Consider the following 72,089-nt stretch of genomic DNA (forward strand, 5'->3'; position numbering starts at 1 on the left):
TAGTCCTCTGGCTCTAAAGCAGCTCTGCTGACCTGGTTCTATCGCTCCAAAGCAACTCTGCTGACTTGGTTCTCTGGCTCTAGAGCAGCTCTGCTGACCTGGTTCTCTGGCTCTAAAGCAGCTCTGCTGGCCTGGTTCTCTGGCTCTAAAGCAGCTCTGCTGACCTGGTTCTCTCCCTCTAAAGCAGCTCTGCTGACCTGGTTTCTCTGGCTCTACAGCAGCTCTGCTGACCTGGTTCTCTGGCTCTAGAGCAGCTCTGCTGACCTAGTTCTTAGGCTCTACAGCAGCTCTGCTGACCTGGTTCTCTGGCTCTACAACAGATCCTCTGACCTGGTTCTCTGGCTCTAAAGCAGCTCTGCTGACCTGGTTCTATGGCTCTAGAGCAGCTCTGCTGACCTGGTTCTCTCCCTCTAAAGCAGCTCTACTGACCTAGTTTCTCTGGCTCTACAGCAGCTCTGCTGACCTTGTTCTCTGGTTTTAGAGCAGCTCTCCTGACCTGGTTCTTAGGCTCTAGAGCAGCTCTGCTGACCTGGTTCTCTGGCTCTAAAGCAGCTCCGCTGACCTGGTTCTATCACTCTAAAGCAGCTCTGCTGACTTGGTTCTCTGGTTCTTGAGAAGCTCTGCTGACCTTCTTCTCTGATTCTAAAGCAGCTCTGCTGATCTGTTCTCTGGCTCTAAAGCAGCTCTGCTGGCCTGGTTGTCTGGCTCTACAGCAGCTCTGCTGACCCGGTTCTCTGGGTCTAGAGCAGCTCTGCTGGCCTGGTTCTTAGGCTATACAGCAGCTCTGCTGACCTAGTACTCTGGCTCTAAAGCAGCTCTGCTGACCTGGTTCTCTCCCTCTAAAGCAGCTCTGCTGACATGGTTCTCTGGCTCTAGAGCAGCTCTGCTGACCTGGTTCTCTCCCTCTAAAGAGCTCTGCTTACCTGGTTCTATGGCTCTAAAGCAGTTCTGCTGACTTGGTTCTCTGCCTCGAGAGCAGCTCTGCTGACCTGGTTTCTCTGGCTCTACAGCAGCTCTTCTGACCTAATTCTTAGGCTATAGAGCAGCTCTGCTGATCTGGTTCTCTGGCTCTACAACAGCTCTGCGGACCTGGTTCTCTGGCTCGAAAGCAGCTCTGCTGACCCGGTTCTATGGCTCTAAAGCAGCTCTACTGACCTAGTTTCTCTGGCTCTACAGCAGCTCTTCTGACCGAATTCTTAGGCTACAAAGCAGCTCTGCTGATCTGGTTCTCTGGCTCTACAACAGCTCTGCGGACCTGGTTCTCTGGCTCTAAAGCAGCTCTGCTGACCCGGTTCTATGGCTCTAAAGCAATTCTGCTGACATGGTTCTCTGGCTCTAGAGCAGCTCTGCTGACCTGGTTCTCTCCCTCTAAAGCAGCTCTACTGACCTAGTTTCTCTGGCTCTACAGCAGCTCTGCTGACCTGGTTCTCTGGTTTTAGAGCAGCTCTGCTGACCTGGTTCTTAGGCTCTAGAGCAGCTCTGCTGACCTGGTTCTCTGGCTCTAAAGCAGCTCTGCTGACCTGGTTCTATCACTCTAAAGCAGCTCTGCTGACTTGGTTCTCTGGTTCTTGAGCAGCTCTTCTGACCTGCTTCTCTGATTCTAAAGCAGCTCTGCTGATCTGTTCTCTGGCTCTAAAGCAGCTCTGCTGGCCTGGTTGTCTGGCTCTAAAGCAGCTCTGCTGATCTGGTTCTCTCCCTCTAAAGCAGCTCTGCTGACCTGGTTTCTCTGGCTCTACAGCAGCTCTGCTGACCTGGTTCTCTCCCTCTACAGCAGCTCTTCTGACCTAGTTCTTAGGCTACAGAGCAGCTCTGCTGATCTGGTTCTCTGGCTCTACAACAGCTCTGCGGACCTGGTTCTCTGGCTTTAAAGCAGCTCTGCTGACCCGGTTCTATGGCTCTAAAGCAATTCTACTAACATGGTTCTCTGGCTCTAGAGCAGCTCTGCTGACCTGGTTCTCTCCCTCTAGAGCAGCTCTGCTGACCTGGTTCTCTCCCTCTAAAACAGCTCTACTGACCTAGTTTCTCTGGCTCTACAGCAGCTCTGCTGACCTGGTTCTCTGGTTCTAGAGCAGCTCTGCTGACCTGGTTCTTAGGCTCTAGAGCAGCTCTGCTGACCTGGTTCTCTGGCTCTAAAGCAGCTCTGCTGGCCTGGTTCTCTGCCTCTAAAGCAGCTCTGCTGACCTGGTTCTCTCCCTATAAAGCAGCTCTGCTGAACTGGTTTCTCTGGCTCTACAGCAGCTCTTCTGACCTAATTCTTAGGCTACAGAGCAGCTCTGCTGATCTGGTTCTCTGGCTCTACAACAGCTCTGCGGACCTGGTTCTCTGGCTCTAAAGCAGCTCTGCTGACCCGGTTCTATGGCTCTAAAGCAATTCTGCTGACATGGTTCTCTGGCTCTAGAGCAGCTCTGCTGACCTGGTTCTCTCCCTCTAAAGCAGCTCTACTGACCTAGTTTCTCTGGCTCTACAGCAGCTCTGCTGACCTTGTTCTCTGGTTTTAGAGCAGCTCTGCTGACCTGGTTCTTATGCTCAAGAGCAGCTCTGCTGACCTGGTTCTCTGGCTCTAAAGCAGCTCCGCTGACCTGGTTCTATCACTCTAAAGCAGCTCTGCTGACTTGGTTCTCTGGTTCTTGAGCAGCTCTGCTGACCTGCTTCTCTGATTCTAAAGCAGCTCTGCTGATCTGTTCTCTGGCTCTAAAGCAGCTCTGCTGGCCTGGTTGTCTGGCTCTACAGCAGCTCTGCTGACCCGGTTCTCTGGGTCTAGAGCAGCTCTGCTGGCCTGGTTCTTAGGCTATACAGCAGCTCTGCTGACCTAGTCCTCTGGCTCTAAAGCAGCTCTGCTGACCTGGTTCTATCGCTCTAAAGCAGCTCTGCTGACTTGGTTCTCTGGCTCTAGAGCAGCTCTGCTGACCTGGTTCTCTGGCTCTGAAGCAGCTCTGCTGACCTGGTTCTCTGGCTCTAAAGCAGCTCTGCTGGCCTGGTTCTCTGGCTCTAAAGCAGCTCTGCTGACCTGGTTCTCTCCCTCTAAAGCAGCTCTGCTGACCTGGTTTCTCTGGCTCTACAGCAGGTCTGCTGACCTGGTTCTCTGGCTCTAGAGGAGCTCTGCTGACCTAGTTCTTAGGCTACAGAACAGCTCTGCTGATCTGGTTCTCTGGCTCTACAACAGCTCTGCTGACCTGGTTCTCTGACTCTAAAGCAGATCTGCTTACCTGGTTCTCTCCCTCTAGAGCAGTTCTGCTGACATAGTTCTCTCCCTCTAAAGCAACTCTACTGACCAAGTTTCTCTGGCTCTACAGCAGCTCTGCTGACCCGGTTCTCTGGGTCTAGAGCAGCTCTGCTGGCCTGGTTCTTAGGCTATACAGCAGCTCTGCTGACCTAGTCCTTTGGCTCTAAAGCAGCTCTGCTGACCTGGTTCTATCGCTCTAAAGCAGCTCTGCTGACTTGGTTCTCTGGCTCTAGAGCAGCTCTGCTGACCTGGTTCTCTGGCTCTAAAGCAGCTCTGCTGGCCTGGTTCTCTGGCTCTAAAGCAGCTCTGCTGACCTGGTTCTCTCCCTCTAAAGCAGCTCTGCTGACCTGGTTTCTCTGGCTCTACAGCAGCTCTGCTGACCTGGTTCTCTGGCTCTAGAGCAGCTCTGCTGACCTAGTTCTTAGGCTCTACAGCAGCTCTGCTGACCTGGTTCTCTGGCTCTACAACAGATCCTCTGACCTGGTTCTCTGGCTCTAAAGCAGCTCTGCTGACCTGATTCTATGGCTCTAGAGCAGCTCTGCTGACCTGGTTCTCTCCCTCTAAAGCAGCTCTACTGACCTAGTTTCTCTGGCTCTACAGCAGCTCTGCTGACCTTGTTCTCTGGTTTTAGAGCAGCTCTCCTGACCTGGTTCTTAGGCTCTAGAGCAGCTCTGCTGACCTGGTTCTCTGGCTCTAAAGCAGCTCCGCTGACCTGGTTCTATCACTCTAAAGCAGCTCTGCTGACTTGGTTCTCTGGTTCTTGAGAAGCTCTGCTGACCTTCTTCTCTGATTCTAAAGCAGCTCTGCTGATCTGTTCTCTGGCTCTAAAGCAGCTCTGCTGGCCTGGTTGTCTGGCTCTACAGCAGCTCTGCTGACCCGGTTCTCTGGGTCTAGAGCAGCTCTGCTGGCCTGGTTCTTAGGCTATACAGCAGCTCTGCTGACCTAGTACTCTGGCTCTAAAGCAGCTCTGCTGACCTGGTTCTATCGCTCTAAAGCAGCTCTGCTGACTTGGTTCTCTGGCTCTAGAGCAGCTCTGCTGACCTGGTTCTCTGGCTCTAAAGCAGCTCTGCTGACCAGGTTCTCTGGCTCTAAAGCAGCTCTGCTGGCCTGGTTTTCTGGCTCTAAAGCAGCTCTGCTGACCTGGTTCTCTCCCTCTAAAGCAGCTCTGCTGACCTGGTTTCTCTGGCTCTATAGCAGCTCTGCTGACCTGGTTCTCTCCCTCTAAAGTGGCTCTGCTGAACTGGTTTCTCTGGCTCTACAGCAGGTCTGCTGACCTGGTTCTCTGGCTCTAGAGGAGCTCTGCTGACCTAGTTCTTAGGCTACAGAACAGCTCTGCTGATCTGGTTATCTGACTCTACAACAGCTCTGCTGACCTGGTTCTCTGACTCTAAAGCAGATCTGCTTACCTGGTTCTCTCCCTCTAGAGCAGTTCTGCTGACATAGTTCTCTCCCTCTAAAGCAACTCTACTGACCAAGTTTCTCTGGCTCTACAGCAGCTCTGCTGACCCGGTTCTCTGGGTCTAGAGCAGCTCTGCTGGCCTGGTTCTTAGGCTATACAGCAGCTCTGCTGACCTAGTCCTCTGGCTCTAAAGCAGCTCTGCTGACCTGGTTCTATCGCTCTAAAGCAGCTCTGCTTACTTGGTTCTCTGGCTCTAGAGCAGCTCTGCTGACCTGGTTCTCTGGCTCTAAAGCAGCTCTGCTGGCCTGGTTCTCTGGCTCTAAAGCAGCTCTGCTGACCTGGTTCTCTCCCTCTAAAGCAGCTCTGCTGACCTGGTTTCTCTGGCTCTACAGCAGCTCTTCTGACCTAATTCTTAGGCTACAGAGCAGCTCTGCTGATCTGGTTCTCTGGTCTAGAGCAGCTCTGCTGGCCTGGTTCTTAGGCTATACAGCAGCTCTGCTGACCTAGTCCACTGGCTCTACAGCAGCTCTGCTGACCCGGTTCTCTGGGTCTAGAGCAGCTCTGCTGGCCTGGTTCTTAGGCTATACAGCAGCTCTGCTGACCTAGTCCTCTGGCTCTAAAGCAGCTCTGCTGACCTGGTTCTATCGCTCTAAAGCAGCTCTGCTGACTTGTTCTCTGGCTCTAGAGCAGCTCTGCTGACCTGGTTCTCTGGCTCTAAAGCAGCTCTGCTGACCTGGTTCTCTGGCTCTAAAGCAGCTCTGCTGGCCTGGTTCTCTGCCTCTAAAGCAGCTCTGCTGACCTGGTTCTCTCCCTCTAAAGCAGCTCTGCTGACCTGGTTTCTCTGGCTCTACAGCAGCTCTTCTGACCTAATTCTTAGGCTACAGAGCAGCTCTGCTGATCTGGTTCTCTGGCTCTACAACAGCTCTGCGGACCTGGTTCTCTGGCTCTAATGCAGCTCTGCTGACCCGGTTCTATGGCTCTAAAGCAATTCTGCTGACATGGTTCTCTGGCTCTAGAGCAGCTCTGCTGACCTGGTTCTCTCCCTCTAAAGCAGCTCTACTGACCTAGTTTCTCTGGCTCTACAGCAGCTCTGCTGACCTTGTTCTCTGGTTTTAGAGCAGCTCTGCTGACCTGGTTCTTAGGCTCTAGAGCAGCTCTGCTGACCTGGTTCTCTGGCTCTAAAGCAGCTCTGCTGACCTGGTTCTATCACTCTAAAGCAGCTCTGCTGACTTGGTTCTCTGGTTCTTGAGCAGCCCTGCTGACCTGCTTCTCTGATTCTAAAGCAGCTCTGCTGATCTGTTCTCTGGCTCTAAAGCAGTTCTGCTGGCCTGGTTGTCTGGCTCTACAGCAGCTCTGCTGACCCGGTTCTCTGGGTCTAGAGCAGCTCTGCTGGCCTGGTTCTTAGGCTATACAGCAGCTCTGCTGACCTAGTCCTCTGGCTCTAAAGCAGCTCTGCTGACCTGGTTCTATCGCTCTAAAGCAGCTCTGCTGACTTGGTACTCTGGCTCTAGAGCAGCTCTGCTGACCTGGTTCTCTGGCTCTAAAGCAGCTCTGCTGACCTGGTTCTCTGGCTCTAAAGCAGCTCTGCTGGCATGGTTCTCTGGCTTTAAAGCAGCTCTGCTGACCTGGTTCTCTCCCTCTAAAGCAGCTCTGCTGACCTGGTTTCTCTGGCTCTACAGCAGCTCTTCTGACCTAATTCTTAGGCTACAGAGCAGCTCTGCTGATCTGGTTCTCTGGGTCTAGAGCAGCTCTGCTGGCCTGGTTCTTAGGCTATACAGCAGCTCTGCTGACCTAGTCCACTGGCTCTACAGCAGCTCTGCTGACCCGGTTCTCTGGGTCTAGAGCAGCTCTGCTGGCCTGGTTCTTAGGCTATACAGCAGCTCTGCTGACCTAGTCCTCTGGCTCTAAAGCAGCTCTGCTGACCTGGTTCTATCGCTCTAAAGCAGCTCTGCTGACTTGTTCTCTGGCTCTAGAGCAGCTCTGCTGACCTGGTTCTCTGGCTCTAAAGCAGCTCTGCTGACCTGGTTCTCTGGCTCTAAAGCAGCTCTGCTGGCCTGGTTCTCTGCCTCTAAAGCAGCTCTGCTGACCTGGTTCTCTCCCTCTAAAGCAGCTCTGCTGACCTGGTTTCTCTGGCTCTACAGCAGCTCTTCTGACCTAATTCTTAGGCTACAGAGCAGCTCTGCTGATCTGGTTCTCTGGCTCTACAACAGCTCTGCGGACCTGGTTCTCTGGCTCTAAAGCAGCTCTGCTGACCCGGTTCTATGGCTCTAAAGCAATTCTGCTGACATGGTTCTCTGGCTCTAGAGCAGCTCTGCTGACCTGGTTCTCTCCCTCTAAAGCAGCTCTACTGACCTAGTTTCTCTGGCTCTACAGCAGCTCTGCTGACCTTGTTCTCTGGTTTTAGAGCGGCTCTGCTGACCTGGTTCTTAGGCTCTAGAGCAGCTCTGCTGACCTGGTTCTCTGGCTCTAAAGCAGCTCTGCTGACCTGGTTCTATCACTCTAAAGCAGCTCTGCTGACTTGGTTCTCTGGTTCTTGAGCAGCTCTGCTGACCTGCTTCTCTGATTCTAAAGCAGCTCTGCTGATCTGTTCTCTGGCTCTAAAGCAGCTCTGCTGGCCTGGTTGTCTGGCTCTAAAGCAGCTCTGCTGATCTGGTTCTCTCCCTCTAAAGCAGCTCTGCTGACCTGGTTTCTCTGGCTCTACAGTAGCTCTGCTGACCTGGTTCTCTCCCTCTACAGCAGCTCTTCTGACCTAGTTCTTAGGCTACAGAGCCGCTCTGCTGATCTGGTTCTCTGGCTCTACAACAGCTCTGCGGACCTGGTTCTCTGGCTCTAAAGCAGCTCTGCTGACCCGGTCCTATGGCTCTAAAGCAATTCTGCTAACATGGTTCTATGGCTCTAGAGCAGCTCTGCTGACCTGGTTCTCTCCCTCTAGAGCAGCTCTGCTGACCTGGTTCTCTCCCTTTAAAACAGCTCTACTGACCTAGTTTCTCTGGCTCTACAGCAGCTCTGCTGACCTGGTTCTCTGGTTCTAGAGCAGCTCTGCTGACCTGGTTCTTAGGCTCTAGAGCAGCTCTGCTGACCTGGTTCTCTGGCTCTAAAGCAGGTCCGCTGACCTGGTTCTATCGCTCTAAAGCAGCTCTGCTGACTTGGTTCTCTGGTTCTTGAGCAGCTCTGCTGACCTGGTTCTCTGATTCTAAAGCAGCTCTGCTGATCTGTTCTCTGGCTCTAAAGCAGCTCTGCTGGCCTGGTTGTCTGGCTCTAAAGCAGCTCTGCTGATCTGGTTCTCTCCCTCTAAAGCAGCTCTGCTGACCTGGTTTCTCTGGCTCTACAGCAGCTCTGCTGACCTGGTTCTCTCCCTCTAAAGCAGCTCTACTGACCTGGTTTCTCTGGCTCTAAAACAGCTCTGCTGACCTGGTTCTATCGCTCTAAAGCAGCTCTGCTGACTTGGTTCTCTGGTTATTGAGCAGCTCTGCTGACCTGGTTCTCTGATTCTAAAGCAGCTCTGCTGATCTGTTCTCTGGCTCTAAAGCAGCTCTGCTGGCCTGGTTGTCTGGCTCTAAAGCAGCTCTGCTGACCTGGTTCTCTCCCTCTAAAGCAGCTCTGCAGACCTGGTTCTCTCCCTTTAGCGCAGCTCTGCTGACCTGGTTCTCTCCCTCTAAAGCAGCTCTACTGACCTGGTTTCTCTGGCTCTACAGCAGCTCTGCTGACCTGGTTGTCTGGTTCTAGAGCAGCTCTGCTGACCTGGTTCTTAGGCTCTAGAGCAGCTCTGCTGACGTGGTTCTCTGGCTCTAAAGCAGCTCTGCTGACCTGGTTCTATCGCTCTAAAGCAGCTCTGCTGACTTAGTTCTCTGGTTCTTGAGCAACTCTGCTGACCTGGTTCTCTGATTCTAAAGCAGCTCTGCTGGCCTGGTTCTCTGGCTCTAGAGCAGCTCTGCTGACCTGGTCCATTGGCTCTAAAGCAGCTCTTCTGACCTGGTTCTCACCCTCTAAAGCAGCTCTCCTGACCTGGTTCTCTCACTCTAAAGCAGCTCTACTGACCTGGTTTCTCTGGCTCTAAAGAAGCTCTGCTGACCTGGTTCTCTCCCTGTAAATCAGCTCTGCTGACTTGGTTCTCTGACTCTAGAGCAGCTCTGCTGACCTGGTTCTATGGCTCTAAAGCAGCTCTGCTGACCTGGTTCTCTGGCTCTAGAGCAGCTCTGCTGACCTGGTTCTCTGGCTCTAAAGCAGCTCCACTGACCTGGTTCTCTCCCTCTAAATCAGCTCTGCTGACCTGGTTTCTCTGGCTCTAGAGCAGCTCTGCTGACCTGGTTCTCTGGCTCTAAAGCAGCTCTGCTTACCTGGTTCTCTCCCTCTAAAGCAGCTCTGCTGACATGGTTCTCTGGCTCTAGAGCAGCTCTGCTGACCTGGTTCTCTCCCTCTAAAGAGCTCTGCTGACCTGGTTCTATGGCTCTAAAGCAGTTCTGCTGACTTGGTTCTCTGCCTCGAGAGCAGCTCTGCTGACCTGGTTTCTCTGGCTCTACAGCAGCTCTTCTGACCTAATTCTTAGGCTATAGAGCAGCTCTGCTGATCTGGTTCTCTGGCTCTACAACAGCTCTGCGGACCTGGTTCTCTGGCTCGAAAGCAGCTCTGCTGACCCGGTTCTATGGCTCTAAAGCAGCTCTACTGACCTAGTTTCTCTGGCTCTACAGCAGCTCTTCTGACCGAATTCTTAGGCTACAGAGCAGCTCTGCTGATCTGGTTCTCTGGCTCTACAACAGCTCTGCGGACCTGGTTCTCTGGCTCTAAAGCAGCTCTGCTGACCCGGTTCTATGGCTCTAAAGCAATTCTGCTGACATGGTTCTCTGGCTCTAGAGCAGCTCTGCTGACCTGGTTCTCTCCCTCTAAAGCAGCTCTACTGACCTAGTTTCTCTGGCTCTACAGCAGCTCTGCTGACCTGGTTCTCTGGTTTTAGAGCAGCTCTGCTGACCTGGTTCTTAGGCTCTAGAGCAGCTCTGCTGACCTGGTTCCTTGGCTCTAAAGCAGCTCTGCTGACCTGGTTCTATCACTCTAAAGCAGCTCTGCTGACTTGGTTCTCTGGTTCTTGAGCAGCTCTTCTGACCTGCTTCTCTGATTCTAAAGCAGCTCTGCTGATCTGTTCTCTGGCTCTAAAGCAGCTCTGCTGGCCTGGTTGTCTGGCTCTAAAGCAGCTCTGCTGATCTGGTTCTCTCCCTCTAAAGCAGCTCTGCTGACCTGGTTTCTCTGGCTCTACAGCAGCTCTGCTGACCTGGTTCTCTCCCTCTACAGCAGCTCTTCTGACCTAGTTCTTAGGCTACAGAGCAGCTCTGCTGATCTGGTTCTCTGGCTCTACAACAGCTCTGCGGACCTGGTTCTCTGGCTCTAAAGCAGCTCTGCTGACCCGGTTCTATGGCTCTAAAGCAATTCTACTAACATGGTTCTCTGGCTCTAGAGCAGCTCTGCTGACCTGGTTCTCTCCCTCTAGAGCAGCTCTGCTGACCTGGTTCTCTCCCTCTAAAACAGCTCTACTGACCTAGTTTCTCTGGCTCTACAGCAGCTCTGCTGACCTGGTTCTCTGGTTCTAGAGCAGCTCTGCTGACCTGGTTCTTAGGCTCTAGAGCAGCTCTGCTGACCTGGTTCTCTGGCTCTAAAGCAGCTCTGCTGACCTGGTTCTATTGCTCTAAAGCAGCTCTGCTGACTTGGTTCTCTGGTTCTTGAGCAGCTCTGCTGACCTGGTTCTCTGATTCTAAAGCAGCTCTGCTGATCTGTTCTCTGGCTCTAAAGCAGCTCTGCTGGCCTGGTTATCTGGCTCTAAAGCAGCTCTGCTGATCTGGTTCTCTCCCTCTAAAGCAGCTCTGCTGACCTGGTTTCTCTGGCTCTACAGCAGCTCTGCTGACCTGGTTCTCTCCCTCTAAAGCAGCTCTACTGACCTGGTTTCTCTGGCTCTAAAACAGCTCTGCTGACCTGGTTCTATTGCTCTAAAGCAGCTCTGCTGACTTGGTTCTCTGGTTATTGAGCAGCTCTGCTGACCTGGTTCTCTGATTCTAAAGCAGCTCTGCTGATCTGTTCTCTGGCTCTAAAGCAGCTCTGCTGGCCTGGTTGTCTGGCTCGAAAGCAGCTCTGCTGACCTGGTTCTCTCCCTCTAAAGCAGCTCTGCTGACCTGGTTCTCTCCCTCTAGAGCAGCTCTGCTGACCTGGTTCTCTCCCTCTAAAGCAGCTCTACTGACCTGGTTTCTCTGGCTCTACAGCAGCTCTGCTGACCTGGTTGTCTGGTTCTAGAGCAGCTCTGCTGACCTGGTTCTTAGGCTCTAGAGTAGATCTGCTGACCTGGTTCTCTGGCTCTAAAGCAGCTCTGCTGACCTGGTTCTATCGCTCTAAAGCAGCTCTGCTGACTTAGTTCTCTGGTTCTTGAGCAACTCTTCTGACCTGGTTCTCTGATTCTAAAGCAGCTCTACTGGCCTGGTTGTCTGGCTCTAAAGCAGATCTGCTGACCTGGTTCTCTCCCTCTGAAGCAGCTCTGCTGACCTGGTTTCTCTGGCTCTACAGCAGCTCTGCTGACCTGGTTCTCTGGCTCTAGAGCAGCTCTGCTGACCTAGTTCTTAGGCTCTACAGCAGCTCTGCTGACCTGGTTCTCTGGCTCTACAACAGATCCTCTGACCTGGTTCTCTGGCTCTAAAGCAGCTCTGCTGACCTGGTTCTATGGCTCTAAAGCAGCTCTGCTGACCTGGTTCTCTGGCTCTAGAGCAGCTCTGCTGACCTGGTCCCTTGGCTCTAAAGCAGCTCTTCTGACCTGGTTCTCTCCCTCTAAAGCAGCTCTCCTGACCTGGTTCTCTCACTCTAAAGCAGCTCTACTGACCTGGTTTCTCTGGCTCTAAAGAAGGTCTGCTGACCTGGTTCTCTCCCTGTAAATCAGCTCTGCTGACTTGGTTCTCTTACTCTAGAGCAGCTCTGCTGACCTGGTTCTATGGCTCTAAAGCAGCTCTGCTGACCTGGTTCTCTGGCTCTAGAGCAGCTCTGCTGACCTGGTTCTCTGGCTCTAAAGCAGCTCCACTGACCTGGTTCTCTCCCTCTAAATCAGCTTTGCTGACCTGGTTTCTCTGGCTCTAGAGCAGCTCTGCTGACCTGGTTCTCTGGCTCTAAAGCAGCTCTGCTTACCTGGTTCTCTCCCTCTAAAGCAGCTCTGCTGACATGGTTCTCTGCCTCTAGAGCAGCTATGCTCACCTGGTTCTCTGGCTCTAGAGCAGCTCTGCTGACCTGGTTCTCTCCCTCTAAAGAGCTCTGCTGACCTGGTTCTATGGCTCTAAAGCAGTTCTGCTGACTTGGTTCTCTGCCTCGAGAGCAGCTCTGCTGACCTGGTTCTCTGATTCTAAAGCAGCTCTGCTGACCTGGTTTCTCTGGCTCTACAGCAGCTCTGCTGACCTGGTTCTCTCCCTCTAAAGCAGCTCTACTGACCCGGTTTCTCTGGCTCTAAAACAGCTCTGCTGACCTGGTTCTATCGCTCTAAAGCAGCTCTGCTGACTTGGTTCTGTGGTTATTGAGCAGCTCTGCTGACCTGGTTCTCTGAATCTAAAGCAGCTCTGCTGATCTGTTCTCTGGCTCTAAAGCAGCTCTGCTGGCCTGGTTGTCTGGCTCTAAAGCAGCTCTGCTGACCTGGTTCTCTCCCTCTAAAGCAGCTCTGCTGACTTGGTTCTCTCCCTCTAGAGCAGCTCTGCTGACCTGGTTCTCTCCCTCTAAAGCAGCTCTACTGACCTGGTTTCTCTGGCTCTACAGCAGCTCTGCTGACCTGGTTGTCTGGTTCTAGAGCAGCTCTGCTGACCTGGTTCTTAGGCTCTAGAGCAGCTCTGCTGACCTGGTTCTCTGGCTTTAAAGCAGCTCTGCTGACCTGGTTCTATCGTTCTAAAGCAGCTCTGCTGACTTAGTTCTCTGGTTCTTGAGCAACTCTGCTGACCTGGTTCTCTGATTCTAAAGCAGCTCTGCTGGCCTGGTTGTCTGGCTCTAAAGCAGATCTGCTGACCTGGTTCTCTCCCTCTAAAGCAGCTCTGCTGACCTGGTTTCTCTGGCTCTACAGCAGCTCTGCTGACCTGGTTCTCTGGCTCTAGAGCAGCTCTGCTGACCTAGTTCTTAGGCTCTACAGCAGCTCTGCTGACCTGGTTCTCTGGCTCTACAACAGATCCTCTGACCTGGTTCTCTGGCTCTAAAGCAGCTCTGCTGACCTGGTTCTATGGCTCTAAAGCAGTTCTGCTGACCTGGTTCTCTGGCTCTAGAGCAGCTCTGCTGACCTAGTCCCTTGGCTCTAAAGCAGCTCTTCTGACCTGGTTCTCTCCCTCTAAAGCAGCTCTCCTGACCTGGTTCTCTCGCTCTAAAGCAGCTCTACTGACCTGGTTTCTCTGGCTCTAAAGAAGCTCTGCTGACCTGGTTCTCTCCCTGTAAATCAGCTCTGCTGACTTGGTTCTATGACTCTAGAGCAGCTCTGCTGACCTGGTTCTATGGCTCTAAAGCAGCTCTGCTGACCTGGTTCTCTGGCTCTAGAGCAGCTCTGCTGACCTGGTTCTCTCCCTCTAAAGCAGCTCTACTGACCTAGTTTCTCTGGCTCTACAGCAGCTCTGCTGACCTGGTTGTCTGGTTCTAGAGCAGCTCTGCTGACCTGGTTCTTAGGCTCTAGAGCAGCTCTGCTGACCTGGTTCTCTGGCTTTAAAGCAGCTCTGCTGACCTGGTTCTATCGTTCTAAAGCAGCTCTGCTGACTTAGTTCTCTGGTTCTTGAGCAACTCTGCTGACCTGGTTCTCTGATTCTAAAGCAGCTCTGCTGGCCTGGTTGTCTGGCTCTAAAGCAGATCTGCTGACCTGGTTCTCTCCCTCTAAAGCAGCTCTGCTGACCTGGTTTCTCTGGCTCTACAGCAGCTCTGCTGACCTGGTTCTCTGGCTCTAGAGCAGCTCTGCTGACCTAGTTCTTAGGCTCTACAGCAGCTCTGCTGACCTGGTTCTCTGGCTCTACAACAGATCCTCTGACCTGGTTCTCTGGCTCTAAAGCAGCTCTGCTGACCTGGTTCTATGGCTCTAAAGCAGTTCTGCTGACCTGGTTCTCTGGCTCTAGAGCAGCTCTGCTGACCTAGTCCCTTGGCTCTAAAGCAGCTCTTCTGACCTGGTTCTCTCCCTCTAAAGCAGCTCTCCTGACCTGGTTCTCTCGCTCTAAAGCAGCTCTACTGACCTGGTTTCTCTGGCTCTAAAGAAGCTCTGCTGACCTGGTTCTCTCCCTGTAAATCAGCTCTGCTGACTTGGTTCTATGACTCTAGAGCAGCTCTGCTGACCTGGTTCTATGGCTCTAAAGCAGCTCTGCTGACCTGGTTCTCTGGCTCTAGAGCAGCTCTGCTGACCTGGTTCTCTGGCTCTAAAGCAGCTCCACTGACCTGGTTCTCTTCCTCTATATCAGCTCTGCTGACCTGGTTTCTCTGGCTCTAGAGCAGCTCTGCTGACCTGGTTCTCTGGCTCTAAAGCAGCTCTGCTTACCTGGTTCTCTCCCTCTAAAGCAGCTCTGCTGACATGGTTCTCTGCCTCTAGAGCAGCTCTGCTCACCTGGTTCTCTGGCTCTAGAGCAGCTCTGCTGACCTGGTTCTCTCCCTCTAAAGAGCTCTGCTGACCTGGTTCTATGGCTCTAAAGCAGTTCTGCTAACTTGGTTCTCTGCCTCGAGAGCAGCTCTGCTGACCTGGTTCTATGGCTCTGAAGCAGCTCTGCTGACCTTGTTCTATGGCTCTAGAGCAGCTCTGCTGACCTGGTTCACTGGCTCTAAAGCCGTTCTGCTGACCTGTTTTTCTCCCTCTAAAGCAGCTCTGCTGACCTGGTTTCTCTGGCTCTACAGCAGCTCTCCTGACCTGGTTCTCGGCCTCTAGAGCAGCTCTGCTGACCTGGGTTTCTGGCTCTAGAGCAGCTCTGCTGACCTGGGTCTCTGGTTCTAGAGCAGCTCTGCAGACCTGCTCCATAGGCTCTAGAGCAGCTCTGCTGACCTGGTTCTCTGGCTCTACAACGGCTCTGCTGACCTGGTTTCTCTGGCTCTACAGCAGCTCTGCTGACCTGGTTCTCTGCACTCACAATGCATGTACCCGACTTCGCGAAAATATATTTAAAAATAATATAAGTTTATTATAAGTACAAATATATTATTTTTATGAATATCTTCGATAATCTCTTGCCCTAATATGTATATTAAAGACACATACATATAATTTTGGAACACACATTTTTTGTTGCCGGAGTCGCGCACCCAGCGCGCCCCAGCATGTATATGACGTCACGCGGGACCCGCCACCGCGCAAGCATCTTGTACCGTAATGCGCATGTGTCGCGAATGCACGGGAGCAGGAGTTGCAGACTGGTCGCATAACAAGTGCGCACATCACGTAATATTAAATGTATATGATGTAACTGAAAAACACACAGCCGTCGCACACCGTATGTGGATCCTTCATGACTTTTCTAAAATGGCGGCTAGAATCCGCGCACCCACCGTGATGTGTGAGCTTTGAGTGCGTGACTATGAAAAATAATTGGAATTTGTTTTAAAAAAAAGAAAATAATATAAATATATTAAAATAAAAAATGAAAACAAAAAAATTAATCAATATTTCAGTTTGATTTTTTCAAAAAAAATTCTTTGCAATTTTCAGAAAAATATATAATGTTATTTAATTAATAAAATGTTTATAAATAAACAGTTAAAAAACTGTAGAAAATCAGTACAAAAAAATAGATATAACTACTATCACACTTAGAAATTTGCATTTAAAAAAGCTTTGAAATTCACTTAAAAAACCATAGGTTTCAGAGACGTTATAGTTAGAAATTAGCATTTAAAAAAGCTTAGAAATTCACACAAATAAACGATAGGTTTCAGGGATGTTATAGTTAGCTGGCTATTTCACTCGTACAAAACCATAGAAATTCCTCTGTTATAGTTAGTTCTGCTAACTTTAACTTGCGCGCCCGCAATGCACTGCTGATGATGTCACCTTTTGCATCATTCATGACATGTTCAGTGACATCACTGATGACATCACTGATGAACTCTCAAATGACATCACTGATGACATCACTGATGACATCATCCACATGACAATCTGATACACTTCATCATACACTAGTATAACCTTTCATCACTCACTGTAAAATACAGAGTACCATATTTGAAACCATTGATACACCAATACCAGTTACTACATACCCACTCACTGATTCCTAAGTCTACACACACAACTACCCATTCAACAGCAGAATCATTTATAATTGCAGTCACTAATTAATAGAACACTGTCAAATGCACTTATACACATATATAGACATTGACACATCAGCAGTCATCTTAGTCGGTTATGCAGTCATCCTACTCACTCATGAAAAAAATTAATCACACTTACATTTACTCACTTACACAATTATCCAACAACACCTCATTTATTCGAACACATAGTAACTCATAGTTAATATGTTAAAAAATCACCATTACAATTATACACTCATTCATATAGTTACTCTCACAATCAATGACTCTTATATATACTTATTTATATACACCAACTCTCACATACAATGCCTTTTATTTTTTTACTTTGTTGAAGATGTACAACTAAAACATATATCCTCTCACCAACACACAAATAAATACACTCAGTCACCTAAACAACTGTTTCCACATACACTCTTAAACCTATACACCTAGTCAATCAACCATTCACACATCTATGCATAGAGTTACACACACCTCATCCAACCACACACAAACTCAGTGTCCCATTCAAATACTCACCCAACTAATCAGTAACTACTATACACACTCATGTAGCTAGTGACCAACTGATGCAGCATGTTATACAACAACAGAGACAGTGATGCACACATTCACATAGTTTAGTTACTAATCCATGTATTAAGTGAGACACTTTTAATTACTCACTTAAACAGACAGTCAGACAGCTACTAAATCCTCCATCCAGACAGTCATATATCCACTCAATCTACAGTACAGATTGGTATATCTATAATACATATTTAAATTTCAAACTAAACCACATTCACAGTGATGTCATCAGTGATATCATTTGAGATGTCATCAGTGATGTCATCAGTGATGTCACTGACCATGTCATGAATGATGTAATATGTGACATCATCAGCAGTGCATTGTGGGCGTGTGAGTTTTAGTTAGCAGAACTAACTATTACAGAGGAATTTCTATGGTTTTGTTCAGCTAACTATAACGCCCCTGAAACCTATGTTTTTTTCTGTGAATTTCTAAGGTTTTTTAAATGCTGATTTCTAACTATAACGTCTCTGAAACCTATGGTTTTTTCAGTGAATTTAAAAGCTTTTTTAAATGCTAATTTCTAACTATAACGTCTCTGAAACCTATGGGTTTTGTCAGTGAATACAGATATATATATATATATATATATATTCACTGAAAAAACCAAAGGTTTCACACATGTTATAGTTAGCTGGACATTTCACTCGTAAAAAAACAATGAAATTCCCCCGTTATAGTTAGTTCAGCTAACTATAACTCGCGCGCCCGCAATGCACTGCTGATGACGTCACATATTACATCACTCATGACATGGTCAATGACATCACTCATGACATCACTGATGACATCTGAAATGACATCACTGATGACATCACTGATGACATCATCCAGTGAATGTGTGTTTTTCTGAAAATTAAATATGTTTTATATATGTATATCTCAAGGTCAATGGAAGAATAAATGGGTATATAAGTGTCTAAATGGATGCTTTGTTTTTGAAAAATTTATTGTGTTACTGACTGATTAAGTGTATCATAGTGAATACATGGCTTACTGAGTAATGTTTAAATATGAAAATATCTGTATCAGTCTCTCACTTTGTGTATAAGTGGCTGCATGGGTTGGTGAGTAGCTTCATGGGTGTCTATATAGGTTATTAGTTGTTTTTTTGAGTATCAGTCTGAGTGTCTGTATGGTTCGGTGGGGGGTATTATGTAGTGCATAGGTGCATGAATGAGTGATTCACTCTTTGTATGTGTTGAAGACAGCATGTGTGCAGAACTGTATGGGTGGATGAGTGTGTGATTGGTTGTGTTAGTGAGTGAATGACTGTCTCAATAGTGTCTTTATGAGTAACTACATATGTTTTAAACTAGTATATGTGACTATTGGTGTATATAAGTGAGTATATGTGAGAGTGAGAGATTGAAAGAGTTCCTGTATTAATAAGTATGTGTTTCTATAAGTGATTGTTTATAAGACTAAGTATGTGTAAGTTTCCGTAGAAGTAAGTGTGGTGGCGTGTGTATAACTGTATAAGCTAATAAATGTATGTTTGTTTCTTTATTAGCATGAGTGAGTATGTGTGAGTAACTCTATGGATGAGTGGCATTGTGTAACAGGATGTATAGGTGTATGAGTACATATGATGAGTGAGTGCATGTATGAGTGACTGTATAGGACTGTTGGTGTATGAGTGGATGTGTATGTGGTTCTTAGAATTACTTAAGAGGTTCTTGTAACTGGTATTGGTATGTCCATTGTTTTGAAAATTTCAGTCTCTATTTTTGAATGTGTGTATCAAAGGTTATATTAGGGGAAGAGGAGGTCTGCCACTCTATCACAAGGATGATGTCACCAGTGATGTCATCAGTGATGTCATTTGAGATGTCATCAGTGATGTCATGAGTGATGTCAGTGACCATGTCATGAGTGATGTAATATGTGACGTCATCAGCAGTGCATTGCGGGCGCGCGAGTTATAGTTAGCTGAACTAACTATAACGGGGGAATTTCATTGGTTTTTTACGAGTGAAATGTCCAGCTAACTATAACATGTGTGAAACCTTTGGTTTTTTCACTGAATTTGCAAGGTTTTTTAAATGCTAATTCCTAACTATAACATGTGTGAAACCTATGGTTTTTTCAGTGAATTTGCAAGGTTTTTTAAATGCTAATTTCTAACTATACCGTGTGTGAAACCCATGGTTTTTTCAGTGAATTTGTATGGTTTTTTAAATGCTAATTCTTAGCTATAGCATATGTGATTCCCATATTTTTTTTTATTGATTTTTTTTTTTTATAAATTCTTATATTAAATGTGTGTTTTTTTTTAAAAAAACACGTTTTTTAAAAACTTTTTATTCTCTTAAAACACTGTTTTTTTTCTTTAAAATCTGCAATATTTCAAGATTTTTTTTTTTTATTTAACAAACAGTAAGATATATTAGTATAACTTTGAGAATATTTTTTTTTTTTTTTTTTTTTTTAGTGCGCGTACGGTAAGCGTACGGTTTAGGCAATGTCCGTAATTTATCTACGCTGTTTGCGTATAGTTACGCAATTTGCGTAGCCGCGCGTACTGCGCGTGGGGCGCGTACGCGTGTACGCTACACGCGCACGTTACGCGGAAGTGTTGGGGAGTGACTGTTATGCGCATGCGCGCGAGCGCGTGTCTTTTTTACGCGCATGCGTACTTTTGCCGTAAGCGCTCCGTAAGCGCACCGTAAGCGTACGGTTGGTCATGTGATCATGAAACACAACTTTTGATTGGTTGAAACTACTTTCAGTTCTAGAACTCTCCTACACCACACCCATTCCCCTCATTTCTGCTTGTGATCCCTTAGGAGAAGGAGCTGGTTTGTCTTTGTGATACGATGGCAGAACAGCAGAGCCCTTCTGAGAGTGAGGCTAGCAGCACTACCTTGAGGCAGAGAGCGAGGAAACAAAAGACCTCTTACATATGGGAGTATTTTTCTTTTCCAGAGGGCCAGCAAAAGGTAAATGCACCCTTAGTGACTTGTAAGCTGTGTGGCCGTGTACTTTCAAGAGGGAATCCCGACTTTGAAGCACCTTAATCTTCTGTTTCACACTTTTTTTGCTATATTCTCTTAGAAACTCACGAAATTTATCAATAGATTCCTGACGCACAGTACAAATACTACTACAATTCCAAGTGTACACTGGGGCTTTAGGACGTCTCCCCATAGCCTCATCCGCCATCACTTGTACCTTATCTCTTGGAACCATTATCTCCTTCTCCATTATGCAACCATTTTTCACTTCATAAGCACGACCTCTGGTGTCAACTGCATGCAGCAAACTATTACTTTGAAAATAAGTCTCTTCATTAAAAAAAGGTTCACTACTTGAACTATGCATCCATTTTCCTAAAAACACTTTACAAAAGTTTGTTCTGTTCACTACTCTTTTCCTTTTGCTATGTGATTTCAGTACATTAACCATTTTGTCTAATGTACGCATCCTATTCAAAATTAAAATGAATAGTTTCCTTTTTAATTCTAATGCCTTTGCTGCAATGGCTTCAATTTCTTTTTTTCTCTTATAAAACTTTGCCTTTTGCTTATATTTCTTCACATCCTTTATCAAATTGGACATAACTCTTCTCTGAAACATTTTTCTACGTATCTCTTTAAACGCTGTTTTTCTGTTTAAGTTTATCTTTTTAGTTGCAGAAGGTATATTTGCATTAACTAAATGCTCAATTTTTTCCTCTCTTTTTCTTTCTATTGAAAACATTTTTTCCTGTACAGACATTTTGTACATTTTTCCTTTTTTTGAATATGTTCTTTAAAAAATCTTTTGTTTGCTTACCAGAAGATTTTTTCTTTTTCCCAACATGAGCATCTCCAACTAACTTAGGTCCTCCAGTTGTCTTCAAATATAGGTTTTTTTTGTGGTCTTTCTTTACTCTGGATTTTGTAGGCATCTTAAATTTTGTTCACTGCTCTTCAGCAATACCTGAAAAAAACTAAAAAAAAATTCCTTTATTTTATTTAAATATATTACTACATTTTTTATGTTCTTTAGAAATCTTAAAATACTATAAACCCCTTTCCTATAAATGAAAATCATAATAACACCTTCACAAATTAAATTTCTAAAAATAATTCCTGTGTGCACACAAAGTCATGCTTTGAAATTAGGCAGAAAACTGCTTTTTCAGACCAGCACCATGTGTAACCTGGTTGACTGCCTACACTCCAGCAAGGGCAACCAGCCTTAGTGATGCTGAATGTATTTGCATTACTGACTGAAACCTCAAACCCCACTCGCTTGTGAATACTGTGCATGATTCCACAGGGTAAGCAGCTGGGTGTGTGCTAAGAGTCTGCTTCTGCACCAAAAAATGGCTCCCCCTTTCCATCTAATGCAACTGTGAAATCACCAGAGCAATACGCAATAAATCTCTGCCTGTAATTCCTATATGCACACAGAGTCATGTTTTCACATTAGTCACAAAACGAAATTTCTTTGCCAATTTGAAAGCACACTTACTACTCTTTTTTTTGGCAAGTGATAAACACTTTTACAGACTGACACATTATGAATCCACTTTTCAGATTCTTAAAAAAGCACATGTATAAACTGCTTTTTCAGACCAGCACCATGTGTAACCTGGTTGACTGCCTACACTCCAGCAAGGGCAACCAGCCTTAGTGATGCTGAATGTATTTGCATTACTGACTGAAACCTCAAACCCCACTCGCTTGTGAATACTGTGCATGATTCCACAGGGTAAGCAGCTAGGTGTGTGCTAAGAGTCTGCTTCTCCACCAAAAAATGGCTCCCCCTTTCCATCTAATGCAACTGTGAAATCACCAGAGCAATACGCAATAAATCTCTGCCTGTAATTCCTATATGCACACAGAGTCATGTTTTCACATTAGTCACAAAACGAAATTTCTTTGCCAATTTGAAAGCACACTTACTACTCTTTTTTTTGGCAAGTGATAAACACTTTTACAGACTGACACATTATGAATCCACTTTTAAGATTCTTAAAAAAGCACATGTCCAAACTGCTTTTTTAGACCAGCACCATGTGTAACCTGGTTGACTGCCTACACTCCAGCAAGGGCAACCAGCCTTAGTGATGCTGAATGTATTTGCATTACTGACTGAAACCTCAAACCCCACTCGCTTGTGAATACTGTGCATGATTCCACAGGGTAAGCAGCTGGGTGTGTGCTAAGAGTCTGCTTCTGCACCAAAAAATGGCTCCCCCTTTCCATCTAATGCAATCTATCGAGGGGGATGCTAACTTATTACAAAAACCCATATGATATGGGTTTTTGTAATAAGTCAGCATCCCCCTCGATAGATTTTTCCCCAACTTTTAACGGCCGTGGTGTCTCGTCTACAATTGATTTTATACTGATGTTTAACAGGCATTTTACTAGAGTAAAGTCATTTAATACACATGATGTGGCTTTAAGCGATCACTTTCCAATAAGCCTAAGCTTGATAATACTATGTCAAGTTGTAAAAGTGAGGGACAGGAATATTGACGACATTAATAACATCAAACTTAATAGGCAAAATGGTTATGCATTAAGCTGGGAACGTGTAAACCATGAAGATCTTTTGAAGAAAGTAATCTCTGACTGCTTTAGTAATCTTATGTATTGCTTAAATGAAGATGGCGAACCAAGCGAGATTGTTAAGAATTTTACAATAATCGCTGCAAGCATTAAGAAGGCCCTCTTCATTGAAACTAATAAAAGTAAACCAGTGAAGCATGGTTGGTTCGATCATTCATGCACCCTGGCTCACTCAAACCTGAAGTTGGCCCTTCACGCTAAAACTAAAAATGCCTGTAATATCGCCAATGCCAGAAGGGAGTACAAATCTGCCCTGAAAAACAGGAAACAAGAGCTAAAAAAGTCGATGTGGCTGGCTTTGAAGGAGGCAGCCGCATCCAAAGACTCAGCAGCTTTCTGGAAAGCCGTTAATGCTCCTTTTTTATCGAGCTCGGACAGAGCCAACATAGAGGTCGCAATTCCTGAAAATGCCTGGGTTGCTCATTATTCACATCTTTATGACTGCCCTACTGATGCACTCGTTCTATCTGGGCCCCAAGAAGTTGACCCGCCTCATCAGGGATCTCCATGTGAAAAGACTCTGGTCTTTGAGCTATGGGAAGTAAACGATGCCATTATGACCAGCCAATGGGGCAAGGCACCAGGCCCGGATGGTGTCCCTGCAGATCTTTTTAAATCCAATCTTGAATTATGGGGACCACTTTTAACTTCACTTTTTAATGCAATTGTGGTAAATAGTCTTCCTCCAACTTGGTTAGTCTCCGTTTTAGTCCCTATTTTTAAGAAAGGAGATAGAGATAATCCAGCGTGTTACCGTCCTATCTCTTTGCTTGACTCGTCTATGAAAATTGCTGGTAGAGTCATTTTAAATAAGCTACAAGATTGGGCTGAGGATCGGAGAATCTTATGTTGTATTCAATACGGTTTTCGAAAGGGCATGGGGACCGTAGACCAGAGCATTAATTTAAATCTTTTAATGAACAAATACACGGTGGCCAAAAGGGGTAATTTATATTTAACTTTTGTTGATTTATCATCAGCCTTCGATTGCGTTGTACACGCAAAGTTATGGGAAATTTTAGAAGAGCTTGATGTTGATCCTGTTTTAATTACCTTTCTGAGACAACTTTATGCAGGGGCCAAGGCTAGGGTACGATATGGGCTGGAGGGTCAATGTACAGAGGATTTTAAGATAGGAAAAGGAGTGAGACAGGGTTGTGTTCTCGCTCCTTTCCTTTTTAATCTATATATCAATGGCCTTGAAAAATATTTAGCTCAAAATTGTAATGACCTTCCCCAAATTGAATCGAGAACTATCCCAGCCCTATTATACGCAGATGATGCCGTGCTAATGGCTCGTACCCCCCTTGCCCTGCAACGTGTTATTTCTTCATTTGAGATATTTATGTCCAATTTGGGGCTTACCATCAACGTGTCCAAAACCTTTGCTATGACCAGTGGCAGTGGTGGTAGCAGGGGTCCAAAGACCATGTATGTTTACGACAAGCCAATAGAATACACCAATTCTTTTACATATCTGGGCATTTTATTTGACAATAAACTAAGCTGGCAACCCGCTGTAAAAGCTAGGAGGGCCTTGTTTGCAAGAACTGTGACTGCCCTTTATAACTTTAGTAAGAAACTGGGAAGGAGGCCCCCGTCTGAATTGTTGAAAATTTATAATGCTAAATGTGTTTCTGTTGCCACCTATGGCGCTGGCGTGTGGGGGACTGTTGATGTTTCCTCCTTACAGACGGTAGAAAATACATTTCTTCGGTTTCTATTGGCAGTCCCAGATTCCACATCTACATATAATTGCCACACTGAATTGGGTATTGGTTATCTAGAGGATATAATCAAAATACAACCCATACTCGAATGGCATAGGATATGGACCTCTGATAACCTGGACTTGAATCGTAACATCATTAGGGATGTCTTAAAACTGGAAGGTGTGTCAAGGATAAGATGGTTAATTTATGTTAAATCATTTTTCTGTAAATTGGATCACTGTGAATATTATGATGATCCCACCTCTTTGACCCTGGTTACGAGAAAGGACCTAAAAAAAATGTGCCTAGACCATTTAAATGATTTTAGATTATGTTTAGAAATGAAGAAGATTTCAGTACTGGCACATCAGCTGATCACAACCCACCTTTTAATACAACCATATATAACAACTGTTACTGGAGATTTTAACAGATTTTTGCTAGTCCGTTTCCGCTTAGGTCTCATCCACAGATTATCAAGTTTTCCTGTTTGTAATGATTGGTCTAATCTACTCTGTAATTGTCCGTGTGACGATATGTCAATCCAATCAACACTACACGTTGTTTTACTGTGTAAATTTTACTCTATTCCCAGGAAAAGATGGATCCTTCCAGTTTTGAAAACTTTTAGTGTTAGACAGTGCCGCCCCGCACTGTTAGCCCTTCAAATGCTAGATTCACCGTATGTTATAGCCTCTGTTTCAGCATTTTTAAAATTCATTTTTAAGTCAAGAAATCAGCTGCTAATGTAATCATGTTTAATGCTTTTTTTTAATGTATTGTGCTTATGCTTTTATGATTAATGTGTCTTTTAATCGAATAAAGCTGAATTGATTTTGATTTTTTTTTTTAATGCAACTGTGAAATCACCAGAGCAATACGCAATAAATCTCTGCCTGTAATTCCTATATGCACACAGAGTCATGTTTTCACATTAGTCACAAAACGAAATTTCTTTGCCAATTTGAAAGCACACTTACTACTCTTTTTTTTGGCAAGTGATAAACACTTTTACAGACTGACACATTATGAATCCACTTTTCAGATTCTTTAAAAAGCACATGTCCAAACTGCTTTTTCAGACCAGCACCATGTGTAACCTGGTTGACTGCCTACACTCCAGCAAGGGCAAGCAGCCTTAGTGATGCTGAATGTATTTGCATTACTGACTGAAACCTCAAACCCCACTCGCTTGTGAATACTGTGCATGATTCCACAGGGTAAGCAGCTGGGTGTGTGCTAAGAGTCTGCTTCTGCACCAAAAAATGGCTCCCCCTTTCCATCTAATGCAACTGTGAAATCACCAGAGCAATACGCAATAAATCTCTGCCTGTAATTCCTATATGCACACAGAGTCATGTTTTCACATTAGTCACAAAACGAAATTTCTTTGCCAATTTGAAAGCACACTTACTACTCTTTTTTTTGGCAAGTGATAAACACTTTTACAGACTGACACATTATGAATCCACTTTTCAGATTCTTAAAAAAGCACATGTCCAAACTGCTTTTTCAGACCAGCACCATGTGTAACCTGGTTGTCTGCCTACACTCCAGCAAGGGCAACCAGCCTTAGTGATGCTGAATGTATTTGCATTACTGACTGAAACCTCAAACCCTTAAAGTGTTCTTTATTTTTACCAGTACACCTTAATTTATGGTGAAAACATAGTCCATATTATTTTACATGTTCTTCACATTTAAATTTCTCCCAAAACAGAAAATAATAAACACAACTTCAACAAAAGGAATCCCATTTCTATTATTCATTTCTTAATTTACCATAATCATCCCCTCTCAAACTCTAAACTCACCTTTAAAATTAGTTAGTTGTGAAAGAAATGTGGCACTCAAACAGCAGATTATCAGAGCAAGGATCTCTGTTCTTTACACCTCTCTCCTCTCAGCAGAACCAGATAATGGCAAACTTTCCCTCTCTTTTTCCACACATATACATGTTAGTTTCAAATCTCAGTGCTTCCCCCTTTTTTTCAAATGTAATCACACATTTCTATTGGTTGAAAACCAACCCTTTTCCAAAAGTACCCTTCCCCCAACTTGACTTCTGCCTAGTACCCTTCCCCCAACTTGACTTCTGCCTGCTACCATAGCAACAGCTCATGGAACACTGCTGTGTGGAGTTAGGTCAGAAGTTCACCAAACAATGTTTCAATTCCACAGAGCAAGAGTGCTTGACTTTTTAAACCTAACAGCAAATCCATAGTACTGTTCTTTGGTAATACATTTTTCTGTACCAATACAAAACATGCTTCTATTAATTTACACATACAGCCTAGTTTTTATTCTAGAATGGTATGAAACAGCCAATCAGTTCTTTTTTTTATGAAAAAAATATGTATGCCTCCATTTCCAAACTGTCTTGCTTTTCATATTGCCATTCTACTGAAAGACACCTCCTGAGTGCATCCAGTTCTCCTTTGAAGATGTTCACAGTGTGGATTGTAGGGCACAGCTATGTCTTCTGGAGTGAAAAGTATGCAGAGAAAACAGATATGGTGAGAGACCTTGCTTTGCCAAATGTAGACATTAAATGGATTGGTCAGAGAGGGTTAAAGTGGCAAAGATTGATGCCATTGGTGAAATCCTTCATGCACATCCAACACCCTGACCTCATAATAGTGCACTGTGGTGGCAATGACCTAGGCACTTTGACTGGGGCAGGTCTGGAAATGCTTATGAAGGACACCTTTGCACAACTGTTTTCACTTTTCCCTAAAACTGCCTTTGTGTTTTCTAACATATGCCAAAGGCAAAAATGGAACTGGTCCAATCATTTCTGTCCGCAGATTGACAAAGCAAGAAAGCACATCAACAAATCTGTTTCTGCTTTCCTCCGTGACTATGGTATGGGTTCCATTTACCACAACAACTTGCGTTACGACATGCAAGACATTTATAGAGGAGATGGTGTACACTTCAATGATGAAGGGAACAGAGTCTTCCTCTTGAACCTTAGACTCTGCATCGGTACTTACTTGTAGGTACCACTAAAAAATCATTTCATAAACACATCGGCTCTTTTTAGAGCCCCCTAATATCTAAACACTTAAATCTGAATTTCATTTCTTTTTTTATTTTTTTTTTCTACCGTACGCGTACGTTGAGCTTACCGTACGCGTACCCCGCGATTTTTTTTAAAATCAATAAATGTTTTCTTTGTACTTTTCTGTCCTTCTTTGACCCCCTTTCAAATGTTAGGGGGTCTGTAACTCTCCTCCTTGCCCCCTTTTCAAGATATCACTCTTTTTTTTTCTGAGTGAAACACACGAAATGGCGGCCGCCGCTTCCTGGTTTCGACCGATTCGAATGTTTACTAAGATCTAAGAGCCAATCAGAATCGCGCTCGCGCACGCCACCGTACGCGTACGGTAAGCGTACCGTAAGCGCACCGTAAGCTGGCTCAGATATATATATTGATTTAAAGGATATTTTCTCAGAATCTACTGAACAGATTTACACCAAACCTACAAAAGGCACTTCCTTGAACTGAGGACTACCTCTCTGCCAAATTTCAAGTAATTCTGTTCAGCCGTTCGGGCTGTAGCTGTGTCTAAAGGTCCTATGGAAAAATGCATGGGAAAAACGCGTTTTGGGACCCCCCTTTTATCTCAGCCCCCGCTTGACGAATCCCCCCGAGACTTTCAGGGTAGGAGCGGAGCGTAGCGCCCCACCTATTTTGAAAAATTCGCGAGGATTCGTCAACCGGCGCCAAAGTTATTCCAAATAGAATGTTGCGGATTTCCTATGGAAACGTGGTCCTAACTATAACTACCTACTGACGACCGCCAGTAGGTAATATATATGTATATATATTTATATATATATATATATATATATATATATATCACTTAAAAAACCATAGGTTTCACACATGTTATAGTTAGGTGGATATATCACTCGTAAAAAACGAATGAAATTCCCCCGTTATAGTTAGTTGAGATAACTATAACTCGCGCACCCGCAATCCTCTGCTCATGACGTCACATATTACATCACTCATGACATGGTCAGTGGCATCACTCATGACATCACTGATGACATCATCCTTGTGATAGAGTGGCGGTCGCGCGAGTTATAGTTATCTCAACTAACTATAACGGGGGAATTTCATTGGTTTTTTACGAGTGAAATATCCACCTAACTATAACATGTGTGAAACCTATGGATTATTTTTATTTTTTTTTTAATTTTTTTTTATTGATTCAGCGAGGAAGCATTACATTATACAAACAAAAATATACCGATATTTCTCCTATACACAACAGGAAAAAAAAAAAAAAAAAAACAGATAATGCATACATACAAGCATATAAACAAATAATACCGATCATTGTTGTATCCATTTTCTCATTGGTTCCCATATCTGCACCCCTAGCTTTTTCTTTGAAAGACCTTTCAATTTATACAGGGCTGATTCGGTGTTAAATATTGAGATTATCTTGGCCCTCCAACCACAAAAGGATGGGGGGTCCGGATCAAGCCACTGCGACGTTATGCATAACCTCAAAACCGACATAGACATAAACTTAAAGCCTCTGTGGGGCACTCGTGATCCAATCGGATCTGAGATAGATTCAGGTTCGATTCCAAACAATACCAGACTTGCTGTAATAGTTATCTGTATCCCCAGATATTGCATCATAAACCCCTCTATCTCTAATAACAGAGGCTGTAGGGCAGGGCAGGAAAAAAACATATGAATTGAGTCTGCAGCATAGAAACCACATCTTGCGCATTTATCACCTCTCCCACCCTTCCATTTTGCTATCTTTGCCGGAGTATAATACAAATTAAACAGAGCCATATATGACTGGCTCTTAAGACCACCAGACAGCAAAATGGAACCGGCAATTTGGGTTACCAACTTTAAATCTAAATTACTAACTGCTAGTTTCTCCTTCCATATTGCTTCCTGCCTAGCCATATCATCCCGTTGCATACCCATAAGCTCCATATAAATCTGACGTATTTTAGCGTTCTGTTGTATTAAATCCAAAATACGAATCTGTCGAATCTGACATCTACCCCCCGCGACTGCACCCTGAAGAAAACTTCTCAGCTGCAGATATTTAAAAAAATCCGCATTTCTAACATTAAACCTGCCCTTCAAGGCTACAAACGAGATCATCTCACCCTGCAGCAACAGATCCCCGATTCTTTTAATGCCATAATGGGCCCACCTCCGCATAACCGCATCCTGAAATATCCCAGGTAAAATACCAATAGAATCTAATGTTGTTACCCATAAAATACTCGGAATATGCAGTTGCTTACGTAACCCCTTCCAAACTGAATAAGCTGCCTGAATAATTTTAAACCTAGTTTTTTTGCAATAGCTTGGCTCCAAAATTTTCAACAATAAGCCTTGTGCTGAATCACCAAGACACCATTCATATATTGACGGAGAGAAACCAACATCCAGACTCGCTATCGGGCCACACACCAACACGCCCATAAATTGAAATAATGTTGCACAGTAATACAAATAAAAATTTGGGAGAGCCAAGCCTCCCCGTTCCGTTGGGAGGTAGAGAAACTTCATTGCTCTTCTTGATCGGTGATAACCCCATAAAAAATGTGTGCACATTCGTTCTATTTTAGTGAACAGCGATCTGGAGAAAAGGATTGGAATAGCTCGAAAAAGGTACAGAAATTTTGGGAAAACAGACATTTTTAACACATTACCTCTTCCATATAGTGATAGATGGAGCCGATCTAACCGTTCCAAAGTTTTACTAACGGTAGCAATCCACATTTCTTTCTGGGATAGTTTGAATTTGAGGTGAGATGATTATGCCTAGATAGATAGCCTCCGAAACTACCTCCATCCCAGATACTAACCCGACTTCTGTATGTAACACCTGGGTTTTCCCCAGATTTAATTTGTAACCAGAGACTGCCCCGAACATTTTTGTAATCACCTCAATTCTTTGCAGTGCCTATGGATTTTTAAGTAAATTTGCAAGGTTTTTTAAATGCTAATTCCTAACTATAACGTGTGTGAAACCTATGGTTTATTCAGTGAATTTGTACGGTTTTTTAAATGCTAAGTTATGTGTTTACATTTTTTAATTTTTTTTATGGTTTTTCACCATGCGCGCACCGTGCGCGCACCCCCGCAATAAAAAAAAATAAAAAATTAAATGTTTTTTTCTGCCTTCGGGGTTCTTCAGGGACCCCCTGACCAAGTCTAGGGGGTCAGGAACTCTCTACCCTACCCCCTTTTCACATTCGCCACCTTCCTTTTCCACTCTCACACTGAAAACAAACAAAATGGCGGCCGACACTTCCTGATTTTGACCGATTCGAATGTTGACTGACATATAACAACCAATCAGAATTACGCTCGCGCACGTAAGGGTGCGTGCACCGTGCACGCACGGTGCGCGGCTATAGATATGTGTGTGCTTTTAAATTCAATTTTCTCAGGAAATACTGAACAGATTGACTCCATATATGCAAAAGGCACTTCCCTGACCTGAGGACTACCTCTCTGCCAAATTTCAAGTAATTCTGTTCAGCCGTTCGGGCTGTACCTTCGACTAAAGGTCCTATGGAAAAATGCATGGGGAAAAGTGTTTTGGGACCCCCCTTTTTTCTCGGCCCCTGCTTGACGAATCACCCCGAGACTTTCAGGGTAGGAGCTGAGCAGAGCGCCCCATTAGTTTTAAAAATTTAGCGAAGATTCGTCAACCGGCGCCAACGTTATTCAAAATAGAATTTTGAGATTTCCTATGGAAACACGGTCCTAACTATAACTATCTACTGGCGACCGCCAGTAGATAATATATATATATATATATATATATATATTCGCACACAATCTCCCTAGCCAGGAAGAAAAACGGGCCGCACTCCCAAAGTAGCCGTTTCAAGCAGTTATTTATTTGTTAACATTAGGGCTTAAGCAGAGCTTGATCTACGCGTTTCGATGCCGCCTGGCACCTTGCTCACGATCGTGAGATCGTGAGCAAGGTGCCAGGCGGCACACTGTCACCTTCCCTTTCATTATTCTTTGTGTTAACACTGTTTTATCCATGCTTTACCTTTGTTGTGTAGTGAAGTTTGATTAAGAAATAAATAGTTTTTGAAATGGGCTATGCAACTTTATAAAAGTTTAAAATGTATTTGACAGGTGGTTCCATGTCATGTATAACACCTTCTGAAAATTATGGCATTTAGCTAACATCACTTTGCATGCTGGGGTTTTGAGCTTTAGTAATAGTATTTCAAAAAACACTACATGAGTCGTAATACAACATGCTGTTTGTTGAAAATCCAGGAATGGCTGTTGGTATCATATCTCATTGTGCAACTTGCAAAATGCAAAATAAAATGTTGTTTCTGGCCTTCTGCTTTTTTTAGTTTGAAGCAGCCTGCCAGTCGGCAAAGCTGGCTGGTTTGCTAATGACATCTTGAGGACTTTCTCAATGCTTCCATATGAATGTTTTCCCCATATTGTTTACTATTATATATATAAAGAAATTATTTGCAGAGTTTTATATAGCACTGGCTAGACCCGGAGGTATCAGAGTTCTTTACATGACAACAGCTGTACAGAATTACATCAGTTACCAGAGCATAAATAGCACAACTACAAGTCACTTGGAGCATAGGTGAGTGGGGGAGGCGGATAGAGACAGGAAGCTGGAAAGACGGACAAAGTCAGGCATACCGACAATGAAAGAAAGAACATCAAGGGACCCTCAAAGTCAAAGTCAACATGCCCGTAATCCGTTGTGGGTCACGGAATCTCATCGACCAGGGCCAGACTTGCTCTCCGTGCCCAAGCCTGTACTTGTGTTCTGTAGCTCACAGTTACTTTCTTAATATTTGCTGGCTTTATTTGTTTTAGGCTGTCCAGCTTGAGTTTGTCCATCATGCAGAGCACAGCCTATTTACTGTATTCTTCCCGGAGTGCTTGCTTTGTGTGCATAGGCCTTAATGTCTTGTTCTTATATTGTCACATTTGCTGTGCATTCAAAGACAGAGGCCAAATGTCAGACTTTGTTTTCTGAGGTAGCTTGGTGTGTACTTTTCTTTCTCTGACTTCAAATTGAGAGGATTTATGCGACAATCTTGCTGAGAAAGGAAAAGGCTTTTTTCTAGTACACATTAAAATGTAAATACCTGCAAGTAAACTGTGCCCATATTTCAGAATATATCAGAATTAAAAAAGCACAAATGGAGCATAATTGTTTGTAGTTTGAAGTGTTGTGGAAACAAATATTTTATTCATAGACTAGGTGAAGACATTTCCACACATTATTGCTTGTGCACTGTATACTTTTATCAATAATAATGTATGTCTGTGCAAATGTAATGAGCATTGAATTTGAAAATGTGATGTGTGTAATGGCAGTGTGCTACCACCCCATGCAAACTCCACACTATGCCACTTCACTGTACAGCGCTTTACTCCACTTTATTCCTTCCACTTTATGCCACTCTACGGCACACCACTCTATTCTATGACCCTCCATTCTATGACACTCCACTTCATTCCGCTCCACATCACTCTACAACACATCACTTCACTCTTCAATCACTCTACTCTGCAACATATCACTCCACTCTGCAATACACAACTTCACACTATGACACCCAACTTCACCCTAGTCTATCACATGCCACTCCACTTTATGCCCCTCTACTCGGACACTCCACGACACACCACTTCACTCTACGACATGCCAGTCCATTCTCTGCCACTGCATTTTACTAAACAACATGCCACTCCACTCCATGCTACTCCATTCTATGCTGCTCTACAACATGCCCTGCCACTCTATGCCCCCACTCAGCGCCCCTTCACTCTGCGCGAGTCCACTCTGTGCCCCTCCATTTTATGCCCCTAAACTCTATGCCGCTCCACTCCACTGTACCCTTTGCTGCTCCCCTCTGCCACTTAACTCCACTCTACATCACTCTACTCCACCATATGCTACTCCACAACACTCTACTCCACTCTACGACACTCAAGGCCACTTTACTTCTCTCTACTCTCTCGAACAGTACTTCTCTCTACTCGACTACACCACTCTATGCCTCTCCCCTCTACTACACTCTATGTCACTTCACAACACTAAACAACACTACACTCTATGGCACGCCACTGAATGACACTTTACTCCACTCTATGCTACTCCATTCTACGACAATCTACTCCATTATATGCCACTCTACTCTCTATTACTCTACTTCACTCTACGCCACTCACTTCACTCCACATTTATCCACTCTCCTCCCCTCCACTTTATGCCACTCCACACCTCTCCACAGTACTCTATGACACTAAATGCCACTCCTCTCCGCTCTATGCCCCTCCATTCTATGCCCTTCTGCTCTACTCAACTTCATGACACTCAACTCCCTCCACGACACTCTACTTCCTCCACTGTACTCTACTCAATATGTGGCACTCCACTCCCTCCATGACATTCCTTCCACTTCACGACACTCTATTCTACGACGCTCTATGCCACTCCACACTACATAGCTCCACTGTATGACACTCTATGTTCCTCCACTCCATACTCTTTTACTCTACTCCAGCCCATGCTATGCCACTCCTTGACACTCTACGTTACCCCACAACACTCTACTCCACTCTACTCACTCTGCAGGACTCCACTCTATGCCGCTCCACTCTACGCCACTCCACTCTACGCCACTCCACAGTACACCAATCCACTCTACTCCAGTCTACAACACTCCAATCTACTGAATTCCACTCCACGCCACTCTACGCCACTCCATTCCACTCTACTCTGCTTCACTCTGCGCCACTCCATAACACTCTATGCCTCTCCACAACACTCTGTGCCACTCCATTCTATGACACTTTACTCGACTCTATGCCACAACACTACACATCTCTCTGCTCCATATAACTCTACTACACGTCACTCCACTCTGCGACCACTTCAATCTGTGACACATCACTCCACTCTGCGACACGCCACTCCACTCTACTCTGTGATACACCACACCACTCTGACACCCCACTTCGCCCTGCTCTACGAAATGTCACTCCACTTTTCCCCCTCCACTCTAAGACACTACATGACACACCACTTCACTCTATGACATGCTAACCCACTCTAGACACTACATTCTACTTCACGACATGCCACTCCACTCTATGCTGCTGCACTCTATGCCACTCTACAACACGCCCCTGCACTCCAGGGTCGGTCCTAGGGTGTGTGGGGCCCTGGGAAGAATAGGGGCATGCGAGGCTCATATAAGATGTGACATTACAGGAAGGGGCATCAATTGAACATTAATGTTCTGGAATTGTTGAAGTAGCTTTGCAAGAAACAAATTACCTAAAGGAGATATCAATAAAATAGCGACAAATATAAATAATAATCCAAATAAAATTAGTATTATATATTTTAATGCTGTATTACGGGAAATACATTACATTAATCAAACTGACTAAGAAAGCTAGATTAGGGCTCCTAAAAACTGATATGATTGCTGCAATGTTCCTTAATTGTTTCTATATTAGGACATGATTAGAATTCAAGGTCAGATTGTCCCAGAACTAAACAATGGGATTTCAAGTGACTCCCCAGCTCTCCCCTTGCGCTAATGAAGTTTAAGATAAGGTATTTGGTTTTCTGCATAAGCAGATAAAAGCTAGATCAGGTGCATGAGCTGCAGCAAACAACAGAAAGCACAGATTCCAAAAAGTAGGAAGAGGAGATAATACAAATGTTATTCACAGGTAGGGTGGGTAATATATTGGCAGGCACCAAATGTTGACTCACACCTAAACACTTAGCACCTAAACATAGCAATTAGTCTCAAACTCAATTTTTAAGACATGAAAAGAGCTGAACTAAGAATAATATACTGAAGAAATGGTTAAACAGGAAAATAGTTTGTGGCCAGCAGTGACAGTTGTCAACCCCTGAGCATGATGGGGCAGGCAACTGTTACCCCAGGGGTATCTGGGCGCTGCGGATGTGACGTCTTCGTCTCTGTTGAGGAGCCAGTACAGAAACAAGCAAAAAGAGGAAAAAAGGAGGTCAAAAACTGACAGAAAGAGAAAAAATAAAGTTTAGAAATTAACAGAAAGAGAACAACTAGCAGGCAGAAATATGCAGAAAGAGGCAAAAAAAAGGTCAGAAACAAGCAGAAAGAGCAAAAATAACAAGCAGAAACAGGAAAAATAAAGGTCAGAACTCCAGTCCTCTGCTTCAGTCCCTTGACGCTGGATGCTTGAAACAGTTGAAGTCTACGCACCAATTCAGACACTGCTGTCATGCATAAGAGCAGTGCCAGGATTGGCTGGAGGGCCTGCCTCGACGCTCCTACGGGCACTTTGAGCCTGCTCTCCACCCAGCTGTCTGAGACACATCATGCAGGAGCTCCTGCTACATGCATCAGAGAGATCCAGTGCTGCACATATCACCTAGGGACCCCTAACCGTATACAACACTCCCCTACTGTTACCTTCACACTAGTGAAACCTGCTGTACATGTCACCCAGCCACCATACCTGTATAACTGATGTAACTTTTAAATCTCTCTGCAGTACAACACAAAAACACCACTGTTGACTTGCACACATCACACAAGCACTCTCTGTTGCATACATCAAGAAGTGAATCCCTTCTCTGCACACCGGAAAGAACTTCCATTGTGCATTGTCTCCCAATGATCTGGTTGCTGCACATACCTCCGCAAAAGACCCTGCCAATCAAAGCCACTCTCAAAACACCCAACAGAAAGCTGAGCACACCGCCCATGAAAATACTGCTGAGAATTTCACACATGGACACCCTACTAATCATGCCTCCCAGGGCCATCTTGATGAGCATGCCACCCAGAGTCACCTACCTGTGCAGGGTATCCAGTTACGCCCAGCTGTACACACCACCAAGGGATACCCTGCTGCACACACCACCAATGGACATCCAGCTGAGCACACCACTCATAAAAACTGATGCTGAGGACATCAGCATCCAGGGACACCCCGCAGAGTACACCGCCCAGATACTCCTGCTGCACACCACCAAGGAACACCTGCCTGAGCATTCCGCAGAGGTGTACCCTGCTGCATGCACCATAGAAAAGCACAATGTTGCACACCACTCACTCAATTCCATGCTGAGGACACAGCAACCCAGGAACTCCCTGCTCAACACACATACTGCTGAGCACTCTGCTCAGCACACTAATCTGGGGCATCTTGTTGAGCATATAACATATGGACTGCCAGCTACACTCTCCACCCATAAACACTGAGCATTGTATGCAGGATTAGAGAATCACTCATCACCCTCATGGCCCTTGTTCTCACACAGGATACATGTCTTTTAGGACCCATACCAGACTTTCCTTCAGCCAGCAATGAAAATAAAAAAGCTTTAAGACACACCCAGCATAGGCAGTGTAATTGTGTTTTTTAACATTCAGCCATGCTACACATGGCAAAAAAACAATGAATTAGCCACTACCATGCACAGGAAAGCCCTAGCCATGCTACACATGTTCAACATGGCTAAAGATACACTGATAAAGCCAATATCATTCAAAAGCAAACCCCATTGACATTATCATTGCTTTTTTTCCACTAAACTAACGTGCTGACAGATTTACCACACACTTCCTTGACCTTTGCCACAGTGTAAAGAAGTGTAAAAGTTTATTTGCTCTTAATGTGGCCTGTGTCTTGATAATCACTAATTTTGCGGTAATTTTGTAAAATGCAAACCGCAAAAAGCGGAGAATCTGATTGCTGTATTTTGGTGAATGATACAATTATGAGATACTATCATTACAAAATGTGCTGCATTATGCCACATAATTTGCCTTTTTTGCCACATAAATTATTAAAACCTGCCATAAAATGTGGTCCCTTTTTGCTACATGATTTCAGTGGCCCTGCTCCTAGTTCATTCATACCATGATCATCTGGACAGGGGCTGCAATGCTTCTCAGTTACGAAATATATCTAAATCTAGTGATATAATCCCATGTACTAAGGCAAAACATTTCAGGGTGTTGAAGACGTTTGCTTTTTCAAATTTTGAGGATGCCTGTCTCCCTTCCCTCTATCCTAATTGATAGGACAGGATTCATTCTTTTGTTGTGAGCCCTGTAGGACACCCTGCTTATCATTCATACAGGGTAAAGGCTCATTTCACTCCTAATGGCACTTCAAGTACCCATCTAATCCCTGTTATCATGCAGATGCAATGATTAGATCTCTGAAACTCTTTCTGCCCATGGCTATGAGGCCCAAAGGAGGGGGCCCTCACCCTTGGGCCACGCAGCTCTGCAACACTGTTGCTCCCCAGGCCTCGTAACATTGAAGTCTTTTTAAAGGCATTGCGGGGCCTCTTAGTTGTGAGCAGGAGTGGGGCTATGGTCAGATGCCCACTCTGCCCATGCCTTGCGCGGCCCTGCTGCACTCTATGCCCTCCACTCTACACCCCTCCACTCTGCACCTCTCCTCTCTGAACCCCTCCACACTACACACCTCTACTCTGTGCCTCTCCTCTCTGCACCCCTCCACTCTATGCCCCTCCACTCTGTGCCCCTCAACTCTGCCCTCTGTGCCCCTCCACTCTGTTCCTCTCCACTCCTCTGTACTATACGTGACTCCACTCCATTCTGACACTTAACTCGACTCTATGGCACTCTACAGTATGACTCCCCACTCTGGCACTCTACTCCACTCTATGCCACTCTACCACACTCTGCTCCACTCCATACCACTAAACGACACTCTGCTCCACTCTACAACACTCTATGCAATTCCCTTTAGGCCACTTTACTCCACTGTACTCTATCACACACTCCCCACTCTACTTGCCTACGCCACTCTGTGCCACTCCATTCTACTCCACTCTATCCCACTCTACAACACTCTACTCCACTCTATGCCATTCAACTCCCCGACACTCTGCTTAACAACACCCCACTCGATGACACCCCACTCGACAACACCCTGCTCAACAACACCGCATTCTAGGACATTATAGGCTAATTTGTAAGTGCTACCTTGTTGGGTAAATGTATAGTGCATCTCCTACACTACAGCTGAGGAAATGTCTCCAGTGACCTTGTGTGTCTGTAACTTTGTCAATATGATAGTTATTCAAGCGTCTTCAACAGGTAACTTTACAGGGTGGAACTGCAGAGAAAACACACTTAGATGATTTGTAATGCACAGAAGGAAGTGGTTCTTTATTTGGTGGAGATACTATTGTTTTCCTAGGCATCAAGACCCCATCTCAGAAATCATCAGGAAAAGAGTGGGAAGATGCTGTATACAACTAATGTATATGGGGAAGGGCCAAATGGGTGTGGTTTCTAGGCAAGTTTACATACTTTTATTTCCCAAAGGTTTAGCACACGATCTCTGTTCTCATCAGTAGATGACAAGAAAGAATCCCCTCATCACAGACACTACATGAGATATCGTGCTTGAGAAAAGCAAGGGTGCAAAATCCTTCATCACGAATAACAGGGGAAAATGCAGAGAAAACACACTTCCATGGTGTACATTTCAGAAGTAAATGCTTCCTTTTGCTCCTAGAGGGATGGGGGTTGCGTAGCTCCCCTCATTGGGCCAAATTCTGCCCCAAAGACCCATTCCCCTGGGGCCCGACCCAGCCATGTAACCTGGGTGCGCCTAGGGCACCCAGTGTGCATTGGGACCTTGGGGGGAGCCTCAAGGCCCCTGCAGTATCAAATGGCTTTCGGTCTCCTGTGTGAGCATTAGCGCTCCCGCCAATCCATAGCAAACTGTGCTCCGCTTTGAACAAGCTCTTGGTTGGCCAACATTTTGAAAGAGAGGGAGCAGTGCTTATGACCTCACATATTACACCACTGATTACACTGATGACATCATCTTGTGACTGCGAGTGTTTTTAAAACGTTTATGAGTGGTAAATATTATCTACTGGCGGTCGCCAGTAGATAGTTATAGTTAGGACCGTGTTTCCATAGGAAATCCGCAACATTCTATTTGGAATAACTTTGGCGCCGGTTGACGAATCCTCGCGAATTTTTCAAAACTAATGGGGTGCTACGCTCAGCTCCTACCCTGAAAGTCTCGGGGGATTCGTCAAACGGGGGCTGAGAAAAAAGGGGGGTCCCAAAACACGTTTTCCCCATGCATTTCCCCATAGGACCTTTAGTCCGAGCTACAGCCCGAACGGCTGAACAGAATTACTTGAAATTGGGCAGAGAGGTAGTCCTCAGATCAGGGATGTGCCTTTTGCAGGTCTGGTGTAAATCTGTTCAGTAGGTCCTGAGAAAATAGCATTTAAATCAATATATATATATCTGTAAGCGCGCTCCGTGCGCTTACGGTAAGCTTATCGTACGCGTACGGTGCCGTGCGCGAGCTCAATTCTGATTGGTGGTTACATGACTGTAAACATTCGAATCGGTCGAAATCAGAAAGTATCGGCCGCCATTTTCTGTCTCTCACACTGAAAAACAAAGGTTGATAACATGAAAAGGGGGCAACGAAGAGAGTTGCAGACCCCCTAGCGTTCGTCAGGGGGTTCACGAAGGACCAAAAAGTATGAAAAATAAATTTAATAATTTTAAAAAAAAATCGCGGAGTACGCGTACGGTAAAAAAAAAAAAAAAAAAAGAATTAACAATCACATTTAAAAAAATTAAAAATAAATACATAACTTAGCATTTAAAAAACCGTACAAATTCACTGAAAAAAACCATAGGTTTCACACACGTTATAGTTAGCTGTACATTTCACTCGTAAAAAACCAATGAAATTCCACGTTATAGTTAGATCAGGTAACTATAACTTGCGCGACCGCAATGCACAATGTGTCATTTCAGATGTCATCATTGATGTCATGAGTGATGTCACTGACCATGTCATAAGTGATGTAATATGTGACGTCATCAGCAGTGCATTGCAGGGGCGCAAGTTATAGTTACCTGATCTAACTATAACGTGGAATTTCATTGTTTTTTTACGAGTGAAATGTACAGCTAACTATAACTTGTGTGAAACCTATGGTTTTTTAAGTGAATTATATATATATACATATATATATATATATATATATATATATTACCTACTGGCGGTCGCCAGTAGGTAGTTATAGTTAGGACCCTGTTTCCATAGGAAAACCGCAACATTCTATTTTGAATAACTTTGGCGCCGGTCGACGAATCCTCGCAAAATTTTCAAAACTAATGGGGCGCTACGCTACGCTCCTACCCTGAAAGTCTCTGGGGGATTCGCCAAGCGGGGGCTGAGATAAAAGGGGGGTCCCAAAACGCGTTTTTACCATGCATTTTTCCATAGGACCTTTAGACACAGCTACAGCCCGAACGGCTGAACAGAGTTCCTTGAAATTTGGCAGAGAGGTAGTCTACAGGTCAAGGAAGTGCCTTTTGTAGGTTTGGTATAAATTTGTTCAGTAGATTCTGAGAAAATAGCCTTTAAATCAATATATATATCTGAGCCAGCTTACGGTGCGCTTACGGTGCGCTTACCGTACGCGTACGGTGACGTGCGCGAGCGCGATTCTGATTGGCTGTTAGATCTTAGTAAACATTCGAATCGGTCGAAACCAGGAAGCGGCGGCCGCCATTTTCTCTCTCGCACTCTTAAGGGGTGATGAAAAACAAAGGCCAAAAACATGTAATGGGACTGCTTAGACAGCTCCTTACCACCTAGCCTTGATTAATGGGTCCCCACAGTTCCCCCATGGGCAAAAACCCATTTTATTTTTTTTACAAAAAATCGCCGATTACGCTTACCGTACGCGTACGGTAAAAAAAAATAAAATAAAAAAAAAATCAATCCACACTCTCCCCACCCCGTGTGCAAATGGTGCCCGAAGTGCACCATTTGTGCATGGCATATCACAGATGTTGAAAATGAAAAAGCTTACCTTTCACAGCGAAGCGCATAATATGTCCTCCATGTGCGCACGGTGCGCGAAGCGCATCGTGCGTACATGGCCCATCCAGCGTAACGTGGGCACGCGGTGCGCGTAGCACACCGCGTGCCCACCCTGCGTGCACGGCATTAACTGCGTAAAGTGGGCGCGCGGTGCGCGAAGCGCACCGCGTGCTCACTGTGCGCGCACGGTGCGCAAAGCGCACCGTGCGCGCACGGAACAAACTGCGTTAAGTGGGCGCGCACGCCACGAATGGCGTAAAGTAACTTAGCATTTAAAAAAACGTACAAATTCACTGAAAAAACCATAGGTTTCACACACGTTATAGTTAGGAATTAGCATTTAAAAAACCTTGCAAATTCACTGAAAAAACCATAGGTTTCACACATGTTATAGTTAGCTGGACATTTTACTGATAAAAAACCAATGAAATTCCCCCGTTATAGTTAATGCAGGCAACTATAACTCACGCAACCGCAATCCTCTGCTGATGACATATGTGTCTTTATGAAAAAAAAATATTTGCAAGATATGTATAGCTAAAATTTAATGGAAGAAGACATGGGCAAATAAGTGTCTAAATACAGTATTAGCATCAGCAGAGGATTGCTCAACAGGTCACCCCAACAGAGTGAAGCCTGAGGCAGATAAGTGGTTCACCTTCATTTATTGGCAACTTGCAAGCAGGCAGCCCACAGGGTACAGGCATCAGAATTAGTCCATACACCAGACGAGTTTCAGGATTCCCTTTTCCCTTCTTCAGTGGTGATGCAAGGAAAGAAAAGCAGTTTTAATTGTGCACATTTTATATTCCAATCACCTGCCTCAGTAGGCCTTCTGGTTATTGTAGTGCGCAAGCTTTTCCCAAGTGGGTTTGCTTCTTCTTTTCCCAAAATTTGAAACAAAGTTTATGGCCCATGTGGGTTGGTGCACTGTCCTGCCGAGATGCCTGCTCCGCTTTTAGATGTCAATGTGAACATCACGTCAGCTCCAGCCCTGGACTGGCACTGACATGCCTTCCTCCGCACTCTCCAGCGCCATGTAGGATCCGGACCGGGCCCGCACACGAGCGGTGGGCCTCACTCTATGGCCGGGCAAAAGCTGTTACAAATCCCATCCAACAGGTCACAACAACAGAGTGAAGCCTCAGGCAGATTAGTGGTTCACGTGATGTTCACATTGACCTCTACAAAGCGGGGTAGTATGTGGAGCATCCTTGCTTAAATGCATAGTGGTTTCTCCCTCCTTCTCTGTATTTTATTGCGGGCTCCCCCACATTCAGTCTATTCCAACTGTCTGACTTTAAAGTGCTCATGCAAACCTAGTGTCAAATCCCCTAATGTTTCACCAGTGACACTCCGAGAAATCTTTTTGTGCATGGGTGCTAAATACAATTCAAAGTTTAAAAAAAACATTATTTCTCTGGTTTAGGTTGGCTTTGCAGCTTCCATCTTATGTGGCTAAATGACATAGCAAATCCATTTCTGATTAATTTTATATCTATTCCCTGTTCAGATTAAGTCTCAAAATACGGAACTCAGTTAAAAGAGATGCTACTTCAGTGCAAAAGGGTATGATAGTGCACAAATCGCACTATAGGCAGGTATACAAATCCTCCATAGTGTTTACACCCCCCGGGTCGTACTGTTGAGGTTGAGGATGTACCTAGTCTCAAGTTTTCTGAGTTGCCCCTCTCTATCACCTCTACTTCTGTTGTTTAGTATAGAATCAAATAAGTAATATGAGAAATGTTTCAGATTGCTTTCATGCACTTCCCGAAAATGCCTTGCAACTGGGTACGTGGGGTCATAGTTATTAATGGCTCTAATATGTTATAGGATTCTTTTGTTTGCTGGGAGCTTAGTGCTTTCCACATACTTGAGTTTGCAAGAACATTCTAAGATACAGATGGCATAATTGGTTTTACAGTGGAGAGGTTTGCTCATTTTGATTTCTTTTTCACTGAAAGCCATTTTGTATGCTCCTTTGTTTATGCCATATTGACATGCCTTGCAACTTTTGCATTTAGTGAATCCATTTGGTTGTACCCACCATTTTCGCTGTTCAGTTGTTTCTGGGCTACTCGTGACTAAGCTGTTGTGCATTGATGGTGCTCTTTTATTGGTGATACTCAAATTAGGCGGTATTTCGCCCCTATAATTGGGTCACTTTGCACAACAGGCTAGTTACGTTGCATGATTTTTTTGATCGATTTCTCTTGTGCACTGTAGGCTACAATTAGTCTCAGTTCCATGGAGCTTTGTTTTAGGGTAGTTTCTTTATTTTTGTAAGTTTTTAGTAAAAGTCCTCTATCTTGACTCTGTGTCTTAGTTATTGCGGCCTTTATTGTTTTTCTCGAGTGCCCTCGGGATAGAAATCTTCTTTTTCTTTTCAGTTGGGCTTTTGCCAAGTCCGTGGGGTTGCTGCAGACTCTTTTGAGTAGCAACATTTCCCCATAGGGGACACTCTCAACCAGATGTCTTGGATAGAAACTCGAAGAGGGAAGTACCGAGTTTCTGGCTGTTTCCTCCCTGTATACCCTAGATTCCAGTGTGGTATTTTCTAGGTATACCTCAACATCCAAGAAATTAATAATTTTGTCACTAATAGTTGAAGTAAAACTCAAATTGATGTTGTTGTTATTTATGGCTGATACAAACTTGGTAGCTTCTGCCTCAGTGCCCTCCCACACAATGAACAATTCACCAATGAATCGATACAATCATTTCATATTTTTGTCCATAAAATGCTTGTGAATGATGTCTAGAATCAGCTCCTCCCACCAGCCCATAAACAAACAGGAATAACTGGGGTAGAAGATGACCCCCATTGCAACTCCCCACATCTGTTGATAATATGTTTTGTAGAACAAAAATACATTATTATTCAAACAAAAACTTGTCATGTTTACTAACATCATACTGTGTGGGGACAGAGTTGCGTTGCAGAGAGGTGTAAAAAGGGGCGTGGCCGTGGATCACCTCTCTGCAATGCAGCTCTGTGGCGCTTACTAGAGGTACCTGGTGGGCTAGTTGGCCCCCAGGGACCCTCAGGATTCAAGGGGACTTAATCCCCCACCTTAAAATGCGCCACGGGGCGTGTTTGCACAATTGTCACATCATGCCCCACCTCCTCCCTTCACCACTGTGCAAATGGGTCCTCTGGTGCGTTGGAAGTTGGGGGATTATGTCCCCTTGAATCCTGAGGGTCCCGTGCATCCAACTAGCCCACCAGGTACCTCCAGTAAGTGCCACAGAGCTGCGTTGCAGAGAGGTGTAAAAAGGGGCGTGGCCTTGGACCACCTCTCTGCAAAGCAGCTCTGTGTCACTGACCATGTCATGAATGATGTAATAAGTGACGTCTTCAACAGTGCATTGCGGGGGCGCGAGTTATAGTAAGCTGAACTAACTAAAAAAGTGGAATTTCTCTGGTTTTGTACGAGTGAAATGTCCAACTAACCATAACGTCCCTGAAACCTATGGGTTTTTTTGTGAATTGTATATATATATATATATATATATATATATATATATTTTTTTTTTTTCAAATTTAAATTCGCTTTATTCGATTTTCATTTTGAATTAGAAAACCATAAAAACATATTACACAAATATAAATTTATACATTTTAAGCATTCTAATTAAATTTATTTAAGGAGTATCAAACACCACATTATATTAATGCTTCCTTGTTCAGATTTACCAAGTAAAAACATTTATCCGTATAGTGCTCGGTTCGTTAACCGCTTGCATGCTCATGACGAGCCCAGCTCATCATGAGGCACAGTGGAGCTGTGCTCATGACGAGCTGGGCTCGTCATAACGGCCGCGGCCAACCACACGCGATTGATTCCCTGCCTGTGCGGGAGAATCAATCAGTGAGCGGGATCGTGACGAGCTCAGCTCGTCATGAGCACAGCGCCACTGTGCCTCATGATGAGCTGGGCTCGTCACGAGCACCGCGGCGCCGCGTGCGCCCCCCCCGCGCCTTGGGGGAATTACCCCAGCGGCGAAGGGGTTAAAACAGTTTATACAAATAAAACAATACATTAAAATGTACAGTTGTTTCCTGAACTTAACTACTGCTTTTAGAAATAGCGCAATATTTCTGGCATATCATTCATTTTCCAATAATTGCAATGCAAAATAGGCAGGGCGACATTGCCTCAAACCCCAAATTTTTAAAATTGGAAGGATGCACCTTTTTCTGTATTCCCTATAATATTTACAAAATAAGACTATATAAATTGTCGATTGGGACGCAACACCATCGCAAGGGTAAGCTCCTAAGTTTTTTGACCAATCATTTATTGTAGGGAACGATACTAAGCGATAGAAAAAATCTAATCTAAAATGTATAAGTATGAATCTATCGTACCCAGTTCCATAATAGGTCAAATAGGGTTGCATTTCAGTGGAGGAACGAATCATCTGATTTAGCTGAACTGTTGGTTTGTGGGCTTCACTGGCGTATATGAGTTCTTCCAGGTGTGACATACATTGTTTTTTAAAATCTTTCCTGGAGATATTAATCATCTTTCCTGGATTGTGGAAACATTTGGGCTGTCCTAAGTCCCCCATTAAATCTTTAATGTACTTTAGCCATCTAATAGCTAGGGCCTGGTCCAGGTTTAGAGAATCTTTTATGACCCTTTGATTAAATGTTGTTTTTGTTGAGGTCCAGATTCGGTGCCATAATAAAACTGGCTGGACCCTTATTTTATCCGTAATGTATTGTAGTCCCAGCTCAGTGTGACAGACGAAGGTTGAGGTCGAACGAGGGACAGCCAATATATAAGGAATAAAAGCATTTTCCACTTTCTGTATGTCTGCTACGTTACTGTATCCCCAAATCCCAGCCCCGTACAGTACTGCACTAACACACTTGGCTTGGTAGATTTTAATCAATTCCAATGGTGGCCTTTTACCTAATTTCTGAGCAAAATTTACAAGGGCTGTAGTTGTTTTCATAAATATCATTTTGTTTGCCCTTATGGCCTCTTGCCAAATGTCCTTATTATCCACGAGGATACCTAGATATGGATACGTTTTTGTGTGTTCAAGTTTATTGTTTCCAATAAAGATAGATCTTCTTTTCTTACTAACTTTCCCACAGCTCATTATGTAAGTTTTAGTAGCGTTAATCTTTAGGTCAAGGCTTTCCATGTAATCATTATATTTGTTTAGGGCCCGCTGTAGCTCTAGTGGTGTTTGGGCCATTATCACTCCGTCATCAGCGTAGAGTAGGGTGGGTATGGGTCAGTGTTATACTTGTGGTAGGTCCTGACACCCCTCAAGCATCACCCATTTGAGACCGTTGGTGTACAGGGTAAACAGGAAGGGTGCCAGGACACAGCCCTATCTAACCCCCCTCTCTACTGCAAATGGACCTGTGTATTCCCCGTTTGGTCCGAACTGTACCCTGGCTCCGGCATCAGAATATAGTTCTCTTACAACTTGAATTAAGGGAAGTTCAACTCCCATCGCTTCGAGGATCTTCCACAATTTATTGTGACATACAGAATTGAACGCAGTGGAGAGATCCACGAAAGCTAGGTACAATTTCCCTTTTTTGCCTTAACATATTTTTCCATCAAAATTGTTAAGTTGAGGCCTTGTTCTATTGTTCCTAAACCTTCCCTAAATCCAAATTGTAGGTCCGTTAAAATATTATTATCTTCAGCCCATTCCTGGAGACGGTTTAAAATGATGCGACCTAACACCTTTTCCACCGAATCTAATAGGGAGATTGGCCGATAGCTTGTTGGGTTTTGTCTATCATCTTTCTTGAAAATTGGGACCATTAACCCCTTCCATGCTCATGACGGAACGGTTCCGTCATGAGCATCGGTTGAGCTGTGCTCATGACGGAACCGTTCCGTCATGGCCCCGCCCGCGCTCGAACCCTTCAGCACCGCGGGGGAATCCGCGCCGCGCTGAAGGGGTTAAAGACTCAGACCAAGTTCCTATGAGTCCTACCTTGCAATCTGCTGCAAGGACTTGCTTTATTATGGGGCCCCATAGTTCCATATTTTGTTTAAATATGTCTACAGGTACCCCATCTGGTTCCGGTGCCTTTCCGCCCTTACTAGCTTTCAAAGCAAGTTGAACTTCATCTAGACTAAAATCTATATTAATTGGGAAGGGCTCATTTGTGGGGCTAGAAAATAAGGGACAGACAGTTCGATTGCTAGCCTCCTTTTTCTTGGCATACATTTTGGAGAAGTGGTCTACCTATCCTTCATGAATTGCAATTTTTAGTCACGCCAAAATGTAATACTGTCCCCCTCTATACTTGCCTTGTGTAAATCGGCCCAAGCGTTCATTTTTATTTCTCTTTTTCTTGTTTTTAAAGCTAGATTATATGTGTTTCTGCATCGTGCTATTTCCACTCTATCCCGTTCCTTTTTATGCAGGGTGTGCTTTAAGGTAGTATATGCTCTCGTACAATTATTATCAAACCAACCAGCTTTCTTTTCTTTCCCATTTTTCACTTCCCTTTTCAGTGTGTTCCTTATAGTGTCTGTTATACAGAAATAAGACCCTAATATGTCTTCATGTGGTGTAGTCTCATCTAGACATTTCAAGATATCTTCCATACTGTTTTCCACCACTACTTTCATAACTACAGATGGTTCTACCTGGGCCCATTTTAATGAGTATCCATTTGTTTAATTTATTACTAGACCCTGTCGTTGCTGAATCCTTTCGGAGTGTGCTATCCTTATTTTTGATGCAACTGATATCTCCAAGCTTTGGGGAAGTGATCACTTAAAACATTGTTATGGGTTTTAAAACTTAGAACCCTAGAAGCAGACCTGTTTGGGGTTATTATGAAGTCTATGATTGTATTCGACCCTCTTCCATGGAACGTCTGCGTGAACGTGGTAGGTGGCGAGGTCAACACGTTTGCAAAACCCATATCTAGAAAAAATAAAATCTCGTTTAAGGCGTCACCCTGTAAGCTATGGGAAAAATTAGGGAGGTTATATTCTCTTTCATCTGCTAGGCTACATAATACATCATCACTGTGTAGACATAAAGCAGTGTTAAAGTCACACCCCCAAACTAGTAATACGTTGTCCCTGTTGACATTCACAGTATTCAACATTGCATTTCTAAGCTGTTTTAACATATCAATTATGTGTTCCCTTTGTGCATTATTATGAAAATTTACCAAAATGACTGTGTTTCGCTTATCTATTTTCATAACCAATACTTGATAATTAGGTTCAGAGAAAATCAGCCCTACTTTAGTTATCTTTAGCAAATTTGCCACATATATAAACAGGCCACGCTTTGGCCTCCCACTTGCCGATGGCAGGGCTGATGTATTAAAAGTCTTATAGCCTTCAATATGATTTTCTTTCAAGGACCAAGTTTCCTGCAGGCAAAGTATGTCAAATTTGCTCACAAAATTTTGCCATAACCGATTATGTGGTTTGGACTGTAGTCCTGCAATATTCCAAAAGAGTACCGTAATACTATTTGTGGTAGCTGATCTCTGGGTTTGATTATCAATATGTGGGGGACTGTGTAGACTAGGCGGCGATATCCTGCTATGCACTTCATCTTGTGGAAGAACTAACTTGTCTGCCCTATCGGTATTATTTACTCTGTGTATATCTATCGAGTACTGGCAGCTTATTCCTACAGGTGAGTGCAGATTGTAAATGTTACCGGGTGCCGTGCCTATTGCTAAGATGGTCTCAGGGCAGGGGCTATTTGTAATAGCTCCCTCAATTAAGGAGAGACTATTTTCTCTTTCATTGTTTCTGTCCTGTACTTGGCAGCTCTGGGGGGAAGCGTGTGCAGGGACGTCAGAAGGGTCATTTGAACAATTGCCCAGTCAATCTATCTCCTCTAAGGAGGTCAGTGGTGTATAACGATTTTTCAACATAATACTATGGAGGTAGCCGGTACTTTTTCCATGTGCTCGATCTGTGCCATCCCTCCCCATTACGTTTGCAGGCTTATTAAAATATCCTAAGGGGAGAATGTTAATGTACTCTGTATTTAGACACCCATTTTCCCCTTTCCATAAGATCCTTTATACTAAATTAGGAGATTTAAAAGTTAGCACTATACAGTCCCATGGAGAGTCTTGTGATCTTTTCCTACCCAGTTTATCCTCCTAACCATTTTGAAATCCGTGTAGAGTTGATGGGTTATACCCACTCTTCTGCTTAACCAGTTAAGCGCTTTGTTCCTTAAACTTTCCCAGGTTTCATTTTCTTCTGGTCTCAGCTTAGGTGTGTTGGCTAATATTGTGTACAGGGTACAAGCTGGTGGTAGATCTAAATGTAATTGATCTATAGGTGTCTCATTTATAAGTCTGACTTCTTTTTGTTTGTAAGAGGGAATCGGCCTAGAGCTGGGGGTTTCCATTTCTCTATTTCTATTGCGTTTTTTGTTATTAAGACTCAGTTGATGGTCCTCAGCATTATCTTGGGGTCTACTTAAATTTGCCCAATCTTCAAATAGGGCAGTCTGACCTTGCTCTTTCTGTGCTATGCCACCCCCCCCTGTATCCTTTCCACCGACGTGACTTTCATGGCGAATGCTTGGTGAGTGTTTGGGGGCTACTATATCAGAAAGACCCGCTAAGATATGCTCTATCGTGTTTACTCTTCCCTCGATCTTTGCGATTGAAACCCTTAGAAAGTGGTCTAGGTTGGATACCAGTGTAGTTAAATTCCTAATGTCGGCTTCCTTTGATTTAGCCTTAGTGTTTTTCTCTACCTGAGGTCTTTCTGAGAACACCTTCAATGCTGTTCTTTTCCCTGCTAGCACATTTTTTAATTGTTTCGCTCTTTCAGGTGTATTGGTTTTAATGGGGTTCGCAGAATCTATTAACTCTATATATTTGGTTAATTTCAGAGGCATCTTTGTCCGCTTTTGTGGCGGCAGGCTAAAGGAATCCAGATCACTTATATGCTCAATCGTATCTGTTGTGTGCTGTATAGAGCGGTTTTCACGGAGACTGGAGCTGGGAGCCCCTACGTTTGTGTTCTCGGTTTCCACCTTGGCTAGTGTATTATCGTCTTCACCGACAAATTTTGTATTTACTTCTAACGACTCCTCTACTGAGGATATCTGCCTCTCAATTGCTCCCATTATCCCTGTCAAATATGAGAGCAGTGTTTGTTGTGTGTCCCCGATAATCCCTTTCGTAAGTGGGATCTGGCTGGTTAATAATTTCCTTTTCCCCATTTCGATGATAATTGTATCTACTGGGTGAGGCCTTAGAGCATCAGGTAAAAACCAAATAAACCTAAGTTAGGGAAATGATACACAGTTTAAAAAGATTTTCAATACCATAGGCCTCCTACAATCCAGTAAAAGTCAGTTAAAGTTACAGTACCTCTGAGGTTCACAAGATTGTGAACGCCCGAATCAAAGACACACAATCCTGAGGAAGCTTGATATACAAAGAGAGAGGGCCCGGCCCGTCCTCAAACGACCTCGGACGGGCTCAGACGGGCCCGTCTTGGCCCGGTCTTCGCACGCTCGGCATCCGCGCGCGTGTCCTCACGCAGTGGGTTCACCCACGTCTCTTGTAGCGCTCCTGCGCTTGTGACTCCTCCCGCGGGGCCGGCTGGCAGGGACCTGGGCAAAAGTGTCAGTCAAGGTTCTCAGCAACAAGGGCTCCCACTCCTCCGGTTCGCCAGCGTCTCTTGTAGCGCTCCTGCGCTCGTGACTCCTCCCATGGGGCTGGCTGGCAGGGACCTGGGCAAAAGTGTCAGTCAAGGTTCTCGGCAACAAGGGCTGATGTAAGTCATGGAAGGAGATAAATCATCCAATCAACAGGATGGTAAATAAGATATGTGGAAATAAGAACTGCTGCTGTGCGTCCTCTGCTCGTTCGTGCCCGTCTGCCTTCCACATATGTACGTGTGTGTGTGTATATATAAATATGTATATACATATATAAATAAATATATGTATATTACCTACTGGCGGTCGCCAGTAGGTAGTTATAGTTAGGACCTAGTTTCCAAAGGCAAAGCGTTTTTTTCTCCAATAACTTTGGCCCCGGTTGACAAATGTTTGCGACATTTTCAAAACTAGTGGCCCGCTCCGGTCAGCTCCTTTCTCAAAAGTTTCGGGGGTGATTCGTCTAGCAGGGGCCGAGAAAAAAGGGGGGTCCCATAACACATTTTCCCCATGTTATTTTCCATGGGAAACTTTAGACTAAGCTACAGCCCGAACTCCTGAACGGAATTACTCCAAATTTGGCAAAAAGGTAGCCCTTGCTTCAGGAAGAGTCCTTGTCCTTAAATGGTGTAAATCCATTCAGTAGTTCCTGAGATATTAAAAAAATAGAGGTCAAAAAATCCATTTCCCATAGGAAACTTTAGACACGGTTACAGCTGAAACTGATGAACAGAATTACACCAAATTTGGCAAAAAGGTAGTGCTTGGTTCATAAAGCGACTTTTTTTTACAAAGGGTGTAAATCCATTCAGTAGTTTTTGATATAGTAAAGGAAAAAAATCTTTATATATCTGGGCGGGACCTAACTACACAAGCACAAGCTTGGCTCTAATTGGCTGCCAACACTTCAATCCAGGAAGTGTTGGCAGCCATCTTGGTGCAATGCTTTTTAGGTCTAGCATAGCGACGCAGCGCATGCACTGCGCACCAAACAAACACCACTGCACTGTCCTAAACCCTACATCACTACCCCAGCACAAACCCCTACACTGCATGAACACCACTGCACTGCCCTAAATCCTGAAACACTACCCCAGCATGACCCTTACACTGCCCAGACACCACTGCACTGCCCTAAACCCTGAAACACTACCCCCAGCATGACCGCCTACAGTGCCCGAACACCACTGCACTGCCCTAAACCCTGAAACACCACCCCCAGCACGACCCCCTACACTGCCCGAACACCATTGCACTGCCCTAAGCCCTGAAACACCCCCCCGTACGACCCCCTACACTGCCTGAACACTACTGCACTGCCCTAAACATTGAAACACCACCCCCAGCATGACCCCCTACACTGCCCGAACACCACTGCACTGCCCTAAATCCTGAAACACTACCCCTGGCAAGACCCCATACACTGCCCAAACACAACTGCACTGCCCTAAACCCTGAAAAACCACCCCCAGAAAGACCCCCTACACTACCCAAACACCACTGCCCTAAACCCCGAAACACCACCCCCAGCAAGACCCCGTACACTGCCCGAACACCACTGCACTACCCTAAACCCTGAAACAACAGCACCAGAACGACCCCCTACACTGCCTGAAAATCACTGCTCTGCCCAAAACCCTGAAACACCAGCCCAGCACGACCCCCTACACTGCCCAAACACCACTGCACTACCCTAAACACTGAAACATGAGCCCCAGCACACCCCCTACACTGACCGAACACAGTTGCACTGCCCTAAACCCTGAAACACCACCCCCAGCAAGACCCCCTACACTGCCCGAAAATCACTGCCCTAAACCCTGAAACACCACCCACAGCACAACCCCCTATACTGCTTGAACACCACTGCACTGCCCTAAACCCTGAAACACAACCCCCAGCATGAAGAGCTACACTGCCCGAACACCACTGCACTGCCCTAAACCCTGAAACACTACCCCCCTCATGACCCCCTACACTGCCCGAACACCACTGCACAGCCCTAAAGCCTAAAAAACCACCCCAGCACGACCCCCTACACTGCCCAAACACCACTGCACTGCCCTAAACCCTAAAACACCATCCCCAGCATGACCCCCTATTCTGTCCGAACACCACTGCACTAAACCCTTAAAACACCCCCCCCAGCATGACCCCCTACACTGCCCGAACACCACTGCTCTGCCCTAAACCCTAAAACACCACCCCCAGCATGACCCCCTATACTACACAAACACCACTGCACTACCCAAAACCCTAAAACACCACCCCCAGCACGACCCCCTACACTACCCAAAGACTACTCTAAACCCTAAAACACTACCCCCAGCACAACCCCTACACTACCCAAACACCACTATACTACCATAAACCCTAAGACAAACAGTAACCCCGCATGATCCCCTATACTACCCAAGGACCACTGCACTACCCTAAACCCTAAAACACGACCCCCTACAATACACAAACACTGCTGTACTACCCTAAACCCTAAAACACTACCCCCAGCATGACCCCCCTATACTACCCAAATAAAACTGCACTATCCGAAACCCTAAAACACTACTCCCTACATTACACAAACACCACTGCACTACCCTAAACCCTAAAACACTAACCCCAGCACGACCCCCTACACTACCCAAACACCACTGCACTACCCTAAACCCTAAAACACTACTCACAGCAGTACCCCCTAAACTACCCACACACCATTGCACTACCCTAAACCCTAAAACACTACCCCCAGCAGTACCCCCTACACTACCCAAACACCACTGCACTCCCCTAAATCCTAAACCACTACCCCCAGCACGACCCGCTACACTACCCAAACACCACTGCACTACCCTAAACCCTAAAACACTACCCCCAGCAGAACCCCCTACACTACCCAAACACCACTGCACTACCCTAAACCCTAAAACACTCCCCCCAGCAGGACTCCCTATACTACCAAAACACGACTGCACTACCCTAAACACTAAATCTACCCCAAGCACGACCCCCTACATTACCCAAACACCACTGCACTACCCTAAACCTAAATCTACCTCCAGCATGACCCCCTACACTACACCAACACCACGGCAATACCCTAAAACACTAGCATCAGCATAACCCCCTATACTACACAAACACCAATGCACTACCCTAAACCCTGAATGACCAGCCCCAGCACGGCCCCTACACTCCCTGAACACCACTGCACTGCCCTAAACCCTGAAACACCACCCCCAGCAAGACCCTCTACACTGCCCGAAGACCACTGACCTGAACCCTGAATCACCAGCCCCAGCAAGACCCCCAACACTGCCGGAACACCACTGCACTGCCCTGAACCCTAAAACACCAGCCCCACCATGACCCCCTACACTGCCTGAACACCACTGCACTGCCCTAAACCGTGAAACACCACCCCCAGCAAGACCCCCTAAACTGCCCGAACACCACTGCCCTAAACCCTGAAACACCACCCCGAGCAAGACCCCCTACACTTCCCAAACACCATTGCCCTAAACCCTGAAACACAACCCCCAGCAAGACACCCTACACTGCCCGAACAACACTGCACTGCCCTAAACCCTGAAACACCACCCCCTCCATGACCCCCTACACTGTCAGAGCACCAGTGCACTGCCCTAAACACCGAAACACCAACACCAGCACGACCCCCTTCACTGCCTGAACACCACTGCTCTGCCCAAAACCCTGAAACACCAGCCCCAGCACGACACCCTACACTGCCCGAACACCACTGCACTACCCTAAACCCTGAAACACCAGCCCCAGCATGACCCCCTACAGTGCCCGAACATCACTGCCCTAAACCCTAAAACACCACCCCAGCACGACCCCCTACACTGCCCAAACACCACTGCACTGCCCTAAACCCTAAAACACCACCCCAGCACGACCCCCTACACTGCCCAAACACCACTGCACTGCCCTAAACCCTAAAACACCACCCCCAGCAAGACCCCCTACACTGCCCGAACACCACTGCCCTAAACCCTGAAACACCACCCCCAGCAAGACCCCTACACAGCCCGAAGACCACTGACCTGAACCCTGAATCATCAGCCCCAGCAAGACCCCCAACACTGCCGGAACACCACTGCACTGCCCTGAACCCTGAAACACCAGCCCCACCACGACCCCCTACACTGCCTGAACACCACTGCACTGCCCTAAACCCTAAAACACCACCCCCAGCAAGACCCCCTAAACTGCCCGAACACCACTGCCCTAAACCCTGAAACACCACCCCCAGCAAGACCCCCTACACTTCCCAAACACCATTGCCCTAAACCCTGAAACACAACCCCCAGCAAGACACCCTACACTGCCTGAACAACACTGCACTGCCCTAAACCCTGAAACACCACCCCCTCCACGACCCCCTACACTGTCAGAGCACCAGTGCACTGCCCTAAACTCCTGAAACACCAGCCCCAGCACGACCCCCTACACTGCCTGAACACCACTGCTCTGCCCAAAACCCTGAAACACCAGCCCCAGCACGACACCCTACACTGCCCGAACACCACTGCACTACCCTAAACCCTGAAACACCAGCCCCAGCACAGCCCCCTACACTGCTCGAACACAACTGCACTGCCCTAAAATCTAAAACACCACCCCCAGCAAGACCCTCTACAGTGCCCGAACATCACTGCCCTAAACTCTTAAACACCACCCCAGCACAACCCCCTACTCTGCCCAAACACCACTGCACTGCCCTAAACCCTAAAACACCGTCCCCAGCTCGACCCCCTACACTACCTGAACACCACTGCACTTCTCTAAACCCTAAAACACCACCCCCAGCATGACGCCCTACACTGCCAGAACACCATTGCACTGCCCTAAACCCTGAAACACCACCCCAGCAGTACCCCCTACACTACCCAAACATCACTACACTCCCCTAAACCCTAAACCACTACCCCCAGCACGACCCGCTACACTACCCAAACACCACTGCACTACCCTAAACCCTAAAACACTACCCCCAGCAGAACCCCCTACACTACCCAAACACTACTGCACTACCCTAAACCCTAAAACACTCCCCCCAGCACGACTCCCTATACTACCAAAACACTACTGCACTACCCTAAACACTAAATCTACCCCAGCACGACCCCCTACATTACCCAAACACCACTGCACTACCCTAACCCCTAAATCTACCTCCAGCATGACTCCCTACACTACACCAACACAATAGCACTACCCTAAACCCTAAAACACTACCCCAGCATGACCCCCAACACTACCCAAACATCACTGCACTACCGCAAACCCTAAAACATTGCCTCCAGCATGACCCCCTACACTGCCCAAACACCACTGCACTGCCCTAAACCCTAAAACACTACCCCAGCATGACCCTCTACACTACACAAACACCAATGCATGGCCGTTAACCCTAAAACACTATCCCCAGCACGACACCCTACACTATACAAACACCAGTGCACTACCCTAAACCCTAAATCTACACCAAGCATGACACCCTACACTACACAAACATCACTGCACTACCCTAAACCCTAAAACACTACCACCAGCATAACCCCCTATGCTACACACACACCAGTGCACTGCACTAAACCCTGAAACACCAGCCCCAGCACGACCCCCTACACTGCCCGAACACCACTGCCCTAAACCCTGAAACACTACCCCTAGCAAAACCCCCTACACTTCCCGAAGACCACTGCCCTGAACCCTGAATCACCAACCACAGCACGAGCCCCTACCCTGCCGGAAAACCACTGCACTGCCCTGATCCCTGAACACCAGCCCCAGCACAACCCCCTACACTGCCCAAACACCACTGCACTGCCCTAAACCATGAAACACCACCCCAGCAAGATCCCCTACACTGCCCGAACACCACTGCCCTAAACCCTGAAACACCACCCCAGCAAGACCCTCTAAAATGCATGAACACCACTGCACTGCCCTAACACCTAAAACACCACCCTCAGCACAACCCCCTACACAGCCCGAACACCAATGCACTGCCCTAAACCCTAAAACACCACCCACAGCATGACCCCTATACTACCCGAACACCACTGCACTGTCCTAAACCCATAAACATTACCCCCAGCATGAACCTCTATACTAACCAAACACCACTGCTCTGCACCAAACCCAAAAACAGTACCCCCAGCACAATCCCTATACCAGAAAAACACCACTGCACTGCCCTAAACCCTAAAACACTACCCCCCAGCTTGACCCCCTTTACTACATAAACACCAATGCACTACCCTAAACCCTAAAACACTACCCCCAACATGACCCCCTACACTACCCAAACACCACTGCACAACACTAAACCCTAAAACACTGCCCCCAGCATTACCCCTACACTACCCTAACACCACTGCACTACCCTAAACCCTAAAACACTACCCCCAGCAGTAGCCCCTACACTACCCAAACACCATTGCACTACCCTAAACCCTAAAACACTACTCCCAGCAGGACCCCCTACACTACCCAAACACCACTGCACTGCCCTAAACCCTAAACCACTACCCCCAGCACGACCCCCTATACTACCCAAACACCACTGCACTACCCTCAACCCTAAAACACTACCTCCAGCACAACCCCCTACACTACCCAAACTCCACTGCACTACCATAAACCCTAAAACACTAACCCCACATGACGCCCTACACTACCCAAAGACCACTGCACTACCCTAAACCCTAAAACATGACCCCCTACACTACACAAACACCTCTGCACTACCCTAAGCCCTACATCTACCCCCAGCATGACCGCCTACACTACACAAACACCACTGCACTACCCTAAACCCTACATCTACCCCCAGCATGACCGCCTACACTACCCAAACACCACTGCACTACCCTAAACCCTAAATCTACCCCCAGCATGACTGCCTACACTACCCAAACACCACTGCACTACCCTAAACCCTAAATCTATCCTCAGCACGACCCCTACACTACTCAAACACCACTGCACTACCCTAAACCCTAAAACACTACCCCCAGCATGACCCTCTGCACTACACGAACACCACTGCACTACCCTAAACCCTAAAACACTACCCCAGCACGACCCCCTACACTACCCATACATCATGGCACTGCCGTAAACCCTAAAACACTGCCACCAGCACGAGACCCAACACTACCCAAACACCACTGCACTGCCCTAAACCCTAAAACACTACCCCAGCATGACCCCCTACACTACACAAACACCAATGCACTGCCCTAAACCCTAAAACACTACCCCCAGCACGACCCCCTACACTACACATATACGACTGCACTACCCTAAACTCTAAATCTTCCCCAAGCACGACCCCCTACGCTACACAAACATCACTGTACTACCCAAAACCCTAAAACACTATCACCAGCATGACCCCCTACACTACACAAACACCACTGCAATACCCTAAACCCTGAAACACCAGCCCCAGCACAACCCCCTAAACTGCCAGAAAACCACTGCACTGCCCTGAATCCTGAAACACCAGTCCCAGCACGACGGCCCACATTGCCCGAACACCACTGCACTGCCCTAAACCCTGAAACACCACTGCCAGCAAGCCCCCCTACACTGCCCAAACACCACTGCCCTAAACCCTGAAAGACCACCCCCAGCAAGACCCCCTACACTGCTTGAACACCACTGCCTTAAACCCTGAAACACTTCCCCCAGCAACACCCCCTACACTGCCCGAAAGCCACTGCCCTAAACCCTGAAACACTACCCCCAGCAAGACCACCTACACTGCACGAACACTACTGCACTGCCCTAAGCCCTGAAACACCACCTCCTGCACGACCCCCTACACTGCCCGAGCACCACTGCACTGCCCTAATCCCTGAAACACCACCCTGCATGACCCCCTACACTGCCCAAACACCACTGCACTGCCCTGAACCCTGAAACACCAGCCCCAGCACAACCTCCTACACTGCCTGAACACCACTGCACTGCCCTGAACCCTGAAACATCAGCCCCAGCCACCCCCTACACTGCCCGAACACCACTGCACTGCCCTGATACCTGAAACACCAGCCACAGCACGACCCCCTACACTGACCGAACACCACTGCCCTAATACCTGAAACACTACCCCAGCATTACCCCTACACTACCCAAACACCACTGCACTACCCTAAACCCTAAAACACTACCCCCAGCAGTAGCCCCTACACTACCCAAACACCATTGCACTACCCTAAACCCTAAAACACTACTCCCAGCAGGACCCCCTACACTACCCAAACACCACTGCACTGCCCTAAACCCTAAACCACTACCCCCATCACGACCCCCTATACTACCCAAACACCACTGCACTACCCTAAACCCTAAAACACTACCCCCAGCACAACCCCCTACACTACCCAAACTCCACTGCACTACCATAAACCCTAAAACACTACCCCCACATATCCCCCTACACTACCCAAAGACCACTGCACTACCCTAAACACTAAAACACGACCCCCTACACTACACAAACACCACTGCACTACCCTAAAACCCTAAAACTCTACCTCCTACACTACCCAAACACCACCGCACTACCCTAAATCCTAAAACACTACCCCCAGCAGTACCCCCTACACTTCCCAAACACCACTGCACTCCCCTAAACCCAAAACCACTACCCCCAGCATAACCCACTGCACTACCCAAACACCACTACACTACCCTAAACCCTAAAACTCTATCCCTAGCACAACCCCCTACACTACCCAAACACCAGTGCACTACCCTAAACCCTAAAACACTCCCCCAGCACGACTCCCTATAATACCAAAACACCACTGCACAACCCTAAACACTAAGGGGCCGATTCACAGAACTAACTTAAGACAAAATCCTAAACTTACTACTTTTGGTATTCACAGAAGTTAGGATTTTGTCTTAAGTTTGTCTGAAGACAAACTTAAGACAGACTTAAGACAGTCTTAAGACAGACTTAAGACAGTCTTAAGGCTGACTTAAGACAAACTTAAGACAGACTTAAGACAGACTTAAGACAGACTTAAGACAGACTTAAGACAAAATCCTAACTTAAGTCTGTCTTAAGTCTGTCTTAAGACTGTCTTAAGTTTGTCTTAAGACACACTTAAGACAAAATCCTAACTTCTGTGAATACCAAAAGTAGTAAGTTTAGGATTTAGTCTTAAGTTAGTTCTGTGAATCGTGCCCTAAATCTACCCCCAGCACAACCCCCTACACTACCCAAACACCACTGCACTACCCTAAACCCTAAATCTACCCCCAGCATGACTGCTTACACTACCCAAACACCACTTCACTACCCTATACCCTAAATCTACCGCAGCATGACTGCCTATACTACCCAAACACCACTGCACTACCCTAAACCCTAAATCTATCCTCAGCACAACCCCTACACTACTCAAACACCACTTCACTACCCTATACCCTAAATCTACCGCAGCATGACCCCCTACACTACCCAAACACCACTGCACTACCCTAATCCCTAAATCTACCCCCAGCATGACTGCCTACACTACCCAAACACCACTGCACTACCCTAAACCCTAAATCTATCCTCAGCACAACCCCTACACTACTCAAACACCACTGCACTACCCTAAACCCTAAAACACCACCCCCAGCATGACCCCCTACACTACACGAACACCACTGCACTACCCTAAACCCTAAAACACTACCCCAGCATGAACCCCTACACTACCCATACATCACGGCACTGCCGTAAACCCCAAAACACTGTTTATGTTTATGTTTTTAAGATTTTTATTGCGCACGAATACCCTAGGGTGTCTCGGCGCATGTAGAACTTCCCAGAAACAAAGACATCTAAGGAGATTACTGGTTAAATAACCAAGTCTTTAGGAGCTTGCGAAACATCATGAGGGTGGGGGCAGTTTTTATAGCCAATGGGAGGGAATTCCACAGCCTGGGAGTTGCCACCAGAAAGCGTCTATCACCACATGTGGAAGTTCTGAGCGTAAAGTTCTTTTAGGAACATAGATACGGAAAGCGTCCTTCAGGAACTTAGGTCCTGAATCATGAATAGCTTTATAGGCAATACATAAAGCCTTGAACTTTATCCGCCTCTTTACTCTCAGCCAGTGCAATTGGTGTATGGCCGCGGAAGTAGGATGACGAAATGGAACATTGAGCAGCAATCTGGCTGCCGCGTTCTGTACTGATTGCAACTTGGCTAACACCTGCTCCTGAGCATTGAGGAAGAGGCCATTGCCATAGTCCATTCTTGAAAAAACAAGGGTAGTAATTAAGGTTTTTCCAGCATTTGAGGGAAGGTATGGCAGCAACTTCTTGATTTTCCTCAGCATATAAAAGGAGGATGCCGCCACAGCGTTGATGTGATGCTTAAAAGACAGTTTGTTATTGAACATGATGCCGAGATTCCTGACCTTGGTCACTGGAGTGGGGGGGGGGCCCATATTACTGGGCCACCAGATCGAAGACCACTCAGGAGAAGGCCTGCCAAAGGTCAGTACCTCGGTCTTATCCGAGTTCAATTTCAAACTGTTATCCGCCATCCATGAGCTGATGGCCATCATCCCTTCTTGGAAATTAGCGGCGACTGCAGGACCATCTTTATGAACAGCCAGCACCAGTTGGGTGTCGTCAGCGTAGGTGGTTAGCTGCAGCTTGTGAGCTTTTATAACCCTCGCCAGGTCCGCCACATATATATTAAATAGTGTGGGGCTTAGCGAAGATCCCTGAGGGACCCCACAAGGAAGAGTGAAGGTGGGTGAGTAGAAGTTACCCAGTTTCACCGCTTGAGTTCGGTTGGCCAGAAATGAAGCAATGAGATCTTTTGCGCGATGAGTTACCCCCATGGATGCGACACGGTCGACCAAGATGGAGTGGTCGACCGTGTCGAAGGCGGCAGACAGATCAAGGAGCACCAAGATCGCTGCCCCCCCCAGATCCATGATGGATCTGATCTCATCGGAAGCCTTTACCAAGGCCGTTTCTGTGCCGTGATATTTCCTGAACCCAAACTGAGTATCATCTAATAAATTGTGATGGTCCATGAACTCAAGATAATTGCAGGTTCATAACTGACTCAAATATTTTGGCCGGGAAAGGTAGATAAGCAATAGGCCTATAGCTAGCTGAGTCAGTGGGATCTAGAGATGGTTTTTTCAGTAATGGTTTAATTACTGCCTTTTTCCAGACTTCCGGGTATATACCTGAATGGAAAATGGAGTTACAAAGATCCGTGAGGGGAGGTGCTATGACCTCAGCAAGAGTGTTCAATATCACGGGGGGACATGGGTCAAACGGGGAGCCGGACTTGATGGAGGTAACCAACCTACTGATATGTTCAATTGAGACCAGACAGAAGTTGGTGAACTCGGGCGTAGAAGAGAGAGAAACAGGTGTAGTTGAGCGAGTAGGGAGAGAAAACAATGAGTAGATCCTGGAGACCTTAGTAAAAAAAAAGCTGGCCAACGCATTGCACAGAACTTGAGAGGGTTCCGTCGGAGGGCCTGTAGGGGGATTGGACAGGATGTCAACTACCTGAAACAGCTTTTTAGCTGAATTGTGAGCTGATTCAATTTGGGCCAGGAAGAAGGTACTTTTACATTTCACAATGTGTTTCTTGTATAGTGCCAAGGCACCTTTATAAGTCTGCCTATCGACAGGATTATAGTGCTTTCGCCACCGCCTTTCCAGGTTCCTACAGTGTTGACGCTGTAAGCGAAGATCGTCTGTGAACCAGGGAGCAGATGGTAATACCCTGTTTGAGATAAAAGATTTAGTAGGGACCACATGGTTCACTGCATCAGAAATCCATTCCTGGTATCTGCTGGACATTACGCTGGAATTGGGGGAAGCCTCGTACCGGGAGTCTACTAGAGTCTGGGAAAGAAGTGAGTGATCGAAGTTCTTCCAGGCTCTAGAGCTGATGGAGATACGGGGCATAGGTTTGGAAAGGTTGGAGTTGTTTGCCTGGATGGTGAAGATTACAGCGGAATGGTCCAACCATACCACAGGACTTACTAAGGATAAGGAAAGCTTGGGCTTGTTAGTAAACAGCCCGTCCAGCGTATGTCCAGCTTGATGTGTGGGGACGTCTACTAATTGAGATAAACCGGCCACTTGTAAGTCGGCTGTTAGTTGAGAAGTGTCTTTATTCTCGAGGTCCTCTAGGTGAAAATTGAAGTCACCTAGGATGGTGAAGTCCGAATGGCTTAATGAGAATTCTACAAATTCTTCCAGAGCCAGAAGGAAACGCGCGTGAGGGCCAGGGGGGCGATATAACAAAATCCCCTTAAAGGCCTGATTGTGGTTGAGTGAGATAGCAAAAAAAAACGCTTTACAGTATGGTCGACTTAGAGGGTCAATTTTAACTCTTAGGTTAGCTTTATAAATTATGGCTAAGCCACCTCCTCTTCCCGTGGTTCTGTCTTGTCTCACCACACAGAAACCCTCTGGGGTGGCTGAACAAAAATCCGGGCCCGAGGAGGCATCTCCCCAGGATTCCGTGATAAACAAAATATCAAGCTCCTGAGTAGTAATAAATTCCCTTATTTCCCAACAATGACTCGGGAGAGAACGGACATTAATGAGTGCTACTCGAATATGGGGCATGAGAATTGGATCCAAGCCAGTGGTGTACTTTACAGGGGAGGGACGGGGGAGAGCGAAATTGCACCCTGGGCATAAGGCCGGTGTAGATTGTAAACAGGTAGCAGGGGGCAGACATAAGCACAGATCACTAGGGGTCCCTAAATTAAGGTCCATCAGCTGGGAATGAGAGTAATATAACCTGCTGCTCTGGTGGGCCAGTTCTACAGGGCCAGGAGGAGTGGCCCTAGGCCCGGAGCTGGCGCGGACGAGCGCAGACGTGCTCGCCTTCGGCACGCCCGCAGCACGCCCGCTGCACGCGTCCGCTGCGTGCTCGCTTCATCGGCTTCTAATAATGCCGTCTGCGAGTCACGTGAGGGGGGTGTGTCAGGGAAGAGCTGAAGCGTGTGACCTGCCCTACCAAAATGGTCCGAGGAGCATTGAACACAGCTCCGAGTGCAATGATTAAAACAATACAGCGATATTAAAACCAAATATTAAACTTTTCCACAGATTCCCCAAACGATACCAACAGTACCCAGGACTTTGTTAAAGAGATGTCCGCTGCGCGCTCGCTTCTCGGCTTCTAATAATGCCGTCTGCGAGTCACGTGAGGGGGGTGTGTCAGGGAAGAGCTGAAGCGTGTGACCTGCCCTACCAAAATGGTCCGAGGAGCATTGAACACAGCTCCGAGTGCAATGATTAAAACAATACAGTGATATTAAAACCAAATATAAAATTTTTCCACAGATTCCCCAGCACGAGACCCAACACTATCCAAACGCCACTGCACTGCCCTAAACCCTAAAACACTACCCCCAGCATGACCCCCTACACTACACAAACACCAATGCACTGCCCTAAACCCTAAAACACTACCCCCAGCACGACCCCCTACACTACACAAACATCACTGTACTACCCTAAACCCTAAAACACTATCACCAGCATGACCCCCTACACTACACAAACACCACTGTAATACCCTAAACCCTGAAACACCAGCACGACCGCCTACACTGCCCGAACACCACTGCACTGCCCTAAACCCTGAAACACCACCGCCAGCAAGACCCCCTACACTGCCCAAACACCACTGCCCTAAACCCTGAAACACCACCCCCAGCAAGACCCCCTACACTGCTTGAACACCACTGCCCTAAACCCTGAAACACCACCCCCAGCAACACCCCCTACACTGCCCGAAAACCACTGCCCTAAACCCTGAAACACCACCCCCAGCAAGACCACCTACACTGCCCGAACACTACTGCACTGCCCTAAGCCCTGAAACACCACCTCCTGCACGACCCCCTACACTGCCCGAGCACCACTGCACTGCCCTAAACCCTGAAACACAACTTTTCATGACCCCCTACACTGCCCAAACACCACTGCACTGCCCTGAACCCTGAAACACCAGCCCCAGCACAACCTCCTACACTGCCCGAACACCACTGCACTGCCCTGAACCCTGAAACATCTGCCCCAGCCGCCCCCTACACTGCCCGAACACCACTGCACTGCCCTAAAACCTGAAACACCAGCCCCAGCACGACCCCCTACACTGCCCGAACACCACTGCCCTAATACCTGAAACACTACCCCAGCATTACCCCCTACACTACCCAAACACCACTGCACTACCCTAAACCCTAAAACACTACCCCCAGCAGTAGCCCCTACACTACCCAAACACCATTGCACTACCCTAAACCCTAAAACACTACCCCCACATGACCCCCTACACTACCCAAAGACCACTGCACTACCCTAAACACTAAAACACGACCCCCTACACTACACAAACACCACTGCACTACCCTAAACCCTAAAACACTACCCCCAGCACGACCCCCTACACTACACAAACACCACTGCACTACCCTAAACCCTAAAACACTACCTCCTACACTACCCAAACACCACCGTACTACCCTAAACCCAAAACCACTACCCCCAGCATGACCCACTGCACTACCCAAACACCACTACACTACCCTAAACCCTAAAACTCTACCCCTAGCACGACCCCCTACACTACCCAAACACCAGTGCACTACCCTAAACCCTAAAACACTCCCCCAGCACGACTCCCTATAATACCAAAACACCACTGCACAACCCTAAACACTAAGGGGCCGATTCACAGAACTAACTTAAGACAAAATCCTAAACTTACTACTTTTGGTACTCACAGAAGTTAGGATTTTGTCTTAAGTTTGTCAGAAGACAAACTTAAGACAGACTTAAGACAGTCTTAAGGCAGACTTAAGACAGTCTTAAGGCTGACTTAAGACAAACTTAAGACAGACTTAAGACAGACTTAAGACAGACTTAAGACAAACTTAAGACAAAATCCTAACTTAAGTCTGTCTTAAGTCTGTCTTAAGTCTGTCTTAAGTCTGTCTTAAGTTTGTCTTAAGTCTGTCTTAAGTCTGTCTTAAGACTGTCTTAAGTCTGTCTTAAGTTTGTCTTAAGACAAACTTAAGACAAAATCTTAACTTCTGTGAATACCAAAAGTAGTAAGTTTAGGATTTTGTCTTAAGTTAGTTCTGTGAATCGTGCCCTAAATCTACCCCCAGCACAACCCCCTACACTACCCAAACACCACTGCACTACCCTAAACCCTAAATCTACCCACAGCATGACCGCTTACACTACCCAAACACCACTGCACTACCCTATACCCTAAATCTACCGCAGCACGACCCCCTACACTACCCAAACACCACTGAACTACCCTAAACCCTAAACCTACCCCCAGCATGACTGCCTACACTACCCAAACACCACTGCACTACCCTAAACCCTAAATCTATCCTCAGCACAACCCCTACACTACTCAAACACCACTGCACTACCCTAAACCCTAAAACACCACCCCCAGCATGACCCCCTACACTACACGAACAGCACTGCACTACCCTAAACCCTAAAACACTACCCCAGCATGAACCCCTACACTACCCATACATCACAGCACTGCCGTAAACCCTAAAACACTGCCCCCAGCACGAGACCCAACACTACCCAAACACCACTGCACTGCCCTAAACCCTAAAACACTACCCCCAGCATGACCCCCTACACTACACAAACACCAATGCACTGCCCTAAACCCTAAAACACTACCCCCAGCACGACCCCCTACACTACACAAATACGACTGCACTACCCTAAACTCTAAATATACCCCAAACATGACCCCCTACACTACAGAAACATCACTGTACTACCCTAAACCCTAAAACACTATCACCAGCATGACCCCCTACACTACACAAACACCACTGTAATACCCTAAACCCTGAAACACCAGCCCCAGCACGACCGCCTACACTGCCCGAACACCACTGCACTGCTCTAAACACTGAAACACCACCGCCAGCAAGACCCCCTACACTGCCCAAACACCACTGCCCTAAACCCTGAAACACCACCCCCAGAAAGACCCCCTACACTGCTTGAACACCACTGCCCTAAACCCTGAAACACCACCCCCAGCAACACCCCCTACACTGCCCGAAAACCACTGCCCCAAACCCTGAAACACCACCCCCAGCAAGACCACCTACACTGCCCAAACACTACTGCACTGCCCTAAGCCCTGAAAGACCACCTCCTGCACGACCCCCTACACTGCCCGAGCACCACTGCACTGCCCTAAACCCTGAAACACCACCCCTGCATGACCCCCTACACTGCCCGAACAAAACTGCACTGCCCTAAACCCTGAAACACCATCCCTGCGCGACACCCTACACTGCCCGAACACCACTGCACTGCCCTGAACCCTGAAACACCAGCCCCAGCATGACCCCCTACACTGCCCGAACACCACTGCACTGCCCTGAACCCTGAAACACCAGCCCCAGCCGCCCCCTACACTGCCCGAACATCACTGCACTGCCCTGATACTTGAAACATCAGCCCCAGCACGACCCCCTACACTGCCCGAACACCACTGCACTAATACCTGAAACACCACCACAAGCAGAACCCCCTACACTGCCCGAACACCACTGCCCTAAACCCTGAAACACCACCCCCAGCAAGTCACCCTACACTGCCCGAACACCACAGCACTGCCCTAAACCCTGAAACACCACCCCAGCACAACCCCCTACATTGCCCAAGCACCACTGCTCTGCCCTAAACCCTGAAACACCACCCATGCACGACCCCCTACACTGCCCAAACACCACTGCACTTCCCTAAACCCTGAAACACCACCCCTAGCACAACCCCCTACACTGCCCGAACACTGCTGCTCTGCCTTGAACCCTAAAACACCACCCCAAGCACGACCCCCTACACTGCCTGTAAACCACTGCACTACCCTAAACCCTGAAACACCACCCCCAGCACGACACCCTACAGTGCCCGAACACCGCTGCACTGCCCTACACCCTGAAACACCACCCCCAGCACAACCCCCTACACTGTCCAAACACCTCTGCAATGCCCTAAACCCTTAAACACCACTCCCAGCATGACCCCCTACACTGCCCGAACACCGATGCACTGCCCTAACCCCTGAAACACCACCTGCAGCATGACCACGTAATAATAGAACCTTTGATACACACACTCAAAAATAGAAACTAACATTTCCAAATGAATGGACATAGCAATACCACTTACAACACACCAACTCAGTAATTCCAAGATCTACACACATACACACATATCCACTCATTCACCAACAGTCCTATACAGACACTCATACATGTACTCACTCATCATATGTACTTAGACACCTTTACATCCTGTTACACAGTGACACTCATCCATAGAGTTACTCAGACACATAGTCACACATGCAAACAAAGTATCAAACATCCATTAAATTGCAGAAAAAAAAACCATAGGTTTCAGGCCCGTTATAGTTAGAAATTAGCATTTACAAAACCATAGAAATTAACTGAAAAAAACATATGTTTCAGGAACGTTATAGTTAGTTGGACATTTCACTCGTACAAAACCATAGAAATTCCGGCACTATAGATATTTCAGCTAACTATAACTCGTGCCCCCACAATGCACTGATGATGACATCACATATTACATCATTCATGACATGGTCAGTGACATCACTGATGGCATCACTGATAACATCTCAAATGACATCACCGATGACTTCACTGATGACATCATCCACGTGAAAATCTGATGCCCCTCCTCACACCTGAATATAACCTTTGATACACCAACTCTAAAATACAGACTATCATTTTTGAAAAATAGACACATCAATACCAGTTACTAAATACGCACTGACTGATTTCTAGGTCTACACACACATCCACTTATTCACCCATACAGTCACTCATACATGCAGTCACTCATCAATATAACACTATCATATGCACTCATACATCTATACAGACACTCACACACTGCCACATATCCAAAGTTACTCACAGACTTAGTCAGTGATGCAAAGAATCAATCATGCTTCCATTTACTCAATAATACAGTTATACAGACACAACATCACTCATTCATACAGATACTAACACATAATGACTCTCTTATAGAATCACTGATAGAAATACACACTCATCCATGCAGCCACTCTCACAGTTACTGACTCTCACATATGGTTATTTATATACACCATCACTCACATATACTGCCTTTTACATATGTAGTTACTTGCACATGTACCACTGAGACATCCATTCACACACCAACATACCCCTACACACACTCACCCACCCATACAGCTGTTTCCACATGCACTCTTGAACCCATACACCCAGTGAATCGACCCCTCACACATCTATGCACAGAGTCACACACTTTCCACCCACCCACACACACACTCAGGCAGCCATACAAATACTCAGGCAAGCAATCAATAACCTATATAGACACTCATGCAGCTACTCACCAACCCATGCAGCAGCTTACACAACAACAGACAGACTGATACAGACTTTCACACAGTTTAGTCACTAACCCATGCATTCAGTAAGACACATTTAATCACTCACTTATACCGTCAGTCACATACCTACTAAATCCTCCATACAGACACTTATACACCCACTCATTCCTCAATACAGCTTGGCATATATATAAAATAAAATTAAACTTTACAGAAACACACAGTCACTGGATGATGTCATCAGTGATGTCATCAGTGATGTCATTTGAGATGTCATCAGTGATGTCATCAGTGATGTCACTGACCATGTCATGAATGATGTAATATGTGATGTCATCAGCAGTGCATTGCGGGGGCGCGAGTTATAGTTAGCTGAAGTAACGATAACGCCGGAATTTCTATGGTTTTGTACGAGTGAAATGTCCAACTAACCATAACGTTCCTGAAACCTATGGTTTTTTCAGTGAATATATATATATATATATATATATATATATATATATATATATATATATATATATATATATATATATATATATATAATCTACTGGCGGTCGCCAGTAGATAGTTATAGTTAGGACCGTGTTTCAATAGGAAATCTGAAAATTCTATTTTGAATAACTTTGGCGCCGGTTGACAAATCTTCGTGAAATTTTCAAAACGAATGGGGCGCTCCGCTCAGCTCCTACCCTGAAAGTCTCGGGGGATTCGTCAAGCGGGGGCCGAGAAAAAAGGGGGGTCCCAAAACGCGTTTTCCCCATGCATTTTCCCATAGGACCTTTAGTCGAAGGTACAGCCCAAACGGCTGAACAGAATTACTTGAAATTTGGCAAAGAGGTAGTCCTCAGGTCAGGGAAGTGCCTTTTGCATATATGGAGTCAATCTGTTCAGTAGTTCCTGAGAAAATTGAGTTAAAAGCACATAAATATCTATTGCCGCGCACCGTGTGCGCACCGTGCGCGCACCGTGCGCGCGCCCTAACGTGCGCGAGCGTAATTCTGATTGGTGGTTAAATGTCAGCCAACGTTCGAATCGGTCGAAATCAGGAAGTGTTGGCCGCCACTTTGTTTGTTTTGAGTGCGAGAGTGAAAAAGGAAGGTGGCGAACGTGAAAAGGGGGCAGGGTAGAGAGTTCCTGACCCCCTACCCTTTGTCAGGGGGTCCCTGAAGGACCCCGACGGCAGAATTTTTTAAAAAAAAATTTTCAAAAAATCGCGGGGTTTCATTGGTTTTTTACGAGTGAAATGTCCAGCTGGACATTTCATTCGTAAAAAAACAATGAAATTCCCCCGTTATAGTTAGTTCAGCTAACTATAACTCGTGCGCCCGCAATCCACTGCTGATGACGTCACACATTACATCACTCATGACATGGTCAGTGACATCACTCATGACATCACTGATGACATCTCAAATGACATCACTGATGACATCACTGATGACATCATCCAGTGAATGTGTGTTTCTGAACAATTTGAATATGTTTTAATTTTTATAGGGAAAGGCCTGTTGAATAATGAGTGGGTGTATAAGTGTGTGAATGGATGATTTTCTAGGTGCGTAACTGACTCTGTAAGTGAGTCATTAAATGTATCTTATTGCAGACTAGTGACTAAACTGTGTGAATGTCTGTATGTGTCTGTTGTTGGTGTATAAGTGGCTGCATGGTTTTGTGAATAGCTATATAAGTGTCTATATGGGTTATTGATTGGTTGTCTGAGTATCTGTATGGGTGCCTGAGTGTTTGTGTGGGTAGGGTGTGTGTGACTCTATGCATAAATGTGTGAGTGGGTGATTCTATGGGTGCATGGTTTTAAGAGTGCATCTGTGATGGACTGTATGGTTGAGTGAGTGTATGTATGGGTGTGTTAGGGATTGAATGTATATCTCAGTAGTACATTTGTGACTAACTACATATGTGAAAGGCAGTATATGTGCGTGTAAGAGTATATAAATGAGTAGATATGAGAGTGTGTGATTGTGAAAGTGACTGTATGGATGAGTGTGTGCGTGTATGAATGATTCTATAAGAGGGTAAGAATGTGGTACTTTTTTTATGACTAAGTGAACTTGAGTGTGTATAACCGCATAGCTGAGTATATGGGAGTGTGATTATTTGCGTGACTGACTAGGTGTGAGAGTACCTCTTTGGATGATTTGTGGTGTGTGAGTGTCTATATAGGTGTATAAATGCATAAGATAGTTTTGAATGGAGTGACTGTAAGTATGAGTGACTGTACAGCTGAATGATTGGAGGTGTATCTAGACCTAAGAGTTAATAAGTGTGTATGTAGTTATTGGTATTGCAGTATGTATAGTTTTGACATTTGAACTATTACATTTTGAGTTGGTGTATCAAAAATTATATTAGGGTGTGAGAAGATGTGCTAATTTTTCACATGGATGACATCATCAGTGATGTCATTTGAGATGGCATCAGTGATGTCATGAGTGATGTCACTGACCATGTCATGAGTGATGTAATATGTGACGTCATCAGCAGTGGATTGCGGGCGCGCGAGTTATAGTTAGCTGAACTAACTATAACGGGGGAATTTCATTGTTTTTTTACGAATGAAATGTCCAGCTAACTATAACATGTGTGAAACCTATAGTTTTTTCAGTGAATTTGTAAGGTTTTTTAAATGCTATTTCCTAACTATAACGTGTGTGAAACCTATGGTTTTTTCAGTGAATTTGCAAGGTTTTTTAAATGCTAATTCCTAACTATAACGTGTGTGAAACCTATGGTTTTTTCAGTGAATTTCAAAGGTTTTTTAAATGCTAATTTTGTATTTTTTTAATATATTTTTTATATATTTCTTTTACAATAATTTCCCTATGTATACATTTATAAATTATCTGTATCCTTTAATTTTATGTGGATCATTTTTTTTTTACATTGAATTTGGATAAAGTTGAACAGCATAGTTAATATCTTCTATTAACTTATGTTTACTTTATTTCTTTTTTTTTTTTCTATAAATTTTTAGGGTGCGCGCACTGAGCGCGAACCTAGTACATTTGCGTACGTTTTTCATGTATGCAGGCGTACGTTATCTACGTACGCATACATACGTTTTTGTGCGCGCTTGCAGCGCGCACCTAGTACGCATGCGTATGTTTTTTGTGTACGCATGCGTACGTTATATACGTACGCATATGTACGTTTTAGTACGCGCTCGCAGCGCGCACCCAGTACGCATGCGTACGTACGCATGCATGCGTC

The sequence above is a fragment of the Triturus cristatus genome, chromosome 3_2 (assembly GCF_964204655.1).
Source record: "Triturus cristatus chromosome 3_2, aTriCri1.1, whole genome shotgun sequence".
NCBI classification, from domain to species: Eukaryota; Metazoa; Chordata; class Amphibia; order Caudata; family Salamandridae; genus Triturus; species Triturus cristatus.